This window comes from Musa acuminata, chromosome BXJ1-7 (genome assembly GCF_036884655.1).
Source record: "Musa acuminata AAA Group cultivar baxijiao chromosome BXJ1-7, Cavendish_Baxijiao_AAA, whole genome shotgun sequence".
NCBI lineage: Eukaryota > Viridiplantae > Streptophyta > Magnoliopsida > Zingiberales > Musaceae > Musa > Musa acuminata.
Window position 1 is genome coordinate 15,282,208 of NC_088333.1, and position 72,089 is coordinate 15,354,296.

Below are 72,089 nucleotides of genomic sequence, written 5' to 3' on the forward strand. Positions count from 1 at the left end.
TAGAAAGTGAGAAAAAGCTCTAACAAAGTCTTATTTTCAATAACTTAAGTGTTCACCTCTCTCTTTCTCTTTGAAAAAATCTTTAAGAGTGTGAACCACTTGTAAGAAGGTTGTAAGAGGGGTATTTGGTCCTTCCCCTTTAAAGTGATTTGCTAGTAAAGTTAGGAGCCTCATCAAAGAAAGCTTCGAAAGTGGATGTAGGTCATTTGACCGAACCACTATACATCGTGGTGTTCCTAGAATGTGTAAGTGTTTAATTTTCTGAACAATTTCTCTACTTTGCTACAAATGGTTCAGTTTTCATCTCCCTACTCTTGACTACCATTACTCAAGCTATTTTAGCTAAGTCATCCTTCGTTGAATTAAAATCTCTACATATTTATGAAATAAATTTTAAACTTATGAGTTTTAATCCACGACACTAATTCACCCCCCCCCCTAGTGCCGCTCTGATCCTAACAAGACTAAGATCACATTAGGAGTTTGAGAGTTCGTTGGAGGTTCTGATCTTCATAGGAAGTTTGGCAGGAACCATCCATGAAGTCCAGGAGCTTGCCAAAGAAGCTCGTCGGAACTCGCCAAGAAGATCATTGCGAAGTCCAAGAGCTTGCCGGGAGTCCACCGGAGCATCATTGAGGGTTCGTCGGAAGCTTGCTTGAAGAAGCGATTGACGCATCAGAACATGAATTGTAGTAATGATGTCTTAATTGTCATAGTTAGAGTGTAGATTAAATTAGGATTGGGAGGTGATCCCACTAACTTAATCAAGGGCCAATTGGGCCCTTAATAGACCCAAATTGGGCCGAATGGAACAGCCCAATCGGACCCATAATTCTTGGTCGGCGGTGGCATTGCCCAGGAGACTCAGTCTCCTAGGAATTCTAGGCAGTAGTACCGCCCCTATCAGGCAATAGTACCACTGTAGTTATTACTACCAACGGTGGTACCACCCATGTCAAGCGGTGGTACCACCTAAGCATGGTCTTCGAGCGCTATCAGGCGGTAGTACCACCTAGACTGAGCGGTAGTATTGCTCAGTGATAGATGACAGGCAGTAGTATTGCCCAGTTATGATGGTGGTACTGCTAGGACCCCAGAAATCCGAGAATGGACACTTTTGAGCTCCATTTTCAAACTCATTGAGGCCTGTATAAACTGTTGAATCTCGTATTTTGATGATGAAACTACTTGATATATGTTTATGATTTAATCTGCGTTTTGAGTGACGTAGGGTGCTTCGATCAGGATGAGACAATTAAAGCAGGAACATCATGTTGTGTCGGAGGAACATGTTAGAAGATTGGACGTCGGGCCGGTGGATCGGTCGACGTATCGATAGAAGGCTTCGGGCCGTGGACTCAGGCATCGGGCCAAGAAGAGCGGGTATTGTGCCAAGGATATCGGAGTTGCGAAGTCAACTAGCCGATTGGGCAATAGGCTGCAGGAAAGGACGATGCACTAAAGAATCGGACGAAGCGTCTAGGGACCAATGACATGCCGGACAACTTGGTTAATTGCTTATGATTAATTGTCTCGATCGAAGTTTTTGTTTTGAGTGTGCAGGATTGACTACGATGAAAGTAAGACATGCAGCAGGAGTTGCGCCAGAGTCATGACAATGATCACGTTGGGAGTTCGAGAGCTGGACGGAAGTTCGGACAATCGTTGGAGGTTCTACGGGAACAAATCCGAGAAGTCCAGAAGCTTGCCAAAGGAGCTCATCGGAACTTGCCAAGTGTATCGTCGCAAGTCTAGGAGTTTGCCGGAAGTCCACAGGAGAATCACCGAGGGTTCATCGGATGATCGACGGAAGTTCGTCGGAAGCTCGCCGGAAGAAGCGATTGACGTACCGGAGCAAGTTGCAGTAAATGTCTTGGGAAATAATTGTAGTTAGCACAATGATTAAGTTAGAAATGGGAGGTGATCCCATTAACTTAATCTTGGGGCAATCGGGCCCCTGAAAGACCTAAATTAGGCCGAATGGATCAACCCATTCGGACATGAAATAGTGCCAAGAGGTAGCACCGCCAGGGTAGGAGGTAGCACCGCCCATGGAGGCAGTCTCCAAGTGAGATTGGGCGGTGCAACCGCCCCAGCCAGGAGGTGCAACCGCCTGGGCTCAATCTCCGAGCGAGACTGGGCGGTGCAACCTCTCCTGACAGGAGGTGGCACCGCCTGAGCTCAGTCTTCGAGCTCTGCCAAGTGGTGCAACTGCCTCAGTTAGGAGGTGTAACCTCCCGAGATCAGTCTTCGAGCTCTGGTAGAGAGGTGCAACCGCCCTTGACAGAGGTAGCAATGCCCAAAGGCTCAGTCTTCGAGCTCTGCTAGGCAGTGCAACCGCCCCAGTCAGGAGGTGCATCCGCCTGATCCCGGAATTCCGGGATTTGATCGTTTTGAGCTCCAAATTTGAACTAGGTTGGGGCTTATAAATACCCCACCCATTCAGCACTGAAAAGATACAGACCTACACCGAATTCTTGATCTTTTCTGTGATTCTAAGAGCTCAAATTTGTGTAAAGTCTAAAAGTTCTCCTCTTTCTATTCTTCAAGTCTTGAGTTGTAAAGAGAGGAGAGAAAGGTTCTGTAAGGGTTGTCTCCTGAGCCCGTCAAAAGTAGTGAAACTGTAAAAGGGCAGTTGGCCTTCGCCTATTGAAGGAAGGCCTCTAATTGACGTTGGTGACCTCGTCGGTGGAGGAAGCCAAAAGTGGAGTAGGTCAAGACTGACCGAACCACTCTAAATCTCTGGTTTGCTTTTATTTTGAGCACTTTATCATTACTGCAAACCTCCTACATAGCTACTGCTCTCTGTGCTTTTACGAACAAGTTTCTAAGTTCTGATCTTTCCGAATCTGCATTTAGACGTAAATCGGTGTTTTCGTACGGTCTTTACATTGCAGTTTACATTTACGTTTTGATTCCATTTATAACTGCAAACTGCCTTCTATGCTTTTATGAATGAGTGTCTATGTTCAGATCTTTCTGAATCTGCGTTTAGACGTAAACTACGTTTTGACGTAAAACTGTGTTTAGACGCAAACTGCGCTTAGATGCAAACTGCGCTTAGACACAATCTGAGCTTAGACGCAAACTGCGCTTAGATGCAAACTGCGCTTAGACGCAATCTGCATTTAGACGCAAACTGCATTTAGACGCAAACTGCGTAAACTGCGCTTAGACGCAAACTATGTTTAGACGTAAACTGCACTTAATCATAAGTAATCTTAGAATCGGCTTTTGCATCAAAATAGTTTTTATCGAACGAACGTAGCTTTCGTTTTTGATCGCTGAAAGATTTCCGCTGCACTAATTCACCCCCCCCCTCTTAGTGCTCTCGATCCTAACATAAACCCCACCCTTTTCTGCATGAAAGGGCATCGAAATCATGCTTTAATCTTGAGTATTTGAGGGCTTAAAATTGTTGTAAAAGCTAGAGTTCTCCTCCTTCTTTCTTTCTAAGTGTTGATCATTCAAGAGAGGCGTGAAACTTGTAAGGGTTGTCTCCTAAGCCTGTCAAAAGGAGAAAATCTGTAAAAGGGTGGTTGGCCTTTGCCTATTGAAGGAAGGCCTCTAATGGACGTCGGTGACCTCATCAGAGGAGGAAATCAAAAGTGGTTGTAGGTCAAGATTGACCGAACCACTCTAAATCTCGGTTTGCATTTACTTTGAGCATCTTTCCTTTATAGCAAACCGTCTCTCCTCCTTACTGTGCTTTAAATACGTCTACATTCGTTTTGATGTAAAATATCTTTTGAGATTGGCTTTCTATGAAGTATTTATGAAATCTATGTTTTTGTGATTTACACTGCTGCAACTCACCTTAGTCTTCTCTTGCATTTTCACTTAAGACTTCAAGCTCAAATTTCTTCCCAAGCAAATTTAGTTGAATCGGCTTTAATCGAAATAAGGTTTTTAAAATCGTGAAAGTTTTCCACTACACTAATTCCCCCCCCTCTTAGTGTGCTCTTGATCCTAACAATTGGTATTAGAGCTAGGTTCACTCTCGGTTGGATTAAAACCTAAGAGAGATGGCATTTAGCGGGAACCAAGAGGGTCACTCTATTACACGTTCGCCCATGTTCAATAGAATGGATTACACTTATTAGAAGACTCGAATGAGGATCTTCCTTATTTCTATGAATTTTGAGCTTTGGAACATTGTAGAAAATGGATTTCAAAAGTCTTCTCTTCCAATGATCGATTGGAATGAATTGTAGAAGAAGACTTTCGCTCTAAATGCCAAGGCTATGAATGCCTTGTTTTGTTCACTAGATAAAAATGAGTTCAATTTTGTTTTGATTTGTGAAATAGCTTTTGATATTTGGCAGGCACTCGAAGTGACTCGCGAATGCACGAGTAGAGTGAAAGAGTCAAAAATCAACCTTTTAGTATATTTTTATGAACTATTTCGAATGAAACCGAGTGAGACTATAGGAGACATGTACACCCATTTTACGGATGTTGTTAATGGTCTAAAAGGACTCGGTAAAGGTTTTTTGGATTTCAAGCTCATTAATAAAGTTTTAAGATCCCTTCCAAAGAGTTGGGACACTAAAGTCACGGCCATTCAAGAGGCTAAAGATTTAAACAACTTTCCTCTTGAAGAATTGATTGGGTCACTAATGACCTATAAAATGACATGCAAAGCTCATGAAGAGCATGAGAATACCCTTCCAAAGAACAGAAAGGATATGACACTTAGAACTTAAGAAGACCACTTGAGAGAAAACTCAAGTGACGAGGACTTTGACGCCAACTTGGCACTTTTAACAAGAAAATTAAAAAAAGTTTATTAAAAAAATAAATTAAAAAATGACACTAAAAATAAATTTAAACCCAAGAAAGACTAAGTAATTTGCTATGAATACAAGAAGCCGAGACACTATAGGAAAATTTGATGCTAAATCCGATGAAGGAATTTTTTTTGGCTATTCTTCGATTTCTAAAGCATTTCGTTTCTTCAATAAAAGAACTTTAATTATAGAAGAATCCATTCAATATTTTTAATGATATTTTCGAAATTAAGAAAAATAATTTTGATGATGATGTTAATTTTGATACTTTGAATTTAAATGAAACCCCTTCTCCAACTAGCAACTTGGATGCATCCACTTCCAAAACATCTTTACCCAAGGATTGGAAGTATGTAGATGCTCATCTTAAGGAGCTAATCATAGGAGACATATCTAAAGGGGTTCAAACACGTTCTTCTCTTAAAAATTTTTATGCCAACGCCGCTTTTCTCTCCCAAATTGAACTAAAATGTATTGATGAAGCTATAAAAGATGATTCATGGATTATCGCAATGCTATGAAAGCTTGTTCCTAGACCAAATGACCATTTAGTTATTGGTACTAAATGGGTCTTTAGAAATAAGCAAGATGAATCTGGTATCGTGGCTAGTGGCCAAAGGTTTCAACCAAGAAGAAGGTGTCAATTACGAAGAAATCTTCGCTCTTGTGGCTTGATTAAAAGCCATAAGGATGCTCATTGCCTATGCTATTAGTAATAATTTTAAGTTGTTTCAAATGGATGTTAAAAGTACTTTTCTTAATGGTTTTATTTTTGAAAAAGTTTATGTTGAACAACCTCCCAGATTTGAGAATAATAGTCTCCCTAATCATGTATTTAAAATGATTAAAGCTCTCTATGATTTAAAACAAGCCCCAAGGGCTTGGTATGAGAGACTCAGTTCATTTCTTATTGAAAATAATTTCTCTAAAGGTAAGGTTCATACTATATTATTTATCAAAAATTTTAAAAATAATTTTTTTATTGCTCAAATTTATGTTGATGATATTATTTTTGGTTCCACGAATGAATCTCTTTGTGAATCATTTGCTAAGAGTATGAGTCTTGAATTTAAAATGAGTTTGATGAGAGAATTAACCTTCTTTTTGGGCTTATAAATTAAATAACTAAGTAATGGTATCTTTATTAGTTAAACAAAATACACTTTAGATTTGCTAAAAAGGTTTAATATGGATAGCTCAAAAGCTATCAACACTCCTATGAGCATCTCCACTAAGTTAGAAATTGATGAAAGTGGAGAAAGAATTGATCAAAAAGCTTATAGGGGTATGATAGGAAGTCTACTATACCTCACCGTAACAAAACTGGATATCATGTTTAGTGTAGGTCTTTGTGCTAGATTTCAATTTACTCTTAAGATATCTCATCTTATAGCAGTTAAGAAGATACTTAAATATCTTAAAGGTATCACAAATATAGGATTATGGTATCCACAATCTGAGAATTTTGAGCTAATTGCTTATACTGCTGATGCAGATTTTGCTGGATGTAAACTAGATAGAAAAAGCACATCAGGAACATGTCAATTTTTGGGACATGCACTTGTTTCTTGGTCATCCAAGAAACAAAACTCGGTTGTATTATCTACAATCAAAGTTGAGTACATTGCAGCTAGTGTATGTTGTACACAAGTTGTGTAGATAAAAAAATACCTTAGAGGATTATAAGATTCATCTTAAAAATATCCCCATAAAATGTGATAACATAAGTGCAATATGTTTAACAAAGAATATCATTAACACTCTAGAATAAAACATATTGATATTAGGCATCACTTTATATAAGATCATGTCACTAATCATGATGTAATTCTAGAGTTCATTGATACTAAACATTAATTAGCTGATATTTTTACAAAGCCTTTAAGTGAAGAATGATTTGATTTTATTAGAAAAGAATTAGGAATGTTGATTTGTTCGAATGCATGAATTTATTAAACTTCATTTTCAGACATTCTTAATCAATCACTTAAATTACGTCTTGTGAATTTTACATGATTGTGTGCTTCAATAACATGTTTACATTGATGTTGGAAATCTTGTGCCTTGGTGCTAAAAGTTTCCATGATCATGAGCATGATATACTCTCATGATTGTGATTTGAGAAGTTTTAATCTGATTCTTAATCTTTGAGCACTACAAAGCACTAATGATTTGATCTTCAATAATTGTGATTGAAAAGCTATGACAAAACATTGTCCGAATGTATGATTTTGTATTTCTTTTCCGAACTTAATGTATTTCTTGAATAGAGCTTTCATGAGCCTATGACATATCAAGTTTATATCAATGCTCTATCATTAAATGATTTTTGAGACATGGAATTAATTAACAAATGCACCTCTCATGGATTTATCTTTTGAATTTTTAATTAAGAAATGGATTTGATGTAATCATTCTTTAACACGAATTCCTTCTTGATAAAGGAAGATTTCTTTTTGAGATGAACACTTGCAAGGATTTAATTTCACATATATATCTTGATCCTTGTGAAAAATGAAGCATGACTTTATCATTTTTAATGAAAAATGAAATGAAACTCTCTTATCGTTTTTAACTTCATTCAAAATTGGTTCTCTATGGCTTTCTCTCCTTACTTTCCTCCTTCATGCAAAGCTTTGATAATAAAGAAAAGGGAAGAAATAATGAATGATATCTCTTTAATGAACTTTTGAATGATACCATGTCATGAACGCTTGAAAAATGATTGGTATGATTTTTTTTTACATGAATTTTTATCACACTTATTAAATCGTTCTCCTTTTTGTTGATGACAAAGGGGGAGAAAGATGTGGTAAATTGATGATATAATGAATTACCATATTTGCATTATGTTAATATATCTAGAGCTTACATTGTAATTTTATAATATTGATATCTTGCCATATGATGAATTGCTATGATTGCTATCCTTTATACTTGAAATATAAGACTTGAAAATGGATGTCATGCCTTGACATCATTTTTAGAAAGTTACATCATGATAGGAATCATGATGGGGGTATTGATAAGTTTAAATGAACTTAACTTATCAATATGTCTTTTGAATTCAAAGGCTTTGAATTCAAGAATGACTTTTCTCAAGTATGACATATAGATAGGGGGAGTTATGGTTAAGTCCGTCATCAATTGATTATCATCATAAAAAAGGAAGAGATTGTTGAATCTTGAATTTTGATGATAAAGTCAATTATCATTTGTTTATCTAATCTATATGTTGAGAAAAGTGTACAGGATTAACTATGATGAAAGTAAAATATATAACAGGAGTTGAGCCGGAGTCAAGATCAAGATCATGTTGGGAGTTCGAGAGTTCATCGAAAGTCCAAACGTCCTTCGAAAGTTCTATGGGAACCATCTGAGAAGTCCAAGAGCTTGCCAAAGAAGCTCATCGAAACTTGCCAAGAAGATCGTCGCAAAGTCCAGGAGCTTGCCGGGAGTCCGCCGAAGCATCACCGAGTGTTCATCGGAAGTTCGCTGGAAGAAGCTATTGACGCACCGGAACACAAATTGCAGTAATGATGTCTTAATTGTTGTAGTTAGAGTGTAGATTAAGTTAGGATTGGGAGGTGATCCCACTAACTTAATCAGGGGCCAATTGGGCCCTTAATAGACCCAAATTGGGCCGAATGGAATAGCCTATTCGGACCTAGAATTCCTGGCCGGCGGTGGCACCACCTAGGAGACTTGGTCTCCTAGGAATTTTGGGCTATAATACTGCCCCTATCAGGTGGTAGTACCGCTAGCAGTTATTACTGCCAGTGGTGGTACTGCCCTTGTCAAGCGATGGTACTGCTTGAGCTCGATCTTCGAGCGCTGTCAGGTGGTAGTACCGTCCAGACTGAGTGGTAGTACTGCTCAATGATAGATGATAGGTGGCAGTATCACCCAGTTATGGCGGTGGTACCGTCAGGACCCCGAAAATCTGGGATTGGACACTTTTGAGCTCCATTTTCAAACTTATTGGGGCCTATATAAATCCCACCCTTTCCTGTATGAAAGGGCACCAAAATCTTGCTTTAATCTTGAGTATTTAAGGGCTTAAAAGTGTTGTAAAAGCTAGAGTTCTCCTCCTTATTTCTTTCTAAGTGTTGATCATTTAAGAGAGGAGTAAAACTTATAACGTTTGTCTCCTAAGACCATCAAAAGGAGAAAAGCTGTAAAAGGGTGGATGTGTTAGGACTCTAGCTTGGAGAGTCCTAATTGAGAGGGACATTCATGTAAAACTATTAGGACTCTAGCTAGGAGAGTCCTAATTGAGAGGGACATTCTGTTAGAACTCTAGCTAGGAGAGTCCTAATTGAGAGGGGCATTCATGTAGGAGGTTTTTTCTTAGAGAAGAATTAGGAGTTGTAAGGGAATAGGAGTCTTGAGTAGGAGTCCTATTAGGAGTTGGTTAGAAGTAAGAGTCTTAAGTAGGAGTCCTAGTAGGAGTTAGGGTTTAGAAGCCTTATAAATAGCCATGTATTCCTTCTCTTTTTATAAGCAATAGATGAATCTTTTCTGCAGCCTTTGAGCAGCAACTTGGAGGGAGGAACCCCTATAGAGTTCCAAGGAGGCCGATCCCCTAAAGAGATCAACCCCAAGTTTAGAATCTGCAAGGGTTCTAACACCTGGTATCAGAGCAGCGTTCTTGGCATCTCGCTGCCCTTCCACAGCCATCCATCAACCCTCCACAACCGCCCAAAACAATTCCCACAATTGCTTAAAAGATCGTCGCCAAATTCCATCGTCATCTCCACCCCCACGGATCATCCTTTGATCTCCCCGTGAATTGCAACAGGTTCTGGTTTTCTACCTTACCGCTACTGCAATTTAGTTATCCTTATTCAAAAATCTCAAAAAAATTGTTCCTATATTGCTGCATAAACTTTTTGTCACAAATTTTTGATCTCTACGACGAAAGATACATTGCAGAATTCCATCCGTATAGCACCATCTATTTGATCTTGCTATTGTGTTTTTTCTATCCAAATCTCCACGAAATTTTTATGACATATTTAACATTTCCTAACAGCAGATTTCTTTTGGTTTTGTCAAAAAATTCTCAATATAAACCTTTGATATTTTACGTCTAATTTGCTATACTTGAAAATCCGCACTATAAAATTTCAGCCGCATAGCAATGTTTGTTTGATCTTGATACTATGTTGTTTCTATCCAAATCTCTACAAAATTTTTATGATAGCTTTGACACTTCTAACAGTGGAATTCCCTTTAGTTTCATCAAAAAATTCTCAATATAAACCACTGATCTTTTACGTCCAATCTACTATACTTAAAATTCTGTGCTGTAGAAAATTTCAGCCGCATATTGTTGCCTTAACCCATCTATTTGCAATATTTTTTGAATGAAATTTCTTAATCACTTCATAGATCATCTTGTCTTCCATCAAAGATTGATCTATAAAGAAATTCATCTCAAAAAAATGATTTTGTGTTGCTGCATATTTTCGTCGTAACCCGCTGAAATTTCTCAACGAGAATTCTGCTATCGCAACTTGTACCAATTTCCTTGCTATTATACTGCCGAAATTTTCTTGATTCAATTAGATTTCCTTGCTGTCATATAAACCATGATTTTGCTATCAATTTTCTCCATAATTCTCTCAAGTTTTTGGTGGAAATTACGTTGAGAAACCGTTATTTCTTCGACGACAATTCTGCTCTTACAAGACAGCACATACTTGCTGCAACTTCCACTTATTTCTGTCAAACCTTTGCTACCATCTACCACAGATCCAAAACTTTCATCCACAGCCCTAAAACTCTGCCAAACCACACCCTCAAACTGCACCCAAAATAGCCACAAAACAAGCGTAAACCGTAGCCTACATCCACCAATACACCAACCCTTTCAACCATCACTTCTCTCCACCTATACATGCCTTTAACCCAACAACAAAAGAGAGATCTTAACATCATAGATTTGGGGGCATATACTATGGCATTTAAGGAGGCAATCAATGCTAAATTTGAAGCCTTGGAGGCACGAATGGAGGATAAGATTCGGATGCTCTTTACCGAACTCAGATTGGGCCGACCACTGAGCCCGAAGAAATCATATCAAGGAGAGAGCTTTGCCCAATCACACCAATCCCGAAGAGATGACTTCCAAGGGAGGGGAGGCTCTATGATTGACCCCAACTATCCATGCATGAGAGTGGACTTCCCTAGATGGGAAGAAGGAGACCCGATTGGTTGGATCTCGCGCGCGGAGCGATATTTTCAGTACCACAAAACCGCAGATGTATCTATGGTGAAAATTGCAGCTATACATCTTTAAGGGGATGCTATACAGTGGCTTGAGTGGTTTGAACATACTTATGGAGTCCTTTCATGGTGATAATTCAAAGAAGGACTGCTGATTCGCTTCAGACCAATCGAATATGAGAATATTGACGGACAGCTAGCAAAGATCCGACAAACCTCCACCAATCAGGAGTACCAAACCAAGTTTGAAAGGTTATCTAATCAAACTCATGATTGATCTCAAAAATAGCTATTGAGGACCTTTATTGAGGGCTTGAAGCCGGAGATCCGAGGAGAAGTTAAAGCGCGACAACCGTATACGCTTATGGCAGCCATCTCTTTCGCACGACATCAAGAGGAGCAATTGAACCATGAAGCTCGGAGGACTAGGGTCACTCCTCAACCAGTAATATTGAAGCCCTTAGCCCCCCCTACTGTCGACCAAGTCCCTATACCAAAGAGGTTAACAAGAGAAGAGCTTCGGGAGCGATATGCGAAGGGGTTATGTTGGCATTGTGACGAGCCGTGGAGCTGTGAGCATCGCTATAGTAAAGGAGGACTTCTTATGATTGAACCGATAGAAGAAGAGGTCATTAAGCATTCAGAAGAGAGCCTTGAACATGAAGAAAAAGATGCAGAAGAAGAGCCACAACCGACCGAAGTTACGGTACATACACTAGTTGGCTACTCAAACCGGTAAACGATGAAAGTTGGAGGCCTTCTCAAACAACAACCGATCACTGTTCTCATCGACACGAGCAGCACTAATAACTTCCTAAATAGTAAGGTTGCTGTCCATATTAACTTACCTATTGAGAATTGCAGCAGGTTTGTCGTTAAGGTTGCCAACGGACGGATTTTGAAGTGTGATCATAGGTGCCCGCAGGTGAAACTATTGCTGCAGGACCAAGAGATAATTGCATATTTCTTCCTCCTCCCTCTTGATGATCATGAGGCTATACTCAGAATTAAATGGTTGATGACATTAGGTGATATTTCTTGAAATTTTATGCAACTAATTATGAAATTTTACAATAAGGAGAAATAGGTGATAATGAACGGGAAACGTGGGGGCGACATAACGACGATTTGCACACAACAAATGGAGAAGGTTTTGCATAAAGCATGCAGCAGATTTTTGATACAACTTGAGCAGCAAACTAAGGGAGATCCAATACAATTTGAAGATCCAAACCTACTTCCTTTGCTTGCTAAATTTTCAGATATATTTGACGAACCGTACAACCTACCTCTTGCCCGTCGGCATGATAATTATATAATGATTCTTTTAGGCAAACCTCCAGCAAATACTCGGCCATATCAATATCTATATCTCCAGAAGGATGAAATAGAAAGGATTGTAAAAGAAATGCTCGAAACAGGAGTTATTCGGCCAAGTTGCAACCTCTATTCTTCACCGGTGCTACTTATACGCAAGAAGGACGGAACATGGCGAATATGCGTTGATTACCGAGCTCTCATTGGCATAACCATCAAGGACAAATACCTTATTCCAATAGCAGATGAATTGCTAGATGAAAGGGAGCACAAATATTTTGATCCAAGTATCATCAAATATGAGTGTACGAAGAAGATGTATCGAAAACCACCTTTTGAACACACAACAACCATTACGAATTTTTGCTTTATTCAATAGAAGGTAGAAGCGGCGATGGGTGGTCCGTTGGTTGGGAAACGAAGGTCGCGGCCCTTCTCGCTCGAGTGAGATGCGGGCAGCGAGGAGGCGAGGTGAGAAGGTTGCTGGCCGGGGCATAGCGGTAGCGGTGGGCGTTGGCCAGGGAGCAGCGGCAGCGGTGGTCACCGACTAGGAAGTAGCACCGACGGTGGAGGAGAAGGAAAGCAGGGGTGGTCGGCGCTGGGAAGCAAATGTTCCTTCTTGGTTGAGAAGGAACAACGTGCATGGTTGCCGGCTTTACACCCACAATTTTTTTTTTTTTTGAGATGACGAACTACAATGAAAACGCCGAGGATAGCTGCTCTGATACCAAATGGTAAGACCCTAAAGTCTTATCGTCGCTCTGATACCAAATGATAAGACCCTAAAGTCTTAAGGTAAAAAAGAAGAAGAGAAAGGGATGATCACTTCGAGGGGATCGACCTCCTTGATCACTTCGAGGGGATCGGCCACCTAGGGTTTGTTAAAAGACAAAATAGTATTTTTCATAGATAATTAAAAAGAAGCAGTTACATCACTATTTATAGAGTTCCACCCAAAGTCCATCAGGACTTGAACTCTAATAATAAATAAATATTAAATAAACCTCTACTTGACTCTAACTGAACCAAACTGACTTAATAAATAACTGGACTAAACAAACTCAATAAACATTATTCAAATTATTACTACTAGCATCAGCAAGGAGCATCCTTATGACTTCTAATCTTGAGATAGGAGTGAAGGTTTTTCATAATCGATACTTTTTTCATAGTTGAAACCCTTGACCATTAATCTAGCCTTGTTTCTAACCATTGTACCAAATTCATCTTGCGTGTTTCTAAAGACTCATTTAGTACCGATAACTAAATGGTCACTAGGTCTTGGAATAAGCTTCCACACATTATTTTTCTCAAATTGATTCAACTCTTTTTGCATTGCAATAACCTATGAATCATCTTTCAAGACTTTGTCAATGCATTTTGGTTTAATTTGAGAAAGAAAAGTGGCGTTGGCACAAAAAATTTTAAAGGAAGAACGAGTTTGAACACCCTTTAATGTGTCTCCTATAATTAGCTCCTTAGGATGAGCATCTACATACTTCCATTCCTTAGGTAAGAATGTTTCGGAAGAAGATGTATCCAAGTTGCTAGTTGGAGGAGATGATTCATTTAAATTCAAAGCATTAAAATTAAGATCATCATCAAAATTATTTTTCTTAAATTCGGAGACTTCATTAAAGACAACATAAATAGACTCTTCTATAAGCAAAGTTCTTTTATTAAAGATACGAAAGACTTTTAAATAGAAGAATAACAAAAAAAAATGCCTACATCGGATTTTGCATCAAAATTTTCTAAGGCATATGTTTTAGTCAAGATAAAATATTTATAACCAAAAACTTTAAAAAATAAAACATTGGGTTTTTTGTTATTCCATAATTCATGAGTTTTGGAAAGTAGAGGACTTACTAGAACCTTATTCATGACATAGCTTGTTGTGTTAATGGCTTCGGTCCAAAAATATTTGGGTAGGCTATGTTCGTTAAATATGGTTCTTGCCATTTCATAAACTCATATTTTTTCTTTCTACTACTCAATTTTGTTAATGATTTCACAGAGTAGAGAAATTATGGTTGTATCTATTAGATTCACTAAAATTTTGGAAATCACGGTTTTGAAATTCACCACCGTGATCACTCCGAACTGATGAAGTCATAAAACCTTTTTTATTTTGAACAAGTTTACAAAACTTAGAAAAATACCTAAAGCAATCACTTTTGTGTGCCAAGAAGTATGTCCAAGTATATCTACTATAATCGTCTATAATTATAAAGGCGTATTTGCTACCTCCTAGGCTTTTATATCAATTGGTCCAAACAAATCTATATGGATCAATTGCGATGGTCTAGAGGTGCTTATTTGATTCTTTGACTTGAAACTATATTTTATTTATTTTCTTAATTGACAAGAATGACACATATTATCTTTAACAAACTTAATATTTGGAATATCTCGTTGTCTAGATGAGATTTGAGATATTAGTTACATGCTAGCATGACCTAATCTCCAATGCTAAAGCCAAGCGTCGTCATTCAAAACCAAAAAATATATTTCATTACAAAGATCATCAATGTCAATAGTGCATACATTATTTTATTTTCGGATAATCATAGATGCATTTTTGTGTGGTTTTTCAATAATGAAAGCATTAGATTCAAATCTAATGATATACTTTTTATCACACAATTGACTAATGCTCAAAAGATTATGCTTTAAGCCATCAACCAACAACACATCTTCAATTAAAAAGTTGAATTTGTTACATATGGTTCCTTTGCCAATGATTTTAACCTTGTTGTTGTCTCCAAATGTGACATATCTTTCATCTAGCCTAGTGAGCTTAGAGAATTTAGATGGATCTCCCATTATGTGTCTTAAGCATCCACTATCAAGGTACCATCTCTTGCTCCTAGCTTGTGATGGTAAACATTTCTACAAAAAAGGGTGATTTTTATGTAACTATTTGACCTTGGGTACCTCAAAAATTGATCTACTCAATTTATCATTTTGCATAGAGTTTTTTATGGCTCCTTTAGGAACCTAAATCAATTTGTGTGGAGTATATCTCTTAAGTTGATATTTATAAGTAATATGTCCAAGTTTGTAACAAAAGTTGCATTTGGTGTAGGGTGATACATGCAAGATAGGGCCTTTAACAAAGGTGATTGGATTTTAATGAGAGCTACTCACAAATCCGATTACACATCTTCTATAAACGTGACCCTTATTGGCAAGAATTATGTTCAAGGACTTGCTACCAACCTCAAACTTTTTTAGAGTTTCTTTAAGTAGTAAGTTTTCCTTCTCTATTGCCTCTAAGTGTTCACACTTAGTGCATGGAGGCAATGAATGATTATCATGCTTAAATTTTTCAAAATCAATATTTAAAAGGGCATGCTCTTTTTTTAAAGAATTATACTTTTTACATAATGTTCTACATTCATCAAATAATTCATGAAAAGCACTTAAAAACTCATTTAAAGATAAATTTACATCTAATGAACTACTTACCTCATCTCTGATAACTATTAGTGCATAGTTGGCAATCTCCTTGTTGCTTTGTTCTTTGCCTTCAAAATCTCTCAAATCATCTCATGTTGCTTTGAGTATCTTCTTCTTTGGTTTCTTCTTCATTTGGGGGGCATTTGCTTTTAAAATGTCTTAGCTTCTTGTATTTGTAGCATATAACTTATTTTTCTTGGGTTCAATCTTATTTTTAGTGTCATATTTAGATTTATTTCTTTTTATAAATTTTTTGAACTTTTTTTGTCAAGAGTGCCGAGTCATCATCATAGTCCTCATCACTTAAATTTTCTTTTAAGTGGTCTTTATGAGTTCTTAGTATCATATCCTTCCTGTTCTTTGGAAGGTTGTTCTCAAGCTCTTCATGAGTATTGCAAGTCATTTCTTAGGTCATCAAAGACCCAATAAGTTCTTCGAGTGGAAAGTTGTTCAAGTCCTTAGCTTCTTGAATTATCGTTACTTTAGGATCCTAACTCTTTGGGAGGGAACTTAATATTTTATTAACAAGTACGAAATTGGAAAATTTTTTACTAAGTCCTTTTAGACCATTAACAATATCCATAAATCGGGTGTACATATCTTCAATGGTCTCACTTGGTTTCATTTGAAACAACTCATAAGTAGGGACTAAAAGATAAATTTTGGACTCCTTTACTCTACTAGTGTCCATGTTAGTAATTTCGAGTATATGCCAAATATTAAAAGTCATTTCACAAATAGACACTCGATTGAACTAATTTTTATCTAAAGCACAAAACAAGACATTCATAGCCTTGGTATTTAAAGTGAAAGTTTTCCTCTCTAACTCATTCCAATCGTTCATTAGAAGAAAAGACTTTTGAAAGTTGTTTTCCATAATGTTTCATAACTCAAAATCCATAGAAATTAGAAAAATCCTCATTCTAGTTTTCTAATAGGTGTAATATATCCCATTGAACATAGATGGACGTATAATTGAGTGACCCTCTTGGTTGTCGGCAAATACTATTTCTCTTGGGTTTGAAACTAAAATGAGAGTGACCTCGCTCTAATACCAATTGTTAGGATCAAGAATGATACTAAGAGGGAGGGTGAATTAGTGCAAAGAAAAAATTACATCAGTTTGAAAATCTTCATACGATAAAATTTGATTCTGATGAAAATCATTTCATTTTTCTTGAATGAGTATAGAATAGGGGATTGGACAATTTGTAATGAAGCAAAGTTGAATGCAGTAAAGAGATTAAATAGTAAGGAATAAACACACAAAATTTATAGTGGTTCGATCATTGTGACCTACATCCACTTTCTATTCCTCCTCTATTGAGATCACCAATGTCCACTAATAGTATTCCTTTAATAGGCGAAAACCAACCACCTCTTTACAATACTTTCTCTTTTTTACGGGTTTAGGAGAGAACACTTACAAGCCTTACAACTCTTCTTGGATGATTATAAGCTTTATAGGTCTTTTCTCACTTTTACAGGTCTTTTAACACTTAAGAGTTTTTTTTACACTTTGATTACACTTTGTTACGCTTTCATGCAGTAAAGGATGGGTTATTTATAGGCACCAATGGCTTCAAAATTGGAGCTAAAAAGTGTCTTATCTTGGATTTCCGAGGTACTAGCGGTACCACCACCAGTACTTGGCGATACCATTGCCCAGTCTGGTGATACCACTGCTTGACAGAGTCTCGAATACTAAGCTCTAGCGATACGACTACCTGACAAGGTGGTACTACTGCTTGGTAGTAATAACAACACCACTCAGTCTAGGCGGTACCACCACCCAGACCACTTGGGAGACCGTTCCCTAGGTGGTTCCACAGCCCCAGTCTAGTAGTGCCATTGTCAAACGGGGTCCAATAACTTGGTTGGGTCTTTAATCCGGCCTAAACCAATCCAATTATGAGTCCAATTGGCCCTTAATAGGGTTAATAGGATTACCTCCCAAACCTAACCCTAATTATGTGCTAACTATAATTTTTAAGGCACACACTAAACAAAACTAGCCTAGTAAATCTAGGTTTCTTTCGGCGAGTTTCCAGTAGACTACCAACGATCTCTTAGCAATCTTAACTATTGCATATATGCACATATATATTATGATGTCCTTGGATTTGTGCAATGTGAATCTAATCGTGATGAGATCATGAAAATAAGATCGATTCACCTTTAAACACATATCTTAAATAATCCTGGTCATAGGTTACTCGAGAGGGACATCGTGATAACCGGACAGACTGGTGTGCTGTATACCCATCCATATGATGAATGCAATTGGTCTCATAGTTGCTCATGTAGGGACACTAGGGATACAATATAGGTGCTAATTGGAGAATGAGTTCACTGATTGATCTACTTATGGAATGTTGGATGGTTAATGATGCCTTATTGTCAGACAGCGATTCCGTAGTCCTAGTGGTATATCTGGTCCTTAGACTTGAGACACCAACGATGTCCTGTATGAGTGCTCCACTCTTTGATACCAAACTTATAGGTTTGGCTGTCCCAGATCTAGTACAACTAGTCATTAGGAGTGGTAGTCGACCTTACGAGGGCTATTAAGTGTCAATAGAGGATCATCCACTTTCGACGTCATGAGAGGAATATCTCATGTGTTCTTGCTCAAACAAATCCTTGGCCAAGGTCATTCGAGTTGAGAGAAAAAGAGTTCTCCGGGAGAATCCGATCAGAGCGAGACTCGAGTAGAAACCGTATGGGTCTGATAGCACCATGCTCGAAATACAATCTCTAGGATATTAGATGGATGAGGGACTATAGATACATGGTATTTGAGGACAGATAAGTTCAATAGATTGGATTCCCTTGTATCATCTGGGGACTACGGCGTAGTGGCCTAGTACGTCCGTAGTCGATGAGTCAAGTGAATTATTACAAAGATAATAATTCATTGAGTTAGAATGAGTTCTGATAGGTATGACTCACGGCCAGCTCGATATTGGGCCTAGAGGGTCACACACATATAGTAGGCATTGCAATGAGTAGAGGTTCGGATATGAGATATCCGACGGAGCCCTTATCTTATTGGATATCCAATAAGCCCTTGAATGATTGGATCCCATGGGCGAGATCCAATAAGAGCCCATGAGAGATTATTGGATATAGATTCACTAATCTAAAAGGTTTGGGTTATTGGATGCAGATCCAATACCCACTAGGGGAGGATCCATTAGGGTTTGACAGGGAATCTCTATAAATAGGAGGTATTCAGAGCCTCATAGGCTAGAGTCTTTGCTTGCCTCTCCTATTCTCCTTCCCCTCTCCACCTCGGAGTAGGCTTGGAGTTTTGAGGAGCGTCGTCACAACCCTACTGTGTGGGTCGCCGCTAGAGAGGAGGATGCTTGACCTCCTTCACCCTCTCCTAAAGATCTGCAAGGAAACAAGGATATATGATCTCCCTAGGTAACACAATCTACTATATACGTAGTTTTTTTCAGTTTCGCGGATTTTGCACACCAATCTTCGCACGACGACGAACATCTCTTTGGGAATCAGGGATTTTATTTTCTTGTTCTTCTACTGCGCATGTGATGTCGCCCCCAAGATTTCTTAACAGTGGTATCAAAGCCAGGTTGTTCGTGCGATAGATTGGTGACTGCGTGTGTTGTGTTTTGAAGAAACTTTTGACGTTAAAATCGTTGACGCAAAAACGAGAAAGAACAACAATAGTTGCTGCCCTCGATCTACGTGTGTGTAGCGCAACCGCAAGCAGCACAGGGGCTGCGTCTATAGTAGCCGGCCGACGGCCTGCTTGTAGCAGGCTTGCTGCTGGCGAGGCTGGCAGCCCGCGGGTAGAGGCGCCTACGGTCACATCTCTAGCGGGGCGAGGTGCCGTAGGGAAACGGCACCTGCCGCCGTTGCTCCCGCGGGCGAAACCCCCCCGCGGGGGCGGCCGCCTGGGGGGACAACACCACCTGAGGGTGTTGCCCAGCGGGCAGAATCGCCCGTGGAGGCGGCGGCGCCCGTAGGGGCAGCACCGCCTGCGGGCGCTGCCTCGCGGGCAAAACTGCCTACGTAGGCTGCGGCGCCCGCGAGGGCGCCCACCTATAGGGGCAGCGCCCCACCCTCCGCCACACAGCCTGCTGTCGATAGGGTGGAGATGACGGTAGAAGTAGCAGCAAGGGAAAAGGAGAAGAGGGGCTTAGGGTTTTGGGGAAAAAGATAGTTTTGCCCTTGTGAATTTGAGAAATTCCAGTTTCTATCTTTTGTCCAAATTATGAAAATACCCTTAGAAATTCAAAAATTCCCTACATGTCCCTGATTTCAGAAAATATTAATTAATTAAAATGTTTAGTTGATTATTATTTTTTATAATTATCTACTAGTCCGATGATGATTATTTATACATATGATGTTTGATGTGTGCACGGATGATTATGGACCGTGTGATGTGTGTACTTGTGATTATTATTATTGGGGTCTGCGAGCCTCCAATATATTTCTCGTTTATTGTCGGGCCTGTGTGCCTATGATTAAGTTTTAATCATATGAGGAGGCGCAGCGGGAGCGTGGATGCGATAGCGGGACCCACGAGACGGACGATCGCGATGCATGAAGATGCATCGAGATGTCGACGAAATCGACGAGGATGAGATGGATGATCACAGGGCATGGAGATGCACCATTGCACACATAGATCTTGATGTGAGTGATTAGGCCTACTGCTTCGAGCCTAATCACATTAGGTTGTGGTCCATGATCATTTGATGTGATTGCTTATACACATACTATATATATATATATATATATATATATATATATATATATATATATATATATATATATATATTTATATATATATATTTGCATGTGATATTGATATATATTAAATATGTATATATGTGACATGTCATATTAGGAGATCAAATCATAGAAACATCTCTCTCGATAATATTAAGTCGGTAAACGTGAGGCAATTAGATTGACCCACGTGGCCTTCCATCGTTATAAGTAGGAATCGATTCTCGGTGTAGGTTGAGTTGGTCGAGTCCCTCGAGACTCACCTATATTGCGAATCACTATCTTGCTTACGACATAGAGATATCACCGATGAGTTTCAGTATGATCCATGATATGTTATAAGGAGGAATCGTACGCTGTTAGATATGGTATGGTCCATGATGAGTTTCGCTAACCTACCCATCTTATTCTAGGGTTATACCCTAGAGATCGTAGCTTACCTTCTGAACAGAGTTCCAACTAAGTCAGTAGTGTCTATATCATATGAGATATGGAAAGGGAAGAAGCCTGATCTTAAGGTTGTTAAAATTTGGGACTGTACTGCCCACGTTAAAAGACATAACCCCGATAAGTTAGGATCAAGGACAGAGCGATGCAAATTTGTGGGATACCCCAAGGAAACTTGTGGGTATTATTTCTATCATCTCAAGGACCAAAAGGTTTTTGTAGCTAAGAGAGCAGTGTTCCTTGAGAAGGAACATATTCTTGGTGGAGATAGTGGAAGAATGATAGAGTTGAGCGAGGTTGGAGAACCAAGCTCAAGCACCACTCTACAGCCCGAGTCTGTTCAGGTACCTAATACACAAGTTTCAACTTTACGTAGGTCTGATAGAGTATCCCATCCTCCTGAGAGATATGTGGGACATATTAAAGGAGAGGATGTTGAGGATATTGATCATCAGACCTACGAGGAGGCTATTATGAGTATAGACTCTAGGAAGTGGTAAGAAGCCATGAATTCTGAGATGGATTCTATATACTCCAACAAGGTTTAGAACCTAGTTGATGCACCTGAAGGTATTATACCCATCGGTTGCAAGTGGATCATTAAGAAAAAGATCGGAGTAGATGGAAAGGTAGAGAGGTCTCATACCGATGAGACATGGGATATCGCTTTCTATGAGTATGTCCCCAAAGACTCTAGAAGAAAAAGCGAACATGGATATGAAACCTTATGCCTCAGTAATAAGGTCTATCATGTATGCCATGCTATGTACTAGGCCTAATATAGCGCATGCTCTGAGTGTCACGAGCAGGTATCAAGCGGATCCAGGCTTGGAGCATTGGAAAGTAGTATAGTATATCCTTAAGTACTTGAGAAGGACTAAGGATCTTTTACTAGTATATGGAGGTAATAGCCTTAAGGTTGAAGGCTACGCAGACTCAAGTTTTCAGTCTGATGTCGATAATAGCAAGTCGAATTCGGGGTATGTGTACACCTTGAATGGAGGAGCAGTGTGCTAGAAGAGTTCCAAGCAAGATACTACTACTGACTCGACCACAGAGGCGGAGTACATTGCTGCATCAGATGTAGCAAAGGGGGGAGTCTGGTTGAAGAAGTTCATCACAAATTTGGGAGTCATGCCGGGTTGCAAGGAGCCAATCTCCTTATATTGTGACAACAACGAGGCGATTGCTCAAGCGAGGGCAGCGCCCTCGCCCCGCCCTCGCCCCACTACATAGGCCTCCACCAACAGGGTGGCGACGATGGCGGCAATAGGGGTGTAGGGCATTAGGGCATTCTTGGGCAAAAAGACAATTTTACCCCTATGGATTTTAGAAATCCAAATTCTATCCTTTTATCTAAATTATAAAAATACCCCTATGAATTTAAAAATTCCCTATATGTCCCCGAATTCATAAAATACTAATTAATTAAAAAGGTTTAGTTGATTATTATTTTTTTATCATTATCTAGTAGTCCTACATGATGATGATTATTTATACATGTGATGTATGATGTGTGGACGGATAATCATGGACCGTATTATGTGTGTACTTGTGATTATTATTATTGAGGTATGCGAGCCTCCATTATATTTCTCGTTTATTGTCGAGCCTGCATGCTTATGATTAAGTTGTAATTACATGAGGAGGCGCAGCGGGAGCGTGGATGCGATAGCGGGACCCATGAGACGGATGATCCCGATGCAAGAAGATGCATCAAGATGTCGACAGAACCAACGAGGACGAGATGGACGATCACAAGGCATGGAGATGCACCATTGCACATATAGATCTTGATGTGAGTAATTAGGCCTACTGGCTCAAGCCTAATCACATTAGGTTGTGGTCCATGATCATCTAGTGTGATTGCTTATACACATACTAGATATGTATATATATTTGCATGCGATATTTATATATATTAAATATGTATATGTGTGACATGTCATATTAGGAGACCAAATCATAGAAACATTTCTCTCGATAATATTAAGTCGGTAAACGTGAGGCAATTAGATTGACCCACGTGGCCTTCCATCATTATAAGTAGGACCGATTCCCGGTGTAGGTTGAGTTGGTCGAGTCTCTCGAGACTCACCTATATCACGATTCGCTATCTTACTTACGACATAGAGATGTCACCGGTGACCTGAGGGCATGGTATACTTGGTCGAGTCCCTCGAGGGTATATCATCAAATCAGACTCATCTTGTAATGAAGGTGTTGACTTAACTAAGCATCATGGTTGGTCGAGTCCCTTGAGGCCATAGTGATTCGGAGGCCGAACAGGACAAGAATTACAAGGAGTTGTGATCGGCAAGAGTTGCCTACCTTTTAGGCTTAGTGTGATTGGTCGAGTCCCTCGAGGTTACACTAAGACACTGATTGGATCCTGATCCCCACTAGAAGTCTACCGGAGACTTCTGTTTCATGTGCTGAGGGTGTTGCGTGACTCGTTAGTAAAATAGTGGGAGCATATTAAGATAGAAGTCCATATCTTGATAGTTTATTTTTTATAAAATATGCATGTTATTCATTTCTGCTACATCTTTATTTTTGAAAAATGTCACTTTCAAATCCCTTACGTGGCATACTTGATGTCAACTGCCTCACTGGTCCAAATTATATGGATTGGCTCCGTAACTTGAGAATTGTTCTCACGGCGGAGAAAATCATGTATGTCCTTGATACAGTGATGCCTATGCCCGAAGAAGGGGTAAGCGAGGATGAGATCGCTCGCTACGTGAAGTACATTGATGACTCCACTCTTGCTCAGTGCTATATGTTGGGCTCTATGACTCCTGAGTTATAGAGATAACATGAAAAGATGGATGCCAGATCCATTCTCCTACATGTCCGTAAATTGTTTGAGAAACAAGGAAGGACTCAGCGATATGAGATATCCAAGAGGCTCTTCCGTGCTAGGATGACTGAGGGGACACTAGTTCAGAACCATGTCCTAAAGACGATTTAGTGGATATAGAAACTCATAGGTCTAGGAATGGTCCTAGAGGATAACTTATGTGTGGACATTGTGCTTCAATCCTTACCAGATTCCTTTTCACAATTCATAATGAATTTTAATATGAATAAGCTTGAGGTGACTCTCCCAGAGCTCCTTAATATGTTGAGGGAGGTAGAGAGTACTATTAAGAAAGAGAAGCCAGTTCTCTCTCCGACGAACTTCTTCTCAGTCAATTATGGCAGCATTTCCGATGAACCTTCGGACTTACGACAAACTCTCGAACTCCCATCGAAATCTTGATTTCGACTTCGACACTTCATTTTGCTTTATACCTTGATTGCTATCGTAGTTAATCCTATACCCTTATCTCAATATATAGATTTGATAAAATAATATACCAATTAATTTTTATCATCAAACTTCGAGATTCAATAGGTGCTAGTCATAGGTACCCTGTAAGCTAATCACGTGAATGATGACACGTGTGACTTAACACATAGTCATTTTATTTATTATTATTATTTGATATTTTATTATATTATATTACCTGTTGCTTAAATATATTGTGATATCCATGGATCTATGCAATGGGAATCAAATTGTGATGAGATCATGATAATGAGATCGATTTGCCTTTAAACATAAATCCTAAATAATCTCAGTCATAGGTTACTCAAGAGAGACATCGAGATATCCAAACAGACTTGTGTGCTGTATACTCGTCCATATGATGGATGCAGCTAGTCTTATAGCACTCATGTGGGGATATTAGGGATATAGTACAAGTGCTCATTAGACCTCGAGGAGCTGGGCTTATAGCTACTCTTATAGCTCCATCCGAATTCTATTATCTATTTCAGCATACTATGATTATGAGATCTGACAAATAGACATAAAAATCGCATTCCCTAATAGCAACCTCGAGGAGGAGGTGTATATGATATAGCTTAAGAGATTCATGTCCAAGGACTGCCCAGATAAGGTGTGCAGGTTACTTAGGTCCATTTATGGACTAAAGCAAGCTTCCCGAAGTTGAAACATAAGATTTGATAAGGCAATCAGATCTTATAACTTCGTAAAAGAATGAAGATGAGCCTTATGTGTATACGAAGGTAAGTGAGAGCACTATCACCATCTTGGTGTTGTTATATGTGGATGACATCCTAATCATTTGGAATAATGTAGGAATGCTATCAACAGTAAAGACTTAGTTATCTAGACACTTCTCCACGAAGGATTTAGGGGAAGCATCCTATATCATGGGGATTTGGATCTATAGAAATAGATTCAAGAGGATGCTTGTCTTGTCCCAATCTAAGTATATAGACACTATTGTCAAAAGATTTAGTATGGAAAATTCTAAGAGAGGTTTCATATTATGAGACATGAGATATTGCTTTCTAGGAGTATGTCCCTAATGACTTCTGAAGAAAGGGTGAACATGGATAGGATACCTTATGCCTCAGTGAAATGGTCTATCATGTATGACATGTTATGCACTAGGCCTGATATAGCACATGCTTTTAGTGTCATGAGCAGATATTAGGTAGATTCAGGCTTAGAGTACTAGAAAGCAGTAAAGTATATCCTTAAGTAATTGAGAAGGACTAAGGATCTTTTACTAGTATATGTGTTGGGAATCTTGGGGGCGGCATCACATGCGTAGTGGAAGAACAAGAAAACAAAATCCCTAATTTTCCAAAAAGATGTTTATCATTGTGCAAAGATTGGTGCGTAAAAATCCGCGGAACTTAAACTGCGTATAGAGTATATTGTGTTACCTAGGGAGATCATATATCCCTGAATCCTTGTAGCTCTCTAGGAGAGGGTGAAGGAGGTCAAGCATCCTCCTCTCTAGCGGTGATCTACACAACAGGGCTACAACGACGCTCCTCAAAACTCCAGGCCTGCTCTGAGGTGGAGAGGGGGAGGAGAATCGGAGAGACAAGCAAAGGCTCTAACCTATGAACCACTGAATCCCTCCTATTTATAGAGGTCCCCTGTCAAACCCTAATGGATCCACCCCTATTGGGTATTTGATCTATATCCAACTACTTAAGCCTCTTAGATTAGTAAATCTCTATCCAATAATCTCTTATTGGCTCTTGTTGGATCTCATCCATAGGATCCAATAATTCAAGGGCTTATTACATATCCAATAAGACAAGGGCTCCGACGGATATCTCATATCTGAACCTCTACTCATTGCAATGCTTACCATATGTGTGTAACCCTCTAGACTCAATATCAAGCTAGCCGTGAGTCATACCTATCAGAACTCCTTCTGACTTAGTGAATTATTATCTCTATAATAATTCACTCGACTTATCGAGTATGGACGTACTAGGCGACTACATCGTAGTCCCCAGAAGATATAAGGGAATCCAATCCATTAGACCTGTTTGTCCTTAGTTACCATGTACCAATAGTCCCTTATCCATCTAAGATCCCAAAGACCATATATCGGGCATGTTGCTATCAAACCCATACGGTTTCTACTCGAGTCTCGCTCTAATCGAATTCTCCCAGAAAACTCTTTCTTTCTCAATCTGAATGACCATGGCCAAGGATTTGTTTGAGCAAGAACACATGGAATATTTCTCTCATGATGCCGAGAGTAGATGATCCTCTATTGACACTCAATAGCCACTCCCAATGACCAGTTGTACTAGATCTGCGACATCCAAACCTATAAGTCTGGTATCAAAGAATGGAGCACCTATACAAGACATCCTTGGTGTCTCAAGTCTAAGGACCAGATACACCACCAGGACTACGGAATCGCTCTCCGACAATAAGGCATCATCAACCATCCAGCATTCCGTAAACGGATTAATCAGTGAACTTATTCTCCAATGAGCACTTGTACCATATCCCTAGTGTACCCACACGAGCAGCTATGAAACCAACTACATCCATCATATGGACGGGTATACAGCATACCAATCTGTCCGGTTATCTCGATGTCCCTCTCGAGTAACCTATGACCGGGATTGTTTGGGATTTGTGTTTAAAGCTGAATCAGTCTCATTATCGTGATCCAATCATAACCCAATTCCCATTGCACAAATCCAAGGACATCACAATATATACATGCATATATGCAATAGTCAATATAAAGTAATAAATGCCAAAATATAATAAGCAAAAAGATTTCGTGTCAAGTTACAAATGCCATCACTCATGTGATTGGCTTGTTGGGCACCTATGGCTAGCAATCTCCAACTTGACCTAAAGCCAATCACCTATGTGTCTGATCCCCATCAGACCCCTATGATGCTCAAAGATAATCTGAGACAATGGCTTTGTCAATGGATCTGCAATATTATCTTCAGATGAAACTCTTTCCACTACTATATCTCCTTAGGTTATAATCTCTCTAATAAGTTAGAACCTCCTCAGAACACTTCTGATGAGATGTGGGTTCCCTTATTTGAGTAATCTCTTCGTAGTTGTCAAAATATAAGGAATTAGCTTCTCGTTACTTAGCCCGACTCCTAGATCTGTGATGAACTTCTTTACCCAAACTCCCTCTTTTGCAATATCTACTATAACAATGTACTCCGCCTTTGCGATCGAATCAATAGTAGTATCTTGCTTGGAACTCTTTCAGCATACGACTCCTCCATTCAAGGTGTACATATACCCTGAATTTGACTTACTATCAATGACATTAGAACAAAAACTTGAGTCCGTGTAGCCTTCAACCCTAAGGCTACTACCTCAATATACTAGTAAACGATCCTTAGTCCTTCTTAAGTACTTAAAGGATACACTTTACTACTTTTCAGTGCTCCAAGCCTGGATCTACCTAATACCTGCTCATGACACTAAAAGCATGTGCTATATCAAGCCTAGTACATAGCATGACATACATGATAGATCTTATCACTGAGGCATAAGGTATCATATCCATGTTCGCCCTTTCTTTTGGAGTCTTTGGGGACATACTCCTAGAAAGCGATATCCCATGTCTCATCAGTATGAGACATCTCTTAGAATTTTTCATGCCAAACCTTTTGACAATGGTTTCTATGTACATGGACTGGGACAAGCCAAGCATCCTCTTGGATCTATCTTTATAGATCCGAATCCCTATGATATAGGATGCTTCCCCTAAGTCCTTCATGGAGAAGTGTCTAGATAACCAAGCCTTTACTGTGGATAGCTGTTAGAACCCTTGCAGATTCTAAACTTAGGATTGATCTCTTTAGGGGATCGGCCTCCTTGGAACTCTATAGGGGTTCCTCCCTCCAAGTTGCTACTCAAAGGCTGCAGAAAAGATTCATCTATTGCCTATCAAAAGAGAAGGAATACATGACTATTTATAGGGCTTCTAAACCCTAACTCCTAATAGGACTCCTACTCAAGACTCCTACTTCTAACCAACTCCTAATAGGACTCCTACTCAAGACTCCTATTCCTTTACAACTCCTTATTCTTCTCTAAGAAACAACCTCCTAACCCTAGCCGGCCTCTTCACCTCTTTAATAGGGGTCGGTTTAGGTAGGTTTTATATGAATGTCTCTCTCAATTAGAACTCTCCTAGTTAGAGTCCTAACAGACCCGCCTTCTTTAAATCAGGCTTGTCCTCGAGGCTGACGATTCATGAATTTTAGGAATTTGATCTTCAAGTCATTATAGTTCTCCTAAGTGGCATCTTCTGTTGGTAGGTTTACCCATTATATTAGCACTTTAGTAGTGGGTCGTCGTCGTCGAGTCACGATCCGTCGATTAAAAATGGTACTTGGCTGGGTCTGGAGTTCTCCTTAGATAGTCATATTTGGCGGGTGGCTTTGGGTTGTCTCAAAGCACCTATTTACAACTTCCGTTTGGCCGTCGGTTTGTGGGTGATATGTCGTACTCCTTTTCAATTTAGTACCCTACATATGGAATAACTTTGTCCAAAATCTGCTCGTAAAGATGCAAATAGAATTTATCATAAGTACAATGCGTCCCTTATAGTGTAATTCTTTAGAGTCCCAATTGTAATGAGCCACGGAGCTTGGTGCTTCCTCCAATTTTTTTATGATCTTACTGGTCTCCAAATCTTCTTGCCATTCCATCTTAATATCCTTAAGGAAGTCACTAGTCAAAAGTGAAATGGCCAAAAATTCAACTTGCTTAGGTAGTCGTAAAAGCGCATCTACAACAATATTCTCTTTCCCCTTTTTGTAAGTTTGTTTATAATCATATCCAAGAAGTTTTGTTACCCATTTTTGCTGCTCAGGGGATGATATCTTTCACTCCAAAAAGTACTTGAGGCTTTTATGATCGGTTTTAATTTGAAATCGTCGACCAATCAAGTAGGGTCTCCACCTTGTTGTTGCGCGCACAATGGCGGGCATCTACTTATCAAATATTGACTTATTTTGATGGGAGGGAGATAATGTCTTGCTAGTGTATGCGATTGGTCGACCATCTTGCATGAGAATGGCTCCAATTTTGACTCCAGATGCGTCGGCCTCAATAATGAAGGGTCGGTTGAAATCTGGTAGTGTTAGCACCGGTGTCATCTTCATGGCTACCTTAAGTTTGTCGAAGGAAGCGGAGGCTCTGTCCAACCATTGGAAGACATCTTTTTCCAATAAGGAAGTAAGTGGTGTATTGATCTTTCCATAGTTTTTCATGAACTTGCGGTAGTAGCTTGTTAAACCCAGAAAGCCATGTAGCAATTTTATGTTTCTCGGGATATGCCAGTTTTGCATTGCTTCAATTTTGAAGGGGTCCACCATCACACCTTCCTCTGATATGATATGCCCAAGATATCCCACATTTTGTTGAAGAAAGTAAAAATTCATAGTGGCCGTTGTGTGTTCGAAAGGCGGTTTTCGGTATGACTTCTTCGTACACTCATATTTGATAATACCCAAATCGAAGGTCCATCTTTGTGAAGATTTGTGCTCTCTTTCATCTAGCAATTCATCTACTACTGGAATAGGGTATTTATCCTTGATGGTTATGCCATTGAGAGCTCGGTAATCAATGCATATTCACCATGTTCCGTCCTTCTTGTGTACAAGTAGCACCGGTGAAGAGTAGAGGTTGCAACTTGGTCGAATAACTCTTATTTCGAGGATCTCTTTTACAATCCTTTCTATTTCATCTTTCTGGAGATGTGGATACTGATATGGCCAAGTATTTGCTGAAGATTTTCCTTGAAGAATCGTTATACAATGATCATGCCGACGGGTAAGAGGTAGGTTGCGCGGTTTATCAAATATATTTGAAAATTCAGCAAGCAAAGGAAGTAGATTTGGATCTTCAAATTCTATTGGCTCTCCCTTAGTTTGCTACTCAAGTTGTACCAAAAAGCCGCTGCATGCTTTATGCAAAACATTCTCCATTTGTTGTGTGCAAATCGTTGTTATGTCACCCCCACGTTTCCCGTGCAATGTCACCTGTTTCTCCTTACTGTAAAATTTCATAATTAGTTTCATAAAATTCTAGGAAATATCACCTAATGTTGTCAACCATTTAATTCTGAGCATGGCCTCATGATTGTTAAGAGAGAGAAGGAAGAAATCTGCAATTATCTCTTGGTCCTGTAGCAATAGTTTCTCCTATGGGCGCCTACGATCAAAATTCAAAATCTGTCCGTCGGTGACCTTAACATCAAACCTGCAGCGATTCTCGATAGGTAATGCTATCCGAACAGCAAGCTTACTATTTAGGAAGTTAGTAGTACTGCCCGTGTCGATGAGAACAGTGATCGGTTGTTGTTTGAGAAGGCCTTGAACTTTCATCGTTTGTGGGTTTGAGTAGCTGGCTAGTGCGTGTACTGTAACGTCAGTCGGTTGTGGCTCTACTTTCGCATCTTCTTTATGTTCAAGGTTCTCTTTTGAATGTTCAATGACCTCTTCTTCTATCGGTTCAATCATAAGAAGTCTCCCTTTACTACAGCGATGCTCATGACTCCACGGATCGTCACAATGCCAACATAACCCCTTCGCATATCGCTCCCGAAGCTCTTCTCTTGTTAACCTCTTTGGTGTAGGGACTTGGTCGACAATAGGGGGAGCTAAGGGCTTCAATATTACTTGTTTGGAACAACCCTAGTCCTCCGAGCTTCATAGTTCAATTGCTCCTCTTGATGTTGTGCGAAAGAGATGGCTGCCATAAGCGTATATGGTTGTCGCGCTTTAACTTCTCCTCGTATCTCCGGCTTCAAGCCCTCAATGAAGGTCCTTAATAGCTATTTTTGAGACCAATCTTGAGTTTGATTAGATAACCTTTCAAACCTGGTTTGGTACTCCTGAATGGTGGAGGTTTATTGGATCTTTGCTAGTTGTCCGTCAATATTCTCGTAATCGATTGGTCTGAAGCGAATCAGCAGTCCTTCTTTGAATTGTCGCCATGAAAGGACTCCATAAGTATGTTCAAACCAGTCAAACCACTATATAGCATCCCCTTCAAGATGTATAGCTGCAATTTTCACCATAGATGCGTCCGCGGTTTTGTGGTACCGAAAATATCGCTCCGCACGCGAGATCCAACCAATCGGGTCTCCTTCTTCCCATTTAGGAAAATTTACCCTCATGCATGGAGAGATGGGGTCAGTCATAGAGCTTTCCCTCTCTTGAAAGTTATATCTTTGGGCTTGGTGCGATTGGGCAAATCTCTCTCCTTGATGTGATTTCTTCGGGCTTAGTGGTCGGCCCAATCTGAGTTCGGTAAAGAGCGTCCGAATCTTATCCTCCATTCGCGCCTCAAAGACTTCGAATTTAGCATTGATTACCTTCTTAGATGTCATAGTATATGCCTCCAAATCTATGATGTTAAGATCTCTCTTTTGTTGTTAGGTTAAAGGCATGTATAGGTTGAGAGAAGTGATGATCGAAAGGGTGGGTTAGTGGATCGATGGATGTAGGCTACGATTTAGGCTTGTTTTGTGGCTGTTTTGGGTGTAGTTTGAGGGTATGGTTTAGTGGAGTTTTAGGGCTGTGGATGAAAGTTTTGGATCCGTAGTAGATGGCAGCAAAGGTTTGATAGAAATCAGTGGAAGTTGCGGCAAGTATGTGCTGTCTTGTAAGAGTATAATTATCGTCGAAGAAACAATGGTTTCTCGATGTAATTTCTACCAAAAACTTGTGAATATTAAGGAGGGAATTGATAGCAAAATCATAGTTTACATGACAGCAAGGATGTCTAATTTAATCAAGAGAATTTTGGCAGTATAATAGCAAGAAAATTGGTGCAAGTTGCGATAGCAGAATTATCGTCGAAAAATTTCAACAGTTTACGACGAAAATTTGCAGCAACACAAAATCATTTTTAGAGATGAATTTCTTAATAGATCAATTTTAGATGAAAGCCAAGATGATCTATGAAGTGTATAAGAAATTTTATTAAAAAAAGATTGTAAATAGATGGGTTAAGGCAACAATATGCAGCTGAAATTTTCTACAGCACAGATTTTTAAGTATAGCAGATTGGACGTAAAATATCATTGGTTTACATTGAGAATTTTTTGATGAAACCAAAGGGAATTCTACTGTTATGAAGTGTCAAAGCTATCATAAAAATTTCATAGAGATTTGGATAGAAACAACGTAGTATCAAGATAAAAAAAATAGTGTTATGCGGCTGAAATTTTACAGTGCAGATTTTCAAGTATAGCAGATTAGACGTAAAATATCAATGGTTTATATTGAGAATATTTTGACAAAACCAAAGGAAATCTGCTGTTAGAAAATGTCAAAGATGTCATAAAAACTTTGTAGAGATTTGGATAGAAAAAGCACAGTAGCAAGATCAAACAGATGGTGCTATACGGTTGGAATTCTGCAATGTATCTTTCGTTGTAGAGATGAAAACTTTATGACAAAAAGTTTATGTAGCAATATAGAAATATTTTTTTTTGAGATTTTCAAATAAGGATAACTAAATTGCAGCAGCAGTAAGGTAGAAAACTAGAACCTGTTGCAATTCACGAGGAGATCAAAGGATGATCAGTGGTGGTGGAGATGACGGCGGAATTTGGTAGCGATCTCTTAAGCAATTGTGGGAATTGCTTTGGGCGGTTGTGGAGGGTTGATGGATGGCTGTGAAAGGGCAGCGAGACGCCAAGAACGCTGCTATGATATGAGGTGTTAGAACCCTTGCAGATTCTAAACTTGGGGTTGATCTCTTTAGGGGATTGGCTTCCTTGAAACTCTATAGGGGTTCCTCCCTCCAAGTTGCTGCTCAAAGGCTGCAGAAAAGATTCATCTATTGCCTATCAAAAGAGGAGGAATACATGACTATTTATAGGGCTTCTAAACCCTAACTCCTAATAGGACTCCTACTCAAGACTCCTACTTCTAACAAACTCATAATAGGACTCCTATTCAAGACTCCTATTCCTTTACAACTCCTTATTCTTCTCTAAGAAACAACCTCCTAATCCTAGTCGGTCTCTTCACCTCTTTAATAGGGGTCGGTTTAGGTAGGTTTTACATGAATGTCCCTCTCAATTAGGACTCTCCTAGCTAGAGTCGTAACAATAGTATTCCTACATTATTCTTAATTATTAGGATGTCATCCACATATAACTCCAAAAAGGTGATAGCGCTCCCACTTACCTTCCTATACACACAAGGCTCATCTTCATTCTTAACGAAGTTATAAGATCTTATTGCCTCATCAAATCTTATGTTTCAACCTTGGGAAGCTTGCTTTAGTCCATAAATGGATCTAAGTAACTTGAAAACCTTATCTAGGTAGTTCTTGGACACGAATCCCTTAGGTTGTATCATATACACCTCCTCCTCGATATTCTCATTGAGGAATATGATTTTCACATCCATCTACCAGATCTCATAATCATAGTGTGCTGCGACAGCCAATAGAATTCGGATGAATTTTAGCATTGCTACGGGTGAGAAGGTTTCGTCATAGTCAACATCTTGCCCTTGACAATACTCCTTAGCCACTAACCTTACTTTATAGGTCTCTATCTTTTCATCTACTCTGAACTTTTTCTTAAAGATCCACTTGAAACCGATGGGTACAATACCTTCGAGCGCATCAACTAGGTTCTAAATCTTGTTGGAGTACATAGAATCCAACTCAGAATTCGTGGCTTCTTACCACTTCCCATAGTCTATACTCATAATAGCCTCCTCGTAGGTTTGAGTATCAATGTCCTCAATATCTTCTCCTCTAATATGTCTCACATATCTTTCAGGAGGATGAGATACTCTGCCAGACCTACGTAAAGTTGAAACTTGTGTGTTAGGTACCTGAACAGACTAGGGCTATAGAGTGGTGCTTGAGCTTGGTTCTCTAACCTTGCTCAACTCTATCATGCTCCCACTATCTCCGCCAAGAATGTGTTCCTTCTCAAGGAACATTGCTCTCTTGGCTACAAAGATCTTTTGATCTTCGAGATGATAGAAATAATACCTACAAGTTTCCTTGGGGTATCCTACAAATTTACACCACTTTGTCCTCGATTATAACTTATCAGGATTGTACCTTTTAACGAGGGCAGGGTAATCCTAAATCTTAACAACCTTAAGATTGGGCTTCTTCCCTTTCCATATTTCATATGGTGTAGACATTACCAACTTAGTTGGAACTCTATTCAAAAGGTTAGCTGCGGTCTCTAGGGCATATCCCTAGAATGAGATGGGTAGGTCAGCGAAACTCATCATGGACCGTACCATGTCTAATAGCATACGATTTCTCCTTTCAAAGACACCATTGAGCTGAGGTATATAAGGAGGTATCCATTGGGATAATATCCTATGGTCCTTGAGGAACTGAGTAAACTCTATACTTAAGTACTCACCTCATCGATATGATCGAAGAGTCTTGATACTCTTTCCAATCTAGTTCTCTACTTCATTCTTATACTCTCTGAATTTATTAAAGGCCTTGGACTTATACTTCATTAAGTACACATATTCATACCCAGAGAAATCATTAGTGAAGGTAATGAAGTTGGAGTAACCACCAATGACATGGGTTGACATGGGTCCACATGCATCACTATGTATAAGTTCCAATAACTCAGTGGTTCTTTCTCCAGTTACACTAAATGGAGAGTTGGTCAGTTTTCCATGAAGGCAAGGCTTGTAATTTGTATATGACTCAAAGTCGAATGGATCTAGATATCCATCCTTTAGTAATTTTTGAATCATTCCCTCATGTATATGACCTAGCCTACAATGCCACAAGTATGCACTATTCACCTCATCTCGTTTCCTCTTAGACACACTTTGAATCTATAATAAGTTACAGATGTGATAAGCAATACAGGTATACAATACCAATGTGTTATCATAAGAGTCTGACAAATGGAGACTGATCATGAATGTACTTGAAGCTTCTCCAAGCTTCTATTTCACCCTTTCTGCAAGGTACTCTTTGTAGTTCCTCTTCCAGTGCTCATCTTTGCCATAGTGGAAGCACTGGCCTTTGTCCTTTGCTAGGTCTTTCTTAGCAACCTTTGCTTTACCTGGTCTACCCTTACCCTTGCCCTTCTTAAGGGATTTTTTTGCTTTCCTTTTCTTTTTGTCTCACCAGTGTAGAGAACTGGCTTCTTTTTCTTGAAAGTCCTCTCTGCCTCCCTCAACATATTGAGGAGCTCTAGTAGAGTCACCTCAAGCTTGTTCATACTAAAATTCATTATGAACTATGAAAAGGAATCTAGTAGGGACTAAAGCACAATGTCTACACATAAGTTATCCTTTAGGACCATTCCTAGACTTATGAGTTTCTCTATCCACTCAATCATCTTTAGAATATAATTTTCAACCGGTGTCCCCTCATTCATCATAGCGTAGAAGAGGCTCTTGGATATCTCATATCGCTGAGTCCTTCCCTATTCCTCAAATAATTTACGGACACATAGGAAAATGGATCTGGCATCCATCTTTTCATGTTGTCTCTGTAACTCAGGAGTCATAGAGCCCAATATTTAACACTAATCAAGAGTGAAGTCATCAATATACTTCATGTAGCGAGTGATCTCAACCTCGCTTGCCCCTTCCTCGGGCGAGGTATCACTATATCAAGGATGTACGTGATTTTCTCCGCCATGAGAACAATTCTCAAGTTGCGGAGCCAATCTATATAATTTGGATCAGTAAGGTGATTGACATCAAGTATGACACGTAAAGGATTTGAAAGCGACATTTTTTGAAAATAAAGATACAACAAAAATGAATAACATGCAGATTTTGCAAGAAATAAACAATCAAGATATGGACTTCTATCTTAATATGCTCCAACTATTTTACTAGCGAGTCACGCGACACTCTCAGAACGTGAAATGGAAGTCTCCAGCAGACTTTTAATGGGGATCAAGATCTAATCAGCGTCTTAGTGTAACCTTGAGGGACTCGACTAATCACACTAAGCCCGAAAGGTAGGCAACTCTTGCCGATCATAACTCCTTATGATTCCCATCCTGTTCGACCTTCGAATCACTATGGTCTCGAGTGACTCGACCAACCATGATGTTCAGTTAAGTCAACACCTTCATTACAAGATGAGTCTGATTCGATGATATACCCTCGAGGGACTTGACCAAGCATACCATGTCCTTAGGTCACCTGTGACATCTCTATGTCATAAGCAAGATAGTAAATCGCAATATAGGTGAGTCTCGAGGGACTCGACCAACTCAACCTACACTAGGAATCGGTTCCTACCTATAACGATGGAAGGCCATATGGGTCAATCTAATTGCCTTACGTTTATCGACTCAATATTATTGAGAGAGAGGTTTCTATGATTTAGTCTCCTAATATGACATATCACACATATATATATTTAATATATATCTACATCGCATACAAATATATATACATATCTAGTATGTGTATAAGCAATTACACTAGATAATTATGGACCACAACCTAATGTGATCAGGCTCGAGCCAATAGGCCTAGTCACTCACATCAAGATCTATGTGTGCAACGATGCATCTCCATGCCCTGCGATCATCCATCTCATCCTCGTCGGTTCCGTTGACATCTAGATACATCTCTATGCATCGTAATCGACCGTCTCGTTGGTCCCACTATCATCTCCACGCTCCCGCTATGCCTCCTCATGTGATTACAACTTCATCATAGGCACGCAGGCTCAACAATAAACGAGAAATATAATAAAGGCTTGTAGGCCCCAATAATAATAATCACAAGTATGCACATCACACAATCTATGATCATCCATCCACACATTATACATCATATATATAAATCATCATCATGTAGGACTACTAGATAATAATATAAATAATAATCAATTAAATATTTTAATTAATTAATATTTTTAAATCAGGGATATATAGGGAATTTCTTGAATTCTAAAGGGTATTTTCATAATTTAGATAAAAAGGACAAAACTAGAATATCTTAAATTTCGAGGGGTAAAACTATCTTTTTGCCCAAAACCCTAAGCGCCTCTCTCTCTCCCTTGCTACTGTTGTCGTTGCCGGCAATAGGCTATGCGGCGGAGGGCGAGGGCACTGCCCTTGCAGGTGGGCACCCCCGCGGGCGCCGCCACCTCCGTGGGCGGTTCTGCCCATAGGACAGCGCCCGCAGGCGGTGCTGCCCCGCCGAGCGGCCACCCCTGCGAGGGGTTTTTGCCCGTGGGAGCAGCACCCTAGGATATTGTACTAGATTTCAATCGAACCCTAAGATATCTCATCTCAAAGCGGTTAAAAGAATACTTAGATATCTTAAATGTACCACAAATTTAGGATTATGGTATCTAAAAATCAAGAATTTTGAGTTAATTACTTATGCTGATGCAGATTTTGCTGGGTGTAGACTAGATAGAAAAAGCACATCAGGAACATATCAATTTTTGGGACATTCCCTTGTTTCCTGGTCATTTAAGAAATAAAACTCGGTTGCACTATCAACAATCGAAGCTGAGTATATTACAGCTAGTGCATGCTATGAACAAGTTGTGTGGATGAAAAACACCTTAGAAGATTGTAAAGTTCATCTTAAAAATATTTCCATTAAATATGATAACACAAGTGTAATATGTTTAACAAAGAACCTCATTCAACACTCAATAACAAAACATATTGATATTAGACATCACTTTATACTAGATCATGTCACTAATCATGATGTAATCATAGAGTTCATTGATACTAAGCATCAACTAGCTGATATTTTTACAAAACCTCTGAGTGAAGAATAATTTGATTTCATTAGAAGAGAATTAGGAATGTTAATGTGTCCGAATGCATGAACTTGTTAAGATTATTTTTCGGACTTTCTTGATTTAATGATCAAATCACTTAATTGCCATGATGATTTTACACAATTACATGCCTTAATTACATGTTAGAAATTATGTGTTTTGGATACAAAAATTTCCATGATAATAAGCATGTTTCATCTTCATGATTGAATTTGAAAATCTATAGCAAAACCTCGTCCAAATGCATGAAAGTGTTAAATTTGATTTTCGGATCTTCTTGATCCTAACAATCAGATTTTCTCGATACATTATTCTCTTTTGGACTTAATAAACATATGTCATATCGAGTTTGATTCACATTATTGATTTTTGACATATGGAATCAACTAGCAAATGCATCTCTCATAGACTTATCATTTGAAAAATATCTTTCGAGAAATGGATTTGATGATTCCTTCTTATATCTTTTAAGAAATAGTTTTACGTGCAAGGATTTGATTCACACACATATCATGATCCTTGTAAAAATGAAGTGTGCTTTAATATCTTATCAATTTTAACTTTATTCGAGTAAGCTCACAAATGGCTTTCCCCCTTCATGCAAAAAGATAATAACAAATAAAGAGGAAGAAGTAATGAAAGTTATCTCCATGTCATGTTTTTCTTGAGATGTTTATATAATTGGTATCCTATCACTCATTGTTGAAAAATGACATAAATCTAGTTAAAATTTGCTTATATCATTCTTATTTTTGTTGATGACAAAGGGGGAGAAGTATATGAATTGATACTACGAGTGCCATGTTTGAATGAGAAATATATGAATTGATGCTATGAGTGCCATATTTGAATTTAATGCTATATGAATTGATGCTATGAGTGCCATATTTGAATTTTAATTATGTTAAGATATCAAAAGCTTACATCGAAATATATGATAAATTAGTGATAGAATTGCTATGATTGCCATATTTGCACTATGCCATATTTTGCACTATGTTATTGCCATATTTATACTATGTTAAGATATCTAGAGCTTACATCGCAATTCTACAAATTGATATCTTGTAATGTGATGAAATACTATGATTGCTAAACACTTGAAATGTTTGTATTATGTTAAGATATCAAGAACTTACATCACAGTTTTACATGTTGATATCTTACAATATAATGAATTGCTACAATTGCTATCTTTCACATTTAAAATGTAAAACCTGAAAATGGATGTCAAGCCTTGACATCATTTTTAGAGAGATACATCATGATAGGAATCATGATGGGAGTATTGATAAGGTTAAACGATCTTAACTTATCAATATGTCTCTTGAATTCAAAGGCTTTAAATGCAAGAATGACTTATCTCAAGTATGGAATAGATAGGGGGAGTTAAGATTAACTCTATTATCAATTGATTGTCATTATCAAAAAGGGGGAGATTGTTGAATCTCGAATTTTGATGATGAAGTCAATTGTCATTTGTTATCTAATCCATATGTTGAGATAAGTGTGCATGATTAACTATGATGGAGGTAAGACATGCAGTAGGAGTTATGCCAGAATCAAGACCATGATCATGTTGGGGGGTTCGAGAGTTCGACGGAAGTCCAAACGATCGTCGGAGGTTCTACGAGAACAAATCGGAGAAGTCCAGGAGCTTGCCAAAGAAGCTTGTCAGAACTTGCCAAGTGGATCGTCGCAAGTCCAGGAGTTTGCCGGAAGTCCGTCGGAGCATCGCCGAGGGTTCGTCGAATGTTCGCCGGAAGTTCGTCAAAAGCTCGTTAGAAGAAGCGATTGACGCACCGGAGCTAGGAATGGGAGGTGATCCCATTAACTTAATCTAGGGGCAATTGGGCCCTTGACAAACCCAAATTGGGCCTAATGGATCAGCCCATTCAGACCCAGATTTCTTGGCTGGCGGTGGCACCGCCCAGGAGCTCAGGAAAGTTGGGCGGTGCAACCACCTAGGTCAGGCAGTGGTACTGCCTGGGCTCAGTCTTCGAGCAAGACTAGGCGGTGGTACCACCCCTGTCAGGCAGTGGTACCGCTTGAGCTCGGTCTTCGAGTGGTAGTACTGCCCAGTTATGGCGGTAGTACCGCCAGGACCCTGAAAATCCAGGAAATGACATTTTTGAGCTCCAAATTCAAACTAGTTTAGGGCCTATATAAACCCTACCCTTTCCTGCATGAAAGGGCACCAAAAGCTTGATCTTACTCTGTGATTTTATAGCTCAAAATTATTATAAAAGCCAATAGTTCTCCTGTCTCTTTTCTTTTAAGTTTTGATCATTCAAGAGAGGAGTGAAAATTCTGTAAGGTTTGTCTCCTAAGCCCATCAAAAGGAGTGAAACTGTAAAAGGGTGGTTGGCCTTTGCCTATTGAAGGAAGGCCTCTAGTGGACGTCGGTGACCTCGTCGGAGGAGGAAGCCAAAAGTAGATGGAGGTCAAGATTGACCGAACCACTCGAAAATTGCGGTGCTCTCTGGTTTGCATTTATTTTTGCTATTTACCTTACTGCAAATCTCCATATGTTCTTTTCTGCCTCATTACTTTTGCTGCACTCCTTTACGAACTTGCTTTCAAGTTAAGTTTCCGAAAATGGTTTTACATCGGAAACGATTTCATCGTACGAATGTCGTTTTAAATCATCGAAAGTTTTCCGCTGCACTAATTCACCCCCCCCCCCCTCTTAGTGCTCTTGATCCTAACAAAATCTAGGCACGACGATGAACACATATTGGGAAATTTGAGGTTTTTGTTTTATATTCTTCTACTACGCATGTGATGTCGCCCCATAAATTTCCCAACTGTTCTCACAAGATTACAATTTTTTTTTTTTTGCTCTCAATTCTTATGTAATTTGAGCAGGAATGAGAGGGGTATTTATAGGCCCCAAATAGATTTAAACTTGGAGCCTAAAAATATCTCATCCCTAGTTTTCAAGGTACTAGCTGTACCATTGCCTACAACACTAACACTGGGCGATACCACCACCTAGGAGACTATGTTTAGGTTATACCACTATTTAGACTGGCGGTACCGCCACTTGACACTAGGTAGTACCACCGCCCAGTTTGGCGGTACTGCCACTTAACACAGTCTTGGAGACTATGTCTCATAGACTGAGCCACTAGCGATGCCATCGCCTAACCCAACTTTTGGGTCACTAAATGGGCCTTTCTCTTGGCCTAAAACAATCTCACTTTGGGCCTAGTTGACCCCTAATTGTGTTGACTTAATTACATTCTAAACCAACCCAATTATGACCTAAACTAACTCGATCTAGACAAATTATTATAAGAAAAAATACTGAGTTGTTCGGCATGTTATTGGTTTATCGGTGCTTCGTCCAATCCTTCGACGCATCATCCTCTTTTGTGGCCTTTTGCCCAATTGGCATGTTGACCTCTGTAACTCCGATCTTCTTGGCAATGTCTGCACTTTTAGGCCTGATATTGTCTGGCTCGATGTCCAATCTGTTAGGATCGGAGCAGCACTAAGAGGGGGGGTGAATTAGTGCAGTAGATTAAAACTTTGGTTTCGACAAATATTTTGATATGATAAAAACCGAACTTGAAAAGCTTAACTTGAATGCGTGTTCGTAAAGGTGTGCAGCAAAGGTAATGAGGAAATAAAGCATGTAAGAAGATTTGTAGTAATGTAAATAGCAATAAGAAAATGCAAACCAGAGATCACGCCAATTTTAAAGTGGTTCGGTCAAATGACCTATATCCACTTGTGAGGCCCTCTTCGATGAGGCTCCCACCTTCCACTAGCATATCTCTTGAAGGGGAAGGATGAATACCCCTCTTATAACCTTTTACAAGCAGCTCATACTCTTACAAATTTTTAGCAAGAAAGAAGGAGGTGAACACTCTAGCAAATTGAAAACAAGACTTGCTAAGACTTTTCTAAGACCTTTCTCTCAATCAATTGCTTCTCAAAAAGTTGTAATCTCAGCTAAGAATTGAGAGGTATTTATAGGCCTCAAGAGGATTCAAATTTGGGCTCCAAAATTTGAATTATCTTTGGTTCTCGATGCTCGATGCTGGCGGTGCCACCGCCTGTCAGTGTCTAAGACTTACAGTGTACTTGCGATGCCACTGCCCAACCAAGCGGTGTCATCGCCTGGCTCTCGGGTGCTAGGCGGTGCCACCGCCAGACACTTCGGTTCACTGGTTGGGCTTTAAGTCCAGCCAAAATCAAGTCTAATTTTGGGCCCAATTGGCCCCTAACCAAGATATAGGATTGTCTTTTAATCCTAATCCTAATTACATGTAAACTACATAACTAAAAACATCCCAAGCAAGTTTTCAACCGCGAACGTCGAGTCTTGTTCCGGTGAGCTTTTCGATGAACTTCTAGTGGACTTCCGATATGCCCTCGGATTTCTTCTGACGAACTCCCAACAGGCTCCCAATCTTGTGACGACTTCAATGAGTAGCCGAGCCTTCTCGGTGATCTCTGCGAACCTCCGACGATCTCTTCAGCGAACTTCCGAAAATTTCGATAAGTTCCCGATTTCTTCTCGGTTGGTTCTGGTAGCATCTCCGATGATTCTTCGGACTCTTGACTCTGGTATTCTTGCTTTATGTTTTCTGGTTATCATAGTTAATCCTGCACACTTAACTCAATAATATGAATTAGATCAATTAACCCATCAATTGATTTTTTCATCAAAATCTGATATTCAACAATCTCCCCCTTTTTTATGATGACAATCAATTGATGACGGAGTTAAACATAACTCCCCCATCTATATGCCATATTATGAGAAGATAAAAACACTTAAATTCCATCATATTGAATTCAAGCATAAACTGATAAGTTCTAACTATTGAACTTATCGTTATTCTCAGTAAATACGAAACTTCGATGAAAATCATTTTCTAGTCGAATGATAAGGGACAATTTTTACTATGACAGGAGATAAAGATTTTCAACATGAATTTCATGATACAAATGTAAGGCATGCTTTCAATATGATCAACCAATCTTGCGATATTCTCAAAGATTTTGCAAGGTATATAAGACATTCGTATCACACAAGCTTTGGCAATTCATATAAGTCATGGTATCAAAATGGTACAAGTCATCACTTTTCTCCCCCTTGTCATTAACAAAAAGGAGATAAGACTTGAAGCACACAATTTGTGATCATAAAATCATTGGAGAAAGAATTCAGCATTAAGATTATCTAGAATTCATCTTAAAAAAATCAGCATTCATCCAGAAAAAAATCAAAATATATCTAAAATTTTAAAAATACATCTAAAAAGAAGGTTCAGTTTTCGTTCAAAAGATGACAAACTTCGAACTTGATATTAAGAGTAAACAGAACAAAATAAAAAGATACATCAATTAATTCTTAGGAGGTAATCCATAGTGCTGATACATGACATCTATTTTTTGATTCATTTGTCGTAGTTCCTTCAAAATTTTAATTTGCTGGTGTTGAATTTGTTCTTGCTGCGATTTGAGTTGGTCTTGTTGGAATTTGATCTGAGATAGTTCTGCCATAAGGAGTCCTTCAGAGGATGAAACAAGAGCTGAAGGTGCTGCGCTAAAGGGACTAGGAGGAGGAGATTCATTTCCCCTAAGAGTTGGTGTTTCTGGGTGTTCTATTGGTGGAGGAATAGGATCAATCCTTCTAGGTTGCCTTACCCATATACCATTGTTAAATGTGCACCTAAGTCTTTTCAGTAGATTTCTATTGATGATGTTATATCTATCACTTTGAATTATTTTTTCATCGGGTGGGATACAAATGTCATGAGCAATAAGAAATCTAGTGATTAATCTCCCATATGGCAACATAGTATCTTTAGCTATAATATCCTGCATGTGTTGCCGGATTGAGTATCCAAAACAGTTATGTTGACCGGTCATAATCTAATACATGGTGCTTATCTCTATTTGACTTATTTCATCAAGATGAAATTGCTCAGGGAATAGTATGCTTGTTATTATATGATGAAGAATTTGAGTTAAAATGTAGTAAGTGTTCGCAACTCTTGGGTATTATTCCGAGGTCTGAGTTTGCAAAAATAGTTTCGACAGCTTCGGTGTAAGTTGCTCCGATTATATTAACATCCCATTTACCTCTAAAATAGCAACCCCTATCTTTTTCAATGATTCCAATTAGTTCACAAATAGTACTATCAAAAATCCTAATTTATGTTCCTAGAAGGTAAGTACTTAGGCTATCGTTATCTACCGATAAGTTTGCATAAAAGAGCCTAACTAACCTAGGATAAATTGGTTCATCTATTTGTAGGAGAGATAGGGCCTCTAGATGAGCAAACCACCTAATGGGTTCTAAGTTTCCTAGTTCATCGAGATCAACGTGTTTACCCTTATGGATACATCTTGTTTCAAATTTCGGAAACCTAAGAGCCACTTCTTTGGATCTAAAAAAATCATGGTCATATGAATCTCCTTCAATCATTTTCCCTTTTGATCTCTTAGGAGCCATTATCTAGACAAGATGATAGATAAAAAAAAATGAAATTGTAAAGAGTAGGTAAAACAATGAGAAGAGGAAGGATAGATTTTACCTTATGGAGTGTTTCTTGGAGGATGGAGAGCTTGGACCAATAAGAATCCCTCTCCAAGACTTCTAGAGGTTAGAATGAGAGTTAGAAAGTTTTTGGGAGAGTTTGAGCGAGGCCTTCACGGGTTGGGGGTGGTGTCACCTCCGGCCCTAACCCTTCGGTATTTAAAGGGTGTCTCGGGCGGTGCCACCGCCAAATCAAGCGATGCCACCGCTTGGCGCCCGAGTGCTCAAGCGGTGCTACCGCTGGTTCTGGCGGTGCCATCGCTGGTGTGCTGCGGAAGAAGGAAAAAAAAAATCCTTTCTTCCCCCTTTTGTTTTTCAGAGGTGTTTGACTCAAGATAGGTTAAGATAATGAGTTATACTTTAATATGTCATTTTGAATCGAAGGAGAATGATGAAGTCAAATCCATAAAAGAACGGAAAAGGATGAGACATTTTAAAAAAAAAAAAGCTTATTTTCAAGGACAATTTAACATGCCTAGTTCCCTTCTAATGAATTCAAATTGGTCTTCATTTTAGGCTTATGTAAAAATATCTGCCAATTGATGCTTTGTGCCAATAAATTCTAAAACAACATTATTGTTAAGGACATGATCATGTATCAAATGATGTCTAATATCGATATGCTTAGTTCTAGAGTGCTGAATTGGATTTTTGGTAAGACATATGGCACTAGTATTATCACATTTTATGGAAACATTTTTGAAGTGAATTCCATAGTCTTCTAATGTATTTTTCATCCAAACAACTTGTGCACAGCATGTACTTGCAGCAATATATTTGACTTCCATCGTAGATAGTGCAACTGAATTTTGTTTCTCAGAAGTCCAGGAAACAAGTGCATGTCCTAAAAATTGGTATGTTCCAGATGTACTTTTTCTATCTATCCTGCATTCGCCAAAATCAGCATCTGCATAAGCTATTAAATCAAAATTTTCAGATTTTGGATACCACAATCCTAAATTTGGAGTTCCTTTAAGATACCTAAATATTCTTTTAACACTCTTAATATGAGATAATTTAGGATTAGATTGAAACCTAGCGTAAAGTCCTATACTAAACATAATATCTGGTCTAGTCGCGGTGAGGTAGAGTAGACTACCTATCATTCCCCTATATGTTTTTTGATCGAAATTTTCATTATTTTCATCCATATCTAACTTAGTCGAAGTACTCATAGGGGTGTTTATTGCTTTTGAATTATCTATGTTAAATTGTTTTAACAATTCTAATGTATATTTAGATTGGTTAAGAAATATACCATCACTAAGTTGTTTTATTTTTAATCCTAAAAAGAAAGTTAATTCACCCATTAAACTCATTTCAAATTCATGACTCATGCATTTAGCAAATGATTCACATAGTGATTCATCCGAAGAGCCAAAAATAATATCGTCAACATAAATTTGCACAATAAAAAAATTATTTTCAAAATATTTGATAAACAATGTAGTATCAACTTTGCCTTTTGGTAAAATTATTTAAAATAAGAAAGGAACTAAGCCTTCAATACCAAGCTCTAGGAGCTTGTTTCAAGCCATAGAGAGCCTTAGTCAATTTAAATACATGATTAGGAAGAAGAGAATTCTCAAATCCGAGAGGTTGTTTGACATATACTTCTTCGGAAATAAAACCATTCAAGAAGGCACTTTTGACATCCATTTGAAACAGTTTAAAATTATTACTACTAGCATAGGCAAGGAGCATCCTAATGGCTTCTAATCTTGCCACAGGAGCGAAGGTTTCTTCGTAGTCGATACCTTCTTCTTGGTTGAAACCTTTGGCCACTAATCTAGCCTTGTTTCTAACCACGATACCATTTTTGTCTTGCTTGTTTCTAAAGACCCATTTAGTACCAATGACTAAATGGTCACTAGGTCTAGGAACAAGCTTCCATACCTTATTCCTCTCAAATTGATTCAATTCCTCTTGCATTGCAATAACCCAAAAATCATCTTTTAAGGCCTCGTCAATGCATTTACGTTCGATTTGAGAAAGGAAGGCGGTGTTAGCACAAAAATTCTTGAAAGAGAAACGAGTTTGAACCCCTTTTGATGTATCTCTTATAATTAGCTCCTTTGGATGAGCATCTATATACTTCCATTCCTTGGGTAAGGAAATTTCGGAAGAAGGTGCATCCAAGTTGCTATTTTGAGGAGGGGGTTCATTTAAATTCAAATTATCAAAACCAAGATCATCATCAACATCATTTTTCTTTAAATCAGATATTTCATTAAAAACTATATGAATTGACTCTTCTATTACTAAGGTTCTTTTGTTAAAAACCCGAAAAGCCTTAGAAACGGAAGAGTAACCAAGAAAGCTGCCTTTATCGGATTTAGCATCAAATTTTCCTAAGGCATCCCTTTCATTCAAAATAAAGCATTTACAACCGAAAACTTTAAAATAGGAAACATTTGGTTTTTTGTTATTCCATAATTCATAGGGAGTTTTTGATAGAGACGGTCTTATTAGAACCCTATTCATGATGTAGCAAGTCATATTCACGGCTTCGGCCCAAAAATACTTGGGTAGACTATTTTCATTTAATATCATTCTTGCCATTTCTTGTAGGTTTCTATTTTTTCTTTCAACTACTCTATTTTGTTGAGGATTTCTCGGAGTGAAGAAGTTGTGATTGTATCCATTAACTTCACAAAAATTTTGAAAGTCACGGGTTTGAAATTCGCTACCGTGATCACTCGGAATTGATGAAATCATGAAGCCTTTTTTGTTTTGAGTGAGTTTACAAAATTTAGAGAAATACTTGAAACAATCACTTTTGTGAGCTAAGAAATAGGTCCAAGTGTATCTAGTATAGTCATCCACAATTACAAACGCATATTTGCTTCCTCCTAGACTTGTCGTGTCAATTGGTCCAAATAAGTCCAAATGAATCAATTGTAATGGTCTAGTGGTGCTAATTTGAATTTTTGGTTTGAAACTAGTTTTTATTTGTTTACCTAGTTGACATGCATTGCATACTTTATCCTTAATAAACTTCATATTTGGAATTCCTCGTACTAATTTTCTAGATGAGATCTTAGATATTAGTTTTATGCTTGTATGGCCTAGTCTCCTATGCCAAAGCCAAGCATCATTATTTAAAGCGGAGAAGCACATTTCATTACTTAGTTCATCAAAATTGATGGTGTAGACATTATTTTGTTTTAATGCAATCATAGTTATGTTATGGTTTGGTTTTTCAATAATACATACATTTGATTCAAATCTAATGATATAACCTTTATCGCATAATTGACTAACACTCAAGAGATTATATTTCAATCCATCAAATAGTAAGACATCATCAATAGAAAATTTTAATTTGTTACCTATGGTTCCCTTGCCAATGATTTTGCCTTGGTTGTTGTCTCCGAATGTGACGTACCCTTCTTCTTTGCTAGTGAGCATAGAGAAATGAGATGGATCTCCAGTCATATATCTTGAGCATCCACTATCGAGATACCATCTCTTACTCCTAGCTTGTGATGGTATATGTTTCTACAAGAAGGGATTATTTTTAGGTACCCATTTTCTTTTGGGTGCCTTAAAAACTGATCTGATTTGTTCATCATATTGCATAGAATTGATCATAGTTCCTTTAGGAACCAAAATTAATTTATTCGGACTAATTTTCTTGAATGGACATTTATAAGTTTTATGTCCATATTTGCAACAAACGTTGCAATTGCTTTGGTGCCGAACATGTAAGACAGGGCCTTTAATGAAGGTGGTTAGATTTTGGTGAGGACTTCTCACAAATCTGATTCCACTTCTTTTAGGAACATGACCCTTATTTGTAAGGATCATGTTCAAAGACTTGCTATCAACCTCGAATTTCTTCAAGGTGTCCTTAAGTAGCAAGTTCTCCTTTTGGAGAGTTTCTAGATCATGACATTTTATACATGGAGCTAAACTATCATGATATTCAGTCTTTAATTTATTGAAATTACAAGTGAGACTATCATGCTCCTTTTTTAGCAATTTATATTTTCTACTAATTGTCTTGCATTCATAAAATAACTCATGGAAGGCATTTAATAATTCATGATATGGTAAATCTACATCAATTAAATCCGTTACCTCTTCTCCGATGGCCATTAGGGCGTAATGAGCAACTTGCTCGATGTTGGACTCCTCTTCTTCAGACGCGCTTGAATCATCCCACATTGCCTTGAGCGCTTTCTTCTTTGATGTTCTCTTTTTGGCTTGGGGACAATCATTCTTGTAGTGTCCCGGTTTTTTGCATTCATAGCAAATAACTTGGTACTTCTTGTGTTCAAATTTATTTTTTATATTATTTTTAAATTTATTCTTTCTTAAAATTTTTTAAAATTTTTGAGTCAAAAGTGCAATATCATTATCACTGTCCTAATCACTTGATGTTCCTTTCAAGTGATCTTCTTGTGATGTGAGTGCCATATCCTTCCTGTTCTTTGGAAGGGGGTTCTTGAGCTCGTCATGAGCTTGACATGTCATTTCGTAGGTCATTAGAGACCCAATAAGTTCTTCAATAGGGAATGTTTTAAGGTCTTTGGCCTCTTGAATGGTAATAACTTTTGGATCCCAACTTTTAGGGAGGGATCTTAAGATTTTAGTTACTAGTTCAAAGTTAGTAAAATCTTTACCAAGAGCTTTGAGTCCATTGATGACATCCGTGGAACGGGTGTATATGTCTCCGATGGACTCACTTGGTTTCATTCGGAAAAGTTCGTAAGAGTGCACAAGGATGTTGATTTTGGACTCTTTCACTCGGCTAGTGCCTTCATGAGTGACCTCAAGAGTTCTCCAAATATCAAAAGCTGAATCACAAATTGAAACACGATTAAATTCATTTTTGTCTAGTGCACAAAACAAGGCATTCATAGCCTTTGCATTTAAAGCAAAAACCTTCTTCTCCAATTCATTCCATTCGCTCATCGAAAGAGAAGATTTTTGAAATCCGTTTTCAACAATAGTCCAAAGATCGAAATCCATGGAAATGAGGAAGATCTTCATACGAGTCTTCTAATAAGTATAATCCAACCCATTAAACATCGGTGGATATGTGATAGAGTGACCCTCATATATGCCGGAGTAAGCCATCTCTCTTGGGTATCAAACCAAATATGAGAGTGAGTCTTGCTCTGATACTAATTGTTAGGATCGGAGCAGCACTAAGAGGGGGGGGGGGTGGGTGAATTAGTGCAGCGGATTAAAACTTTAGTTTCGATAAATCTTTTGATACGATAAAAACTGAACTTGAAAAGCTTAACTTGAACGCATATTCATTAAGGTGTGCAGCAAAGGTAATGAGGAAATAAAGCACGTAAGAAGATTTACAGTAATGTAAATAGCAATAAGAAAATGCAAACCAGAGATCACCCCAATTTTAAAGTGGTTCGATCAAATGACCTACATCCACTTGCGAGGCCCTCTTCGATGAGGCTCCCACCTTCCACTAGTAAATCTCTTGAAGGGGAAGGACAAATACCCCTCTTACAACCTTTTATAAACAGTTCACACTCTTACAAATTTTCAGCAAGAAAGAAGGAGGTGAACACTCTAGCAAATTGAAAACAAGACTTGCTAAGACTTTTCTAAGACATTTCTCTCAATCAATTGCTTCTCAAAAAGTTGTAATCTCAGCTGAGAATTGAGGGGCATTTATAGGCCTCAAGAGGATTCAAATTTGGGCTCCAAAATTTGAATTCTCTTTGGTTCCCGATGCTGGCGGTGCCACTGCCCAGCCAAGCGGTGCCTCCGCTTGGCTCTCGGGTGCTGGGCGATGCCACCGCCAAACACTTCGGTTCACTAGTTGGGCTTTAAGTCCAGCCAAAATCAAGTCTAATTTTAGGCCCAATTGGCCCCTAACTAGGATATAGGATTATCTTTTAATCCAAATCCTAATTACATGTGAACTACGTAACTAAAAACATCCCAAGCAAGTTTTCAACCGCGAACATCGAGTCTTGTTCCGACGAGCTTTCCAATGAACTTTCGGCGGACTTCCGATATGCCCTCGGATTTCTTCCGACGGACTTCCAGTAGGCTCCTGATCTTGTGACGACTTCAACGAGTAGCCAAGCCTTCTCGGTGATCTCCATAAACCTCCGATGATCTCTTCGGCGAACTATCGAAAATTTTGACAAGTTCCCGATTTCTTCTCGGTTGGTTCTGGCAGCATCTCTGACGATTCTTCGGACTCTTGACTCCGGTATTCTTACTTTATGCTTTCTGGTTATCGTAGTTAATCTTGCACACTTAACTCAATAATATGGATTAGATCAATTAATCTATCAATTGATTTTATCATCAAAACCTGAGATTCAACACAATCTTCTGACATGTTCTACTCTGGCCCAACATTTGATTCCTCCTGTTTCAATCAATTTGCCTCTCTTAATCGAAGCTAGTGCTGCACCACTCAAAATGCATATTAGATGACAAACACATCAATTGATTTCATCATCAAAATCCGAGATTTAACAATCTCCCTTTTTTTTATGATGATAACCAATTGATGATGGAGTTTAAACTAAACTCCCCCTATCAATATGCCATATTGATAGAACCTTGAATTCATGTTGAATTCAAGTTAAAATAATTTTAATAATGAATCCAAGCAACATGTTATATGCATATCATTACATTGTATGCATTATTATCATAAGTTTTGCATACATCAACATAAATATTTCAAATCATCATGGTATCAAAATATCAAAGTATATTACATCCTACCATGTATGATCATCATATCATCATATCTTCTCCCTTTTTGTCATCAACAAAAAGAAGAAGTGCAACTATCAAGTTTTAGAGATATGAAAGCTTAGTTATTGAGCAAATTTTTCATCACTTTAGAATATACAAGCTAGTGAGTTCTTTCTTCTCTTTTGAGAAGTGGAAGCTAGCAATTTTTTGCTCCCTTTATAATGTTCAAGCTAGCAATTGTTGCTTCCTTTGCAATGTGTAAGCTAGCAATTTTTTGAGAATGTGAAGTTTAGCAAAGTTTTTGCTTTTGTTGAGATAGCAAGTTTTTGCTTCTCTTTACAATGTGCAAGCTAGCACCTTTTTTGCTAATTTTTGTGATGCTTAAGCTCGTAAGACTTTCTCCTTATGTGCAAGCTTGCAAGTTTTACCTTTCTTTACAAGCTAACAATTTGCTTTTCTTGAGATAGCATGATAGCAATTTTCTCTCCCCCTTTGTTATTGTCAAAAGTAAGGGAAGGATATAATAGTACAAAATATTTCGATCATTATGAGGCATATACAAAGGAATCATGTCATGAAAGATATAATATCAAAGATCATCAAGGATTAATTCATGAATACCAAAAGACATGATTTATTTTGACAAATCTCCCTTTTAGTAAATAACAAAAAGAAACCTTAGGAGATCAAAGATCTTGATTCATAAAAAAATCTTAAGTATTGAATATCAAGAAATCAAGATCATGATATAGATAAAGACATTCCTATAACAAAAGGAGTCATGAGAGAACACATAAAGGATCTCAATTCATGTATAATATATCTTAATTCATTATGAATCATAAAGAATTATAATTATAAAAAATCAAGATCATGTTATAGATAAGACTCCTTCAAATTCAAATCGTCAAATCATCAAAATTATTTTCAAGATATTCATAAAAAAAGATAGATAGATTCATTAATCTCTCCTTTTTTTCATCAATGATTTAATTATATCATGAGATATACAAATCATAATTACAAAGGAGTTATATAAAAATCATGGCATGAAAGATATTAATATGAAAGATCAATTCGTGAATAATTCATCTTGACAAATCTCCTTTTTAGTAAATAATGAATAAAATCATAGGAGATTAAATAATATATCTTGATTCAAATAAATCTAAAATTATTAATTACAAGAAGCAAGATTAGTTTGGATAAATCTTCTCTTAGACGAGTAAATCATATGTGAATCAAGAAAAATGTTTCATACAAAATACATCTCAAGTCGCAAACATCGATAAATGATTCGATAGGATATATCATCTCATTATTAAAATAACTCATATGAAAAGAAATCCAAAATCATCATCAAAATTACTTTTTGAAAAATTCAATGAAAGCAACGTAGATAGATTCTTATAAGATTAAAAATAGCCCATGTTCTTTTGGTTCTAAATTTTGTGATTGATTTCATGCTCTTGTCTTTCATACAAAGGCCAAGCATCATCATTTATAATTGAAAAGAAATATGGGAATTATCAAGATACATATTATTACTTCATTACATCATTAAAACATTTAGCATAATTTTATAAAGCATTTTCAATTAAAATTATTTTGTTTTTAATGTATTTTTCTTTTTAAATGAATCTAACTTTTCATGCTTAGTGCTAGGAGTTAGCATGCAATTGTCATGCTCAATTTTCTTTTTTCAACATCACTAGAAATAGAAGAATGATATTTTTTTTGTATTTTTATAATTTTTACTAAATAATTTAAAAATAACTCATGAAAAACATTAAGTAATTTTAAAATAAATTAAAGGAGTTTTAGTTGAGTCACTTACCTTGTTGTGAAAGCCACCAAAGCATGGTTCGCAACTTTGTCTTCGAATACACTCGTTTCATTCTCCACTATCGCCTTGAGTGCTTTCTTTTTTTGTGTGAGCATCTTCTTCTTTAGTTGCAGACATTGGCTTTTGAAGTGTCCCAACCAATTGCATTTATAACAAGTTATTTTATCATTTTTAAATTTATTTTTATTTTTTAATTCTTATTGTATGAACTTTTTAAATTTTATTGTTAGGAGTTCAAAATCATCATGATCATCATCATCATCTCTTCAGTTTTATCTCAAGTGATCTTCTTTTGTTCTAAGTGTTAAATTCTTTCTATTCTTTAGAAGGTAGTTCTCGTACTCATTTTGTGCTATACAACTCATTTCATAGGTCATTAAAGACCTGATAAGTTCTTCAAGTACAAACTTGTCAAAATCTTTTGCCTCTTGTATTGCAGTTACTTTCAAATCTCAATTTTTAGAAAGAGATCATAAAACTTTATTAACAAGTTCTAGATTCAAAAAATATTTACCAAGAGCTTTTAAACTATTGATGATATCCATAAAACAAGTGTACATGTCAATGATAGTTTTGCTTAGCTTTATTCGAAATAATTTAAAATCATGCATCAAAATATTGACTTTAGACTCTTTTAACTCTATTCATGCCTTCGTGTGTGATTTCAAGAGTATGTCAAATCTCATAAGCCATTTCGCAAATAGAAACTCAATTGAATTTATTTTTATCCAAAGCATAAAACAAATCATTCATAGCTTTGGCATTCAAAGAGAAAGTCTTATTCTCCAGATTATTCTAATTGCTCATTAGAAGAGAAGATTTTTGAAATCCGTTTTCAACAATATTCCATAGATCGAGATTCGACGAAAGTAATGTTGAATCTTGTATTTTGATGAAGAAATCAATCAATATATGTTTATGTTTTAATCTGTGTTTTGAGTGACATAAGATACTTCGATCAAGATAAGACAATTAAAGCAAGAAAATCATGTTGGGCCGGAGGAACATGTTAGAAGATTGGACATTGGGTGGATCGGTCGACATATCGATAGAAGGCTTCGGGCCATGGATTCGGGCATCGAGCAAAGAAGAGCGGAGATTATACTAAGGATATCGGAGTTGCAGAGTCAATTGGCCACTTGGACAATAGGCTACAAGAGAGGACGATGCGCTTAAGAATCGGACGAAGCGTCGAGAGACCAATGAAATACCCGACAACTTGATTAATTACTTAGGATTAATTATCTCGATCGAAGTTTTGTTTTAAGTGTGCAGGATTAACTACGATAGCTTGAAGACATAAAATAAGTCTACCGAAGTCCGTCAAGAGTCTGAAGTTTTGTCGAAAGTGGTGCCGGAACCAACCGAGAAGAAATCGGGGACATACTGAAGTTTTCGGAAGTCCACCAAAGAGATCGTTGGAGGTTCACTGAGATCACCGAGAAGGTTCGGCTACTTGCCAAAGACTCGCTGAACTCGCCATAAGACCGAGAGCCTGGTGAGAGTCCACTAGAAGAAATCCGAGGGTGTATCGGAAGTCCGCCGGAAGATCGTCGGAAAGCTCGTCGAAAGGAAACTCGACATTGCCAGTTAAAAACTTGCTTAGGACTATGTCTTAATTTTATAGTTTATATATAATTAGGGTTAGGATTAAGGGTTAATCCTATAACCTGGTTAGGGGCCAATTAGGCCCGAGTTTGGACTAGTTTGGGCCAAGTTTGGAGCCCAACTAGTGAGCTAAAATAGTCTAAGCGGTAGCACCGCCCAGAACCCAAAGGATCGAGCGGTGGTACTGCCAGATTAGGTAGTGACACCGCCCAGCACTTGAAAGGTCGGGCGGTGGCACTGCTAGTAAACGGTCAATGGTACATTGACAGGCGGTGGCACCATCAACTCCGGGAACCCAAAGGAATTCAAAATTTGGAGCCCAAATTTGAATCTTCTTGGGGTCTATAAATACCCCTCAATTCTCAGGAAAGAATACAATCTTTTGATAAGATAGAAATTGAGAAAAAGCTTTAGCAAAGCCTTGCTTTCAAAAGCTTAAGTGTTCACCTCCCTCTTTCTCTTTGAAAAATCTATAAGAATGTGAACCACTTGTAAAAAGGTTGTAAGAGGGGTATTTGGTCCTTCCCCTTCAAAGTGATTTGCTAGTGGAAGTTGGGAGCCTCATCGAAGAAGGCTTCGCAAGTGGATGTAGGTCATTTGACCGAACCACTTTAAATTACGGTGTTCCTTGAATGTGTAAGTGTTTAACTTTCTAAAACATTTATTTACTTAGCAGCAAACATTCAGTTTTCATCTCCTTCCTTTACTCTAAGCTATCTTTACTAAGTCATCCTTTGTCGTATCAAAATCTCTACACATTTATGAAATCATTTTCAAACTTACGAGTTTTAATCCGCTGCACTAATTCACCCCCCCCCCCCTCTTAGTGCCGCTCCGATCCTAACAATTGGTATCAGAGCCACGATTTTTTACTTTGGTTTAACACCCAAATAGAAATGACTCTTTTTGGCCTTCAAGAGGGTTACTCTCTCATTCGTCCTTCCTTTTTCAATAGGACAGACTACACTTATTGGAAAACTCGAATGAGAGTTTTCTTACTTTCTTTGGATTTGAATTTATGGCACATAGTCAAAAATGAATTTGAAATATCTTCTCTTGCAATGAACCATTGGAATGATTTGGAGAAGATGTTTTCTCTAAATGCAAAGGCTATGAATATCTTATATTGTGCAATTGAAAAAAATGAATTTAATCGCGTTTTCGATTTGTCATTCAAGTTTTGATATTTGGAGAAATCTTGAGGTCACTCATGAAGGCACTAGCCGAGTGAAAGAGTCCAAAATCAATATTCTTGTGCATTCTTATGAACTTTTTCGGATGAAACCAAGTGAGTCCATCGGAGACATGTACACTCGTTTCACAGATGTCATCAATGGACTCAAAGCTCTTGGTAAAGGTTTTTCCAACTTTGAACTAGTAACTAAAATTTTAAGATCCCTTCCAAAGAGTTGGGATCCAAAAGTTACAAACATTCAAGAGACCAAGAACATTAAAGCATTTTCTCTCGAAGAACTAATTGGGTCTTTAATGACCTACCAAATGAATAATGTGACAAAAAGGGAACTCAAGAATAACCTTCCAAAGGACAGGAAGGATGTGGGACTTGGAATACATGAAGACCACTTGAGCATAAGCTCATGTGATGATGAACTTGAACTCCTCACTAATAAATTTAAAAAGTTAATGAAACAAATATTTAAGAACAAAAAGAACAGACCTACTTGCTGTGAACGCAAGAAAAAGAACAAGAATTGGGATGAATCGAGCTCCTCTAAAGACGAGGAGAAAATCAAGAAAGGTGAGGTGTCAAACTACGCCTTAACCGCTTTCAATGATAGGGTAATCGAAATCCCCCTAATTTATTTTAAAGTTACATAATACTTTTTATAAGTTATTTTTAATTTAGTTTAAGATTAATTTTCTTAAAAATTGCATTAAAATAAAAAAAATAGAAATCGTGCTTATCATTCTAGTAATTTTGAAAATAATCATGAAAATTGTATGTTTATGATAAACAAAATGATTTTGATTAAAAATACCTTATGAAATATGATATCATGTCTAATAAATTTATTTTTTGAAACTATGCATGATGATGAGGAGTTTTGGGTAATTTATAGTTTATTGATTTTGATGATTTCCATAATGATCTTTTATGATTTATAAATTATCGATTTATACCGTGATGAAAGTTGCTTTTAAAAATGATGCACGGCTTTTGTATGCAAACTAAGCATGAAAAGATAGATTCACCTAAAAAGAAAAATGTATGACTACAACAAATAACAAATGATTTTGGTTGAAAATACCTTATGCTCAATGAAACCATGATCGATGAATATGCTTCATGTTTAATAATTTCTTTGCCTCATATGTCCTATCATGATGAATATTTGAAATCATGTTTGATTTGAAGTAATGCATAATGATCATGCTTAATGGGTTTTCTTTCGAAATGATGTATGTTTTGATTTGATATAAATGAAATAGGCATGCTTGACAATTGATGATTGTATACTTTAAAAATGATGATTGCCTATTGACAATTGACGATTCACGATTCACGATAATAAGAGTGGCTATTAAACATAAATGAAATAGTGACATGCTTGACGATTGTATACTTAATGATACATAAAGTTGTAATGAAAATATTAAAATTTTGATACCATGATTTGATGATATTATGCATGAGATTTTAAAGTTATACATGATGATTTTTGTGGTTTATTGATCTTGATGGTTTTTATGAAGAAATTTATTTTTTGATCCTAAACATTGATGCATGTTTTTATTTGACATAAATGAAAAAGGCATGCTTATACAAAATCAATCACTTAAAAAGGATCACATAAAAAGGAAAATATATTATTGGGTTTAAAATCATGAATCTATTTATGAATTTTGTGAACCTTGAAATTGATTTTGATGGTTTGAATCTAATGGGTTTTATCGAAATCACGATCTTGATCTCTTGAAATTTATAACATGAAATCCTTTATGAATCAAGATTTCTTACTCTTTATTCTCTTACAATTTGAGAAAATTATCAATATGAATCATAAGAGTTCTTATGCATGAATTAAAATCTTTTTCTCCTACGTTTCCTTTTGTGATTTACTAAAGAGAATATCTTTTTTTTGAAAATTCTTGACTTAAAATTTTATTTGAAAATCTCTTATTATTTGATCTCATAAGATTTCTCTTTGAATATTTAAAGAGGAGAATTTTCTAGATGAATCATGATTTTGATGATTGAATATTTGATATGCATGAATTAAGATATTACTCTCCTACTATATTTTTTCTATTCACCAAGAAGAAGACTAATTCTAATAAACCATGATATGCTATATGAATTTTATTGTATTCATGAAATATTTATCTCATCACCCAATTAATTCTTCTTGATATTCCTAATGTGATGAAATGAAATTATGCATGAAATACAAATAGGGAGAAGTTTTGATCATGGTAGGATGCAATTTGACGAATTAATACCATCATGATTTGAAACATTTATAATTTGAAATTATGCATGCAATTGCTTTTTATTGTGATGATATATGCATATAATGTGTATCATGAATGCTCTAAATGATGAATGCTTGGTATCATGATCAAAATATTGATAAATGCTATGATTTGTTATCAAATGATGTATCATGTATGATATGCCCATAGTGATTAATTTATTTGTATAATGCATTAAGTAAGGATACAAATGTAAAGATTTGAAATTATGCATATTTTAATTTGAAAACATAATGATGCACAAATAAGATTGATACTTACTTTTGTCATGATTTAGAAATTGATGTAAAGGGTCTTCCTTTCTTTTTGCCAATGACAAAGGGGGAGAAAGAGTTGCTAATATGCTATCTTGAATTGATGTAAAGGGTCATCTCAAAGAGAAATTAGCTAGCTTGCACAAGTCAAGAAAATGTAAAAACTTGCTTACTTTCTTGCACATCTAAAGAGAAGATCCAAATGTAACACTTGCCAAATCGTTTGCTTGCCTCATGTAAAACATTGTCTTTTGCTAATTTGACATTTTGCTAAGAAAGCAAAAATGACACTTCTCAAAAGAGAAGGAAGAGCTTGCTATCTTGAACATCACAAGCTTGCCTATCGTAAGAAATAAAAATTACAAAAGTGCTATCTTGCCTATCTCAAGAAGCAAAACTTGCAACTTGCACATTGCAATAAGAAGCAAGAATCATGAGCTTACACAAGAAAGCTATCTTGCATTTGCTTTCGAAATTTTTGCTAGCTTTTATGTAGTAAAACTTGCATATCATAAAAATTGCTAGCTTGTAGTATAAAGAGAAGCAAACAGTTTCTATCTCAAGATGCTAAACATGCTAATCTTGCACTTTGCAATGGAAGCAAAATTGTGAGCTCAAACATTGCAAAGGAAGCAAAATTTGATAACTTGCAACTTGCATATTTCAAGAAGCAAGAGTTGTTTTTTTAACATCTCAAAACTACTAGCTTTCATGTTCTAAAATGTTATAAAAGTTGCTAGCTTGTATAAAGTAGAACATGCTATCTTACTACCTTGCATATCTAAAACTTGATAGCTTGCATATTCTAATGTGATATAGTACATGTTAAATTTTTGCTAGCTTGCATGATATAGCATTTGCTAAATTTTCAAGCTTACAAATTGAATGATGATAAAACTTGATATTATGTTTTTCATGTAATATGTTGAACTAAACATATAAGAGTTGAAACTTCTCCTGATGACAAAGGGGGAGAAGTATGTTGAAGACAAGCATGATTTGATCATGACATGTTGCATAGATTTTTGAATCCAAGAGTTTCTATCAACAAGGCATATTGATAGGGGGAGTTTGTGTAAACTCCGGGAGTTAAGGTTAACTCCGTCATTGATTGGTTGTCATCATCAAAAAGGGGGAGATTGTTGAATCTTGTATTTTGATAATGAATCCAATCGATATGTGTTTATGTTTTAAACTACATTTTGAGTGACGTAGGATACTTCGATTAGGATGAGATAATTAAAGCAGAAAAATCATATTGGGCTAGAGGAACATGTCAGAAGATTGAACGTCGGGCCAGTGGATCGGTCGACGTATCGACAGAAGGCTTCAGGCCATGGATTCGGGCATTGGGCCAAGAAGAGCGAAGATTGTGCCAAGGATATTGGAGTTGTGGAGTCAACTGGCCGATTGGGCAATAGGTCGCAAGAGAGGACGATGCGCCGAAGAATCGGACGAAGCATTAAGAGACCAATGATATGCCGGACAACTTGATTAATTGCTTATGATTTATTATCTTAATCGAAGTTTTGTTTTAAGTATGCAGGATTAACTATGATAGCTTAAAGACATAAAGTCTACCAGAAGTTCATTGGGGGTTCGAGAGTCCGCCAAGAGTCCAAAGATTTGTCGGAAGTGCTGTCGGAACCAACCGAGAAGAAATCGGAGACTTGCCGAAGTTTTCAGAAGTCCATCGAAGAGATCGTTGGAGGTTCGTGGAGATCACCGAGAAAGTTCGGCTACTTGCCAAAGACTCACTGAACTCGCCACAAGACCGGAAGCCTATTGGGAGTCCGTCGGAAGAAATCCGAGGGTGTATCGGAAGATCGTTGGAAAGCTCGCCGGAAGGAAACTCAACATTGTCGGCTAAAAACTTGCTTAGGACTATGTCTTAATTTTGTAGTTTGCATGTAATTAGGGTTAGGATTAAGGGTTAATCCTATAACCCGATTATGGGCCAATTTGGCCTGAGTTTGGACTGGTTTAGGCCAAGTTTGGAGCCCAACCAGTGAGCCGAAATAGTCTAGGCGGTGGCACCGCCTAGCACCCGAAAGGTCGGGTAGTGGCACCGCCACTAGCAAGCAATGGCACCACCACTGGCAAGCAGTGGCACTGCCAATAAAAGGTCAATGGGACATTGATAGGCAGTGGCACCGCCACTGATAGGCAATGGCACCACTAGCTCCCGAAACCCAAAGGAATTCAAAATATGGAGCCCAAATTTGAATCCTCTTGGGGTCTATAAATACTCCTCAATTCTCAGTAGAGAATACAACCTTTTGATAAGTTTGAAATTGAGAAAAAGCTTTAGCAAAGCCTTGTTTTCAATAGCTTAAGTATTCACCTCCCTCTTTCTCTTTGAAAAATCTGTAAGAGTGTGAACCACTTGTAAAAAGGTTGTAAGAGGGGTATTTGGTCCTTCCCCTTCACAGGGATTTACTAGTAGAAGTTGGAAGCCTCATCGAAGAAGGCTTCGCAAGTGGATGTAGGTCATTTGACCAAACCACTTTAAATTATGGTGTTCCTTGGATGTGTGAGTGTTTAACTTTCTGAAACATTTATTTACTTAGCAGCAAACATTCGGTTTTCATCTCCTTCCTTTAATCTAAGCTATCTTTACTAAGTCATTCTTTGTCGGATTGAAATCTCTACACATTTATGAAATCGTTTTCAAACTTACGAGTTTTAATCCGCTGCACTAATTCACCCCCCCTCTTAGTGTCGCTCCGATCCTAACAAGTAAGAAAACTCTCATATGAGTTTTCCAATAAGTATAGTCCGTCCCATTGAATATAGGAGGATGAATGATAGAGTGACCCTCTTAAAAGTCGAAAAGAGTCATTTTTCTTGGGTGTTAAACCAAATGAGAAAAATATAACTCTGATATCAACTATTAGGACCAAGTTGACACTAGAAGGGGAGGGGGGAGGTGTACTAGTACAGCGATAAAAACTATGTTGGTTCAAAAATCATTCGTTTGATAAAAGCTTATATCGAAAATGTGAGTTTAACTTAAAGGCATTTATAAGCATAGTGAAAGTAGTAAGCAAGTAAGGCAGTTTGCAGTAAGAGAATGGAAAGAAAAATAGAAATGCAAATCAAGCTGTATAGTGGTTTGGTCGTCGTGACCTACATCCACTCCCGATTCCTCTTCCATCTAGGCAACCGACATCCATTAATGGTCTTCCTTCAATGGGTGAAGACCAACTATCTTTATAACTCGATTCTCCTTTTGATAGGTTCAGGAGAGAGCCTTTACACCCCCACTACCTCCTCTCTCAAACTTTACCAACACTTAGAGGTTGAGAGGAGTTCTCACAAAATTATAATAGCATTTTTCTTCCTTTTTTTCTCTCAATTCTTGTGTAATCTGAGCAAGAATGAGAGGGGTATTTATAGGCCTCAAATGGATTCAAACTTGAAGTCTAAAAATGTCTCATCCCTGATTTTCGGGGTACTAGCGATACCACTACTTGTGCTAGGCGGTACCACTACTTATGCTAGGCGGTACTACCGCTTGCAGCACTGACACTAGGCAGTACCACCGCCCAGTCTAGTGATGCCATCGTCTTGGAGACTATTTGGGCAGTACCACTGCCAAGACTAACGCTACCACCACCTGACACTAGGTGATACCATCACCCAGTCTGACGGTTTTACCGCCTAACATAGTCTTGGAGATTGTGTCTCATAGACTGAGCACTAGTAGTGCCACCACCTAGGCCAACGGTGCCACCGTTTGACCCAACTTTTGGGTCACTGAATGTGCCTTTCTCTTGGCCCAAAACATCCCTAGTTTAGGCCCAATTGGCCCCTAATTGTGTTGGCTTATTTACATTCTAAACCAACCTAATTATGACATAAACTAATTTGATCTAGACAAATTATTATAAGTAATAATACTGAGTTGTTCAGTATGTTATTGATTTATCGACGCTTCATCCAATCCTTCGGTGCATCGTCCTCTTTTGTGGTCTTTTGCCTAATTTGCATGTTGATCTCTGCAACTCCGATCTTCTTGACGCAATATCCGCTCTTCAAGGCCCGATGCCCGAACTCATGGCATGAAGCCTTCTATCGACACATCGACCGATCTTCTAGCTCGACGTCTAATCTTTTGACATCTTCCACTCTGACCCAACATTCGATTCCTCCTGCCTCAATCAATTTGGCTCTCCTGATCGAAGCTAGTCCTGCGTTACTCAAAATGCATATTAGATGACAAACACATCAATTGATTTCATCATCAAAATATGAGATTCAACACCAATGACATGCCAAACATCATGTGATTAATGCTTTATAATAATTGTCTAGATTAAAGTAGTTTTAGTCGTAAATAGGTTGGCTTAGAATATAATTAGGTCGACTCAATTAGGGACTAATTGGACCAAAAGTAGGGTTGTTTTAGGCTAAGGGAACGACCCATTCAGTGACCCAAAAGTTGGGTCAAGCGATGACACCGCTAGTGGCTCAGTCTCCGAGACATAGTCTTCAAGACTATGTCAAGTGGTAGTACCACCAGACTAGGTAGTGGTACTGCTAGTCTAGGTAGTGGTACCATTTAGACATAGTCTCCTAAACTATGTGAAGCGGTGGTACCATCAGATTGGGTGGTGGTACCATCAGATTGGGCGGTGGTACCACTAGGACTCGAGAAAGCTAGGATAAGACCTTTTTTACCTCTAATTTTGAAGCCATTTGGGGTCTATAAATACCCCAGTTATTCCTGCATGGAGAAGTAAGAATTGAGCTTGAAATTGAGTTAAAAGAGGGGAAAGAATACTTGAGAAAAATTATATAATCTTTCTTAGAATTTAGAGTCCCTTCTTCCTAGTATTTAGAAAGTTCTTTTAAAGGAAGAAGTGAGGTCTAAGAAAGAGAGATTGTAAGGGTTGTCTCTTAAACCCATGAAAAGGAGAAAGAGTATAAATGGGTAGTTGATCTTTGCCTATGAAGAAAAATTAGTAGTGGAAACTAGTGGCCTCGAGTGAAGAGGAATCGGGAGTGGATGTAGGCCATAACGACCGAACCACTATAAATCAGTTTGTAGTTCTATTTTATTGTTTACCTTTATAGCAAATTGCTTTACTTCCCCATTACTTTGCTGCACACTCTTACGAATGTTTTCAAAGTTAAATATTAATGAAATGATTTTTATCGTATGAAGATTTTTGACTCAACATGATTTTTACGTATGTACTAATTCACCCCCCATACTTAGTGCCGACTTGATCCTAACATTTATGGCCTGAGGAGATGTACCAGTGGAAAGAGTTCCATCTGAAGATAATATAATAGATCCACTAACAAAACCATTGTCTCAAATTATCTTTGAGTGTCACAAGTGTCCGTGTAATAGGAATCCGATCATGATGAGATCATGATAATGAGAACGATTCACCTTTAAACATAGACCCTAAATAATCATGGTCATAGGTTTTTCGAGAGGGACATCAAGATAATCGGATAGATTGGTGTATAGTATACCCATCCATATGATAGAGGTAGTTGGTCTCATAGTTGCTCGTGTGGGGACACCTCTATATAATTATATCTCATTATCTATTATTGGATCTCATCCATAGGATCCAATAATTCAAGGGCTTATTAGATATCCAATAAGATATAGACTCCAATAAATATCTCATATCTAAACCTCCACTTGTCGCACGCCAACCATATGTTTGTAACACTCTAGGACCAATATCGAGCTAGCTATGAGTCATACCTATCTAAACTCCTTCTAGCTCAGTGAATTATCATCTCCATAATAATTCACCCGACTCATCAACTGTAAACATACTAGGCTACTATGTTATTTTCCCTAGATGATATAAGGAAATCTAATATTTTGGACCTATCTGTCCTTAGTTACCATGTACCTATAGTCCCTCTTCCATATAATATCCTAAAGATTGTATACCGGGCATGGTATTGTCAAACTCATGGTTTTTACTCAAGTCATGCTCTAATCGGATTCTCCCAAAGAACTCTTTCTCTCTCAATCTGAATGACCCTGGTTAGAGATTTGTTTGAGCATGAATACATGAGATATTCCTCTCATGACACTAAAAGAGGATGATCCTCTATCGATACTCAATAGCCTTCGTAAGGTTGACTACCACTCTCAATGACTAGCTATGCTAGATCTAGAACATCCAAACTTATAAGTATGGTATCAAAGAGTGGATTACTCAAATAAGACATCTTTGGTGTCATAAGTCTAAGGATCAGGTACACCACTAGTACAACGGAGTTGTTGTTTGATAATGAGGTATTATTAACCATCTAGCACTCCGTGAGCGGATCAATCATTGGACTCATTCTCCAATGAGCACCTGCATTATAGGAGAGAACTAAACACCCATAGGCTAGAGGTTTTTGGTAGCCACCTCCTTTTTCTCCTCTCCCCTTCTCCTCAGATAGTAGGTTTAGAGATTTGGGCAGCGATTTGAGGAGTATCGTCGCAGCCTTGCTTTATGGATCAACGATAGAGAGTAGGGCTCTTGACCTCCTTCATCCTCTCCTACAGATTTACAAAAATCCAGGGATATACGATCTCCCTAGGTAAAACACATCTATTTCACACATGGATTTAAGTTTTATAAGGTTTTGCGCACCAATCTTCGTACGACGACAAACACCATTTGGGAAATTTAAGTGTTTTATTTTATGTTCTTCTACTATGCATGTGATGACACCCCTCGATTTCCCTACAAATACCACTGTCTAGTCTAGCAGTACCACTGCCTTATAGCCTTGAAGATTGGGCTTTTGACTTTTTCAGCTCATAGGCGGTTCCACCACCAGTTTGGTAGTGCTACCACTTGACCCAACTTTTAGGTCACTGAATGGGCCACCCTATGAGCCCAAAATAAGTGCTAATTTAGGCCCAATTGGCCCTTAATTGAGTTAGCATGATTACACCAAAAATTAACTCAATTAGCCCCCTAAACTACTTCGATCTAGATAATTTATTACAAAGCATGAATCCTTTGTTCGGCATGTCATTGGTTCATCTAGCCTTCGTCTAACCCTTCTGCGCATCTTTCTCTCCTTCGGCGTATTACCCAATTGGCATATTTACCTCCCGTAACATTCAATTCTCTTAGCGCAATATTTGATCCTTCTAGTATGATGCCCAAACTCATGGCATGAAGTCCTTCTACTAGTACGTCGACCAATCCTCTGACCCGACATCCAATCTTTTGACATGTTTTACTTCGACCCACCTTTTGATTATTTTTTCTTCAATCAATTTGCCTTTGCATGATCAAAGATAGTTCTGCATTACTCAAATGTTGATTAGATCATAACTTTATCAATTGATTTCATCATCAAAATTCGAGATTCAACAATCTCTCCCTTTTTTATGATGACAATCAATTGATGATAGAGTTTCACTAAACTCCCCCTATCTATATGCCATAATTTTAATTATGAATCATATGCAATACATCCAATCAATATAATCATTACTTACATCATAAGTTGAAGTATTACATGCATAATCATCCCACATAATTTCAAAATATAATAGTACATCATGTATGATTCAAATTTTAAACCATCATCATAACTTCTCCCCCTTTGTCATTAACAAAAAGAAATGCAACTAGCATGTTTTTGAAACATACAAGCTAGCAATTCTTGCTCCTCTTTTGAGATGTTTAAGATAATAATTTTTTGCTTCTTTGAAATGTACAACTTAGCAATTATTGCTTCCTTTTGCAATATGCAAGCTAGCAATTTTTCTTCCTTTTGCAACGTGCAAGATAGCAATTTTTGTTTTTCTTTGCGATGCGCAAGCTAGCAAGACTTTCTCCCCCTTGTCATTGTCAAAAGGAAGGAGATAATATAATGTTGTAATTCTTTTCCCTTTACATCAATGTTCAAACCATCACATAAAAGATATCAAGAAAAAATAATTGTGATAAGCAATACAATTCATGAATACAAGGGAATCTTATGAAATAAATCTCAAGTTATGAATATAAAAAAAAATTATAACTCATTTAGACAAGTGTCCTATTTAGTAAAAAGAGAGAGTGATATGAGAATAAATAATAAGAGATCTTGATTCATAAAAAAAATTCTCAAGTTATACATATCGAGAAATCAAGATCATGATTAGGATAAAAACTTCTCTATAGTTAATAGCAAAATAAGACATAGGATAGCAAATAATAAAAGATCTCAATTCATACATAAGAATTCTCAAGTCATCAATATCATGATTCATAAAAAAATCTCAAGTTATAATTGAGAAATCAAAAGAAACATAGGAGATAAAAGATCTTGATTCATATAGAATAAATCTCAAGTTATAAATATCAAGAAATCAAGATCATGATTTGGATAATAACTCATTCAAATTCGAATCATTAAATCATCAAAATCACTTTTATAGTTCAAGAGATTCAAAATAACATACATAGATTCATCACTAAGGATCTCTAAGATAAAAACTCAATAAGATAGAGATTGAGAAATTTTCAAGAAAATACATTTCTTTTTTTATTTCAACTTATGTGATTGATTTCATACATGCATGCCCAAGTCTTCCATACAAAAAGCATTGCATCATCGTTTGAAAACAAAAAATATGTTTCATCACAATCATCAAGATCAATAATATAACACATTAAAACATCTTCAATCAAAAGTTTGATTTGCTAATAATCATTTTAATTCCAATGATTTTTCTTTTATTATTGTTTATTATAGTAATACATTTTTCTTCTTAAGTGAATCTAACTCTTCACACTTAATGTAAGGAGTTAACATGCAATTGTCATGCTCATCATTTGTTTTTAATTTTTCAAAATCACTAGAAAGAGAAGCATGATCCCTTTTCCTTTTTTTTGATATTTTATATTTTTCACTAACTAATTTAAAATTATCAAACAACTCATGAAATGCATCAAGTAGTTTCATTATAAGGTAAAGGGGTTTTGATTGAGTCACTTACCTCATTGTCAAAAGCCACCAAAGCTTAGTTTGCCATCTAGTCTTTGTTATTTTACTCCTCCTCATCTTTGAATATACTCGTTTCGTCCCATGTCGCCTTGAGTGCTTTCTTCTTTTGTGTGACCACCTTCTTCTTCAGTTGTAAACATTTACTTTTGAAGTGCCTTGGCCAATTGCATTCATAGCAAGTTATTTTGTTATTTTTAAGTTCATTTTTATTCTTAGATTCTTGTTTTATGAACTTCTTAAATTTTATTGTGAGGAGTTCAAGGTCATCATCATCATCACTTGAGTTTTCTATCAAATGGTCTTCTTTTGTTCTAAGTGCTAAATCTTTCCTATTCTTTGGAAGGTTGTTTTCATGTTCATTATGTTCGATATAAATCATTTCATAGTTCATTAAAGACCTGATAAGTTTTTTAAGTGAAAAATTATTCAAATCCTTTGCTTCTTGTATTATAGTCACTTTTGGATCCCAACTTGTTTAGAGAGATCTTAGTATTTTATTAATAAGTTCAAGGTTAGAAAAACTTTTATTAAGTGCTTTTAAACCATTGATGACATTCGTAAAATGTGTGTGCATGTCTCTAATGATTTTACTTGGTTTTATTCAAAATAATTCAAAGCTATACATCAAAGAAATTAATTTTAGAATATTTAACTATATTTGTTCCCTTATGTATAATTTCAAGAGTGTGCCAAATGTCATGTGCAGTTTTACAAGTCGAAATACGATTATACTTATTTTTATCCAAAACATAAAACAAAATGTTTATCGCTTTAGCATTCAAAGAAAAAGTCTTTTTTTCCAAATCATTTCATTTGTTCAAAGGTTTATAGGGTATTTGAAAATCACATTCGATAATATTCTATAAATCAAAGTTCATAAAACGTAAGAAAACTCTCATTCATGTTTTTCAATATGTGTAGTCCATCCCATTTAACATAGGAGAATGAATGATAGAGTGACCCTCTTGAATGTCAGAAAAAGTCATCTCTCTTGAGTGTTAAACCAATGAAGAGAAACTTAGCTCTATTACCAATTGTTAAGATCGAAATCGACACTAAGAGAGGGGGGGTGAATTAGTGCTTCTAGAAAACATTCGTCGATTCAAAACCAATATCGAGTGCGCTTGACAAAAAGTAGGTGCAAGGTAGAATGAGCAACAAAATTAGTAAGTAATAAAGATAAATAGCAAAGAAGAGAGCATGCCGGATTTATAGTGGTTCGGTCATCGTGACCTATATCCACTCTCGATTCCTCCTCCATCAAGGGCACTAATGTTCACTAATAGTATTCTTTCAATGGGTGAAGACCAACTACCCTCTTACAACCATTTTCTTCTTTTCACATATTTAGAAGATAACCTTTACAAGTCACTCATCCCTTCCTTCAATTGAAATCAAACTTAGAGAAGAGGAGGGGAATTTTGACAAGATTACAATAGTATTTTCAAAAGTTCTTGTTTTTAGTTCTTTTGTCAACCGAGCAGGGATGAGTAGAGTATCTATAGGCCCTAAATAGATTCAAATTTGGAGCCAAAATAATCACATACTAGGTTTTTAGGATATTGGGGGTACCACCGCTAGTACTATGTGGTACCATCGCTTGCCAATTTGACACTAGGCGATACTACTACCTAGTCTAGTAATATCACTACTTGACATATTGACACAGGATGGTACCACTACCTAGTCTAGCGATACCACCACCTGATAGTCTTGGAGACTAGGCTTTTGACTTTTCTAACTCATAGGCGATTCCACCACCTGACTCAACTTTTGGGTCACTGAATGAGTTTCCTAATAAGCTTAAATCAGTCTCAATTTAGGCCCAATTGGCCTCCTAAATTACTTCGATCTAAATAAATGATTACCAAGCATGAATCCTTTGTCTGGCATGTCATTGGTTCATCTGACTTTCGTTTGACCCTTTGGTGCATCATCCTCTTCTTCGGCGTATTGCCCTATCAGTATGTTGACCTACCGTAACATCCGATCTTCCTAGCACAATGTCCGATCCTTCTGACCTGTAACATCCCATTAGTCCCACATCGAAAGTGGGCAATGTGTATGATTAGCTTATAAGGGCCTGATGAGTGTACTACGTTAACTCCCGCTTAAGTTTTTTGGTCCGTGGTTGAAGGACCAAAATGGAGTTATTGGCTAGTTGGCTCATCAGACTCGGGTCATGACATTTGGTATCATAGCCGACCTAGCATTTGGGCAAGGTGAGAGGGCTCGAGTAGGAAAGGGCTACCCGTGGATGGAGTCAGAGAACTCATCACGGGCTCGAGTAGGAAAGGGCTACCCGTGGATGGAGTCAGAGAACTCATCATGGCGTGGAGCCACCACTGAGTTAATCCTCACATGTACTATGCTAGGGTTCAATCTGGGATATGTCTGGCCTTGATGAGGACGTCAAGCTAATTGAGTTGGTGCTATTGTAACATCCCATTAGTCCCACATCGGAAGTGAGCAATGTGTATGATTACTAATGGGATATTGTAACATCCCATTAGTCCAACATCGACCAGTTCTCCAACCCAACATCCAATCTTCTAACATGTTTTACTCTGGCCGAATTTCTAATTCGTCTTGCTTTAATTAACCTAGTGATAGCCACCCAAGTAAAGAAGATGGTGAACCTATGTTGAAAGTTAGCCTTAGCATGGCACACAAAACCCCAAAAGATGAAGACCTATGGCATCTCATAAGTATCCAAAGCTCTTTGAAGAATGCAATGATCTTCACCCATGACATGTAATCAAAGGCATGAAATCCAACTTATCTCCAATATCCCTTTGTTGAATCTTAACATGTACTAGAGTTCTGTAATATCTCTCATTTCTAAAATTTATGTAAGGATCTATTTTAAATTATTTATAAGGATCAATTTATAAAATCTGAGGATCTAGTTACCCCTTTTGCCCTCAACCCTAGTCGATCGGGCCAATAAAAGGGGGGCAGTGGCTAGGAAGCCCAAAGACCTAAATATAAACCCTAGCCACTCTTCTTTATAGGATAGAGGTAGCTAGACGGGGTTTATTACAATCTCACAGGTTTTTTATTAGCTGCTTATTAGTTGAGTAGTGCCCAACTCTACTAGGGTCCTATCAGATAATGAGCATAAGAAGAGGAAGAGGAGAGGAAAGAGTAGCCAATTGTACCACTCTATGTTCTGCATGAGTTACAACTATGGAGGAAGAAAGAAGATAGGAAAACAGGGAGAAGAAGAGGAGGAAGAGTAGAAGAAGGATTTGAGTAGAAGAAGGATTTAGGCTTAAACTTCTTTGTATCAAAATATTTAAAAGAAAGTGTTCTAATCCTTTTCTATTATAATTTTATCTCTGCTTTTGCCTTGAATATGAGAAATTTGAATAGATTTTGGCCTTACAATATGATGTCTCTTGTTTGGATGTAATAATTTGAATTTGAAAATTTTTTGAGATTCTAACCTTTCTTCCTTATTATAACTATAACTCTCTGCACAAATTTCCAATTTTGACAAAACTTATTTGATCTAAATATAGACTCATAAACCTTTTTTTTGATACTTACTTGAAGGATTTTGAGTTAATTTGCCTACCTAAATATCTAATTGAATCAACCTTATAAATTTGGTAAAATAGAGACCAAAATTTCTAACTTTTGTTACTAAATTGCTTATAACTCTCTATCGGAAACTTTGCTTTATACAAAACTTTATTCATTAGAATTTAAACTCATAGATCTTTCTTTTTATAACTGACTTAAAAGATTTGAAGCATACTAAATATCTGTTTCAATTGATTCTGCAAAATAGGGATGATAAATTCTGACCTCTCTATACTAAATTATTTGTAACCCCCTATTAGAAATCAAAAATTTACAAATCTAATCTGAAAGTAAACTAATATAGCTTTTGAATGATATTTTTCTCGAGTAATTTGGAGCATAATTGGTTGTTCAAATAATTCATGTAATGTGCCTCTCAAATTCTGCTAATATCAAGCTTTTGTCGATTTCGCCTAGTCTTATTTCATTCCCTTTCGTAATTGATTTCAGTTAAAATTCTTTCTTTAAATGAGCTTTATATTAATTCTTTTAATTCTTGTATGCTCTTATCCTAAATTATTTACATACTTAAAATATATAATGTAAATTTTATATTATATCGTATTGTTTCGTATGGGCACATGTATGTTCTGTTGTTCTGCATGTGCTTTTGATATATGACAATTTTATTATTCACAATATCCTTTTGTACTTTGATATTTATGAAAAAATATGAATCTTTGCCAAAAATAGTAAAGGGAGTAATATTTAGAGCTTACGATGCTCTATCGGCCCCCTATAACTTCACTTAGATATGGGTGGATAGAGCTCCCAAACATAGAAGACTTATATTTTATAGTTATTCAGAAATAGATGAACCAAATTATATTACAATCCCACATTACCCTCTATGTTTTTGATATGATAGCTAAAGTATTATTACTTATGAGTTTCTATATCTGCTTTGGATAAGAGTGAAATGAATGTA